Source organism: Homo sapiens, chromosome 19 (assembly GCF_000001405.40).
Source record: "Homo sapiens chromosome 19, GRCh38.p14 Primary Assembly".
NCBI classification, from domain to species: Eukaryota; Metazoa; Chordata; class Mammalia; order Primates; family Hominidae; genus Homo; species Homo sapiens.
Window position 1 is genome coordinate 20,853,889 of NC_000019.10, and position 60,948 is coordinate 20,914,836.

At 45.1% G+C, this 60,948-nt stretch overlaps 7 pseudogenes; all 7 read left to right on the forward strand.

Annotated features, from left to right (window-relative positions):
- On the forward strand, positions 17,467-18,479 carry LOC100418986 (proline rich 21 pseudogene; annotated as a pseudogene).
- LOC100418987 (proline rich 21 pseudogene) lies at positions 24,781-25,745 on the forward strand (annotated as a pseudogene).
- Positions 30,314-31,148, forward strand: LOC100418988 (proline rich 21 pseudogene; annotated as a pseudogene).
- Positions 33,304-34,177, forward strand: LOC100418989 (proline rich 21 pseudogene; annotated as a pseudogene).
- On the forward strand, positions 45,265-46,181 carry LOC100418990 (proline rich 21 pseudogene; annotated as a pseudogene).
- On the forward strand, positions 50,995-51,755 carry LOC100418991 (proline rich 21 pseudogene; annotated as a pseudogene).
- On the forward strand, positions 57,043-57,610 carry LOC100418992 (proline rich 21 pseudogene; annotated as a pseudogene).

Sequence of the window (60,948 nt, forward strand, 5' to 3'; positions counted from 1 at the left end):
AGGCCAATATTCAACATTCTTAAAGAAAAGAATTTTCAAACCAGAATTTCATATCCAGCCAGACTAAGATTCATAAGTGAAGGAGAAATAAAATACTTTACAGACAAGCAAATGCTGAGAGCTTTTTTCACCACCAGGCCTGCCCTAAAAGAGCTCCTGAAGGAAGCACTATACATGGAAAGGAACAACTGGTACCAGCCACTGCAAAAACATGCCAAATTGTAAAGACCATCAAGGCTAGGAAGAAACTGCATCAACTAATGAGCAAAATAACCAGCTAACATCATAATGACAGGATAAAATTCACACATAACAATACTAAACTTAAATGTAAATGGGCTAAATGCTCCATTTAAAAGGCACAGACTGGCAAATTGGATAAAGAGTCAAGACCCATCAGTGTGCTGTATTCAGGATACCAGTCTCATGTGCCGAGACACATATAAGCTCGAAATAAAGGGATGGAGGGAGATCTACCAAGAAAATAGAAAGCAAAAAACAGCAGGGCTAGCAATCCTAGTCTCTGATGAAACATACTTTAAACCAGCAAAGATCAAAAGAGACAAAGAAGGTCATTACATAATGGTAAAAGGATCAATTCAACAAGAAGAGCTAACTATCCCAAATATATATGAACCCAGTACAGGAGCACCCTGATTCATAAAGCAAATCCTGAGAGACCTACAAAGAGACAGACTCCCACAAAATAATAATGGGAGATTTTAACACTCCACTGTCAATATTAGACAGATCAATGAGACAGAAGGTTAATAAGGATATCCAGGACTTCAACTCAGCTCTGCACCAAGTGGACCTAATAGACATCTACAGAACTCTCCACCCCAAATCAAAAGAATATACATTCTTCTTCTCAGTACCACATCACACTTATTCCAAAATTGATCACATAATTGGTAGTAAAACACTCCTCAGCAAATGTAAAAAAAAGAAATCACAACAAACTGTCTCTCAGACCACAGTGCAATCAAATTAGAACTCAGGATTAAGAAACTCACTCAAAACCGCGCAACTACATGAAAACTGAACAACCTGCTCCTGAATGACTACTGGGTAAATAACGAAATGAAGGCAGAAATAAAGATGTTCTTTGAAACCAATGAGCACAAAGACACAATGTATCAGAATCTCTGGGACACATTCAAAGAAGTGTGTAGAGGGAAATGTATAGCACTAAATGCCCACAAGTGAAAGCAGGAAAGATCTAAAATTGAAACCCTAACATCACAATTAAAGGAACTAGAGAAGCCAGAGTAAACAAATTCAAAAGCTAGCAGAAGACAAGAAATAACTAGGATCAGAGCAGAACTGAAGGAGATAGAGACACAAAAAAAAACCCTTCAAAAAAATCAATGAATCCAGGAGCTGGTTTTTTGAAAAGATCAACAAAAGTGATAGACACTAGCAAGACTAATAAAGAAGAAAAGAGAGAAGAATCAAATAGATGCAATAAAAAATGATAAAGGGGATATCACCATCCATCTCACAGAAATACAAACTACGATCAGAGAATACTATAAACACCTCTATGCAAATAAACTAGAAATGGATAAATTCCTCAACACATACACTCTCCCAAAACTAAACCAGGAAGAAGTTGAATCTCTGAATAGACCAATAACAGGCTCTGAAATTGAGGCAATAATTAATAGCCTACCAACCAAAAAAAGCCCAGGACCAGGCAGATTCAGAGCTGAATTCTACCAGAGGTACATACAGGAGTTGGTACCATTCCTTCTGAAACTATTCCAATCAATAGAAAAAGAGGGAATCCTCCCTAACTCGTTTTATGACAAGAGCATCATCCTGATACCAAAGCCTGGCAGAGACACAACAAAAAAGAATTTTAGACCAATATCCCTGATGAACATCAATGCAAAAATCCTCAATAAAATACTGGCAAACCGAATCCAGCAGTACATCAAAAAGCTTATCCACCATGATCAAGTTGGCTTCATCCCTGGGATGCAAGGCTGGTTCAACATATCCAAATCAGTAAACATAACCCATCACATAAATAGAACCAAAGACAAAAACCCCATGATTATCTCAATAGATGCAGAAAAGGCCTTTGGCAAAATTCAACAGCACTTCATGCTAAAAACTCTCAATAAACTAGATATTGATGGAATGTATCTCAAAATAATAAGAGCTATTTATGACAAGCCCACAGCCAGTATCATACTGAGTGGGCAAAACCTGGAAACATTCCCTTTGAAAACTGGCACAAGACAGGTATGCCCTCTCTCACCTCTCCTATTCAACATAGTGTTGGAAGTTCTGGCCAGGGCAATCAGGCAAGAGAAAGAAATAAAAGGTATTCAATCAGAAAAAGAGGAAGTCAAAATTGTCCCTGTTTGGCTGGGCATGGTGGCTCACACCTGTAATCCCAACACTTTGGGACACCGAGGTGGGTGGATCACAAGGTCAGGAGATCGAGACCATTCTGGCTAACATGGTGAAACCCTATCTCTACTAAAAATACAAAAAAATTAGCCAGGCATGGTGGCAGGTGCCTGTAGTCTCAGCTACTCAGGAGGCTGAGGCAGGAGAATGGTGTGAACCTGGGAGGCAGGTTTGCAGTGAGCCAAGATTGTGCCACTGCACTCCAGCCGGGCAATAGAGACTGCGTCTCAAAAAAAAAAAAAAAAATTGTCCCTGTTTGCAGACAACATGATTGTATATTTAGAAAACCCATTGCCTCAGCCCAAAATGTCCTTAAGCTGATAAGCAACTTCAGCAAAGTCTCAGGATACAAAATCAATGTGCAAAAATCACAAGCATTCTTATACACTAATAACAGAAAAACATGGGTGAACTCCCATTCACAGCTGCTACAAAGAGGATAAAATACCTGGGAATCCAACTTATAAGGGATATGAAGGACCTCTTCAAGGAGAACTACAAACCACTGCTCAAAGAAATAAAAGAGGACACTAACAAATGGAAACACATTCCATGCTCATGGATAGGAAGTATCGATATATGGTCATCAGAGAAATGCAAGTCAAAACCACAATGAGATACCATCTCACACAATTTAGAATGGTGATCATTAAAAAGTCAGGAAACAACAGGTGCTGGAGAGGATGTGGAGAAATAGGAACGCTATTACACTATTGGTGGGAGTGTAAACTAGTTCAACCATTGTGGAAGACAGTGTGGCAATTCCTCAAGGATCCAGAACTAGAAATACCATTTGACCCAGCAACCCCATTACTGGGTATATACCCAAGGGATTATGAATCATGCTACTATAAAGACACATGCACATGTATGTTTATTGTGGCACTATTTGCAATAGCAAAGACTTGGAACCAAGCCAAATGTCCATCAATGATAGACTGAATTAAGAAAATGTGGCACATATACACCATGGAATACTATGCAGCCATAAATAATGATGAGTTCATGTCCTTTGTAGGGACATGGATGAAGCTGGAAACCATCATTCTGAGCAAACTATCGCAAGGACAGAACACCAAACATTGCATGTTCTCACTCATAAGTGGGAATTGAACAATGAGAACACTTGGACACTGGGGGGGAAACATCACACACCGGGGCCTGTTGTAGGGTGGGGGGATGGAGGAGGGATAGCATTAGGAGAAATACCTAATGTAAATGACAAGTTAATGGGTGCAGCAAACCAACACGGCACATGTATACATATGTAACAAACCTGCACATTGTGCACATGTACCCTAGAACTAAAGTATAATACTAAAAAAAGCAAAATTTATTCAAAAACCTGTGCTAACGTTCTCAAATATCTGATAGCTGTAATAAAGAAATCAATACACTTTATGTTCTTAACTCCCACAATTTAGCTAAATATTTCCTGGACATGCTTATACTGGTCCAAGCAAGCATTAGGCCATAGCCTGTTCCTTATTTGAAGGTGTTTTTACCTTTCTCAGCATTCCACAAGTTACTTCCTCCTTCCTTTGTTCTCATCTGCCTTTGCCTCTTTTAAAAAGTTCTAAGTTGCTAGCCAATTGGGACAAATACAGAATGTGAGATCCTGTTCCAGCCTTTGGAAACTGGACACAGCAGTAGGGTGGATGCTTCAGGTTATAAACAACCCTGTCTCCTTTGTTCAGTGTACTCTCATGACAAAACTATTAATGAGTGTACCCTTTCTGCAGAAAGTAAAAATGGCCTTGCTGATAAAATTAAACTTATGTTCTAGTGCTATTTCGTTATGGCACCGGGGAACAAGCATTTCTAACAATTTTGTTGGCCCATATGGGGATACCTTCTCCTCCAGGTGTGGTCTCCCATCCTCTCTCATGAGGAAGCGTGCTCCTCTGCCTCATTGCAGTGGCCTCAGGGATAAGGAATCAAGACCCATCCAGTGTGACAAATAAACCTGGACTCTCACCAATGCAGAAAAAAAACAAAAAACCTGACCAGTGACCAGGAGTAAAGGATTCTCACATATCACATGAACCAGAAAACTCTGTGCACAGACCGAGGTAAAAAAACACCGGGAGAGCTGCTAAAGTATTTCCTTTGTGGTTGGGACTAAGGAAAAAGCTGCAGGGCGGTAACACATTCCTTGATTAGGATATACCAAGGAGAGAAATGCAGGGGTGGTAAATCATTCCTTAGATGGGTCTAGGGAAAGAAAACCAGGGGGGGCTGTGAAATATTCCTTAGCTGGGATATCTTGGAGATTAAAAAGAGGGGAGAAATCCCCATTTGGGGGGTTTGAATCTCAAAAAGAGGTAAGAAATCCCCACTGCGGGAGTGGAACCTCAAAAAGAGGTAAGAAATCCCCAATGTGGGGATTGAACCTCAAAAAGAGGTGAGAAATCCCCATGGTGGGGTGAACCTCACACAAACCTCTGGTAGTAAAAAAAAGAATTCAAAACTTCCCTTTCCCCTCTTCTTGGGGAAAGAAAAATGCTAAGCTCCATTGCCACCAGTCGCTCCCCTAGGGGAAAGGGAAGGAGAGGGGGGAAATCAGCAGGTGGCTGTTAGAGGCAAAAGAAAGACCACAGAGAGGAAAAAGAAACTAGGAGAAGACGTCAAAGTAAAAGAGAGCAAAAACAGTAAGCGCAGTGCCAGACAGCCAGGCATGCCAAGGGTTAAGTCCCTTTCCCCAGCCCAGCTCTATGTGAAAAAGAGGGTGGGGACCAGTAGCAGGAGTAGAGCAGAGTAGGTGAAAGAACACAATTCTTGCAACTTGCGGCAGGCACCTTCCAAGCCTGTGGGCCAGTGATGGCCCAGCACCCAGACTGCAGCCATACAAATCCCACCCAGCCTGAGAAACTAAGTGTAGGAAAAAAGAAAGAAAATAAAAAGGGAAATCGGAAAAAAAAATAAAAACCAGGAGAAACAGATGGCAGCACTTTCACAGAGGTGGGGCCTATGCCATTGCCCAGCCCCGCCAGAGAACTCGGGAGGGAAAAAGGAAACAGGACATGACAGAGAGAGAGACAAAAAGGAGCACAAATGAGAGAGAGAGAAATAGAGGGAAATAATAAGTAAGAGAGAGACTGGAAGAGAGAAATCAAAGGAAGACTCAGAGGGTGAAACTAGGAAAAGAAATAGTGTAAAAGGAAGGCAGAAAGTTAAAACATGTTGAAGATTGTGAAAGTCATAAGAAAAATTATAAAAGGGAATTTATGAGAGAAATATTATATAATTTAAAAGTAATTAGGCCTCCTGAATGTAAAACTATTCAAAAAAACAGTTTATGTACAAGGTATATAAGAAAAATAAAATATACTTTTCACCATAGAATAGTGTGCAGCCATAAAAAAGGATGAATTCATGTCCTTTGCAAGGACATGGAGGAAGCCGGAAACCATCATTCTCAGCAAACTATCACAAGGACAGAAAACCAAACACTGCATGTTCTCACTCATAGGTGGGAACTGAACAATGAGAACACTTGGACACGGTCAGGGGGGAACATCACACACTGGGGCCTGTCAGGGGGTGGGGGTCTGGGGGAGGGATAGCATTAGGAGAAATACCTAATGTAAATGATAAGCTGATGGGTGCAGCAAACCAACACGGCACATGTATACCTATGTAACTAACCTGCACATTGTGCACATTTACCCTAGAAGTTAAAGCATAATAAAAAACAAGTAAATAAAAGTGAGTTAGAAAAAAATAAAGAAAAATAAATATACTTTTAATAAAAGGATTATAAGGAGGCATACGAATATGGATTTTTATCTACATTAAAAGGTTAAAAAACATTTTGTTTTAGAGGTTTAAGCAAGTTTTAAAATATTAATTGTAAAGGAAACTCTGTGTGAAAACATATTGGCTAAAGTTAAAGGGGTATCATCCAGTTTTCCTGTGAACTGGACATTAAAATAAAAGCACAATAGATTTTTCTTAAAGCACTAACCTGCTCTTTAACAAAAATTATAAAAGGTTAAAAAGAGTCTATAAAAATTTTACCTTATAGTCAGACATTAAAAGTGAATAAATAATGTCTACAAGATTTTATTTAAATTAAGTTTAACATTAATAGCACATTAATATAAAGGTAAAATTTAACTTATCTGGTATAAAATCATACAAAAATCATTGTCAAATATAAAATGATGTTTAGCTTTCCTAAGGCCCGAGGGCGGCCGGTTAAGTCACAAGGGCCCTCATCCCCAAGGCCACAACACGCGGGGACAGTGAAGGTCACAAGAAGGCCAAGACCTTAAGAGGGGGCAGGGCCACAGCATCCCCTGGACAGCGCTAAGCAGGAATGGAGCGGGAGGCATCACCATGGGTCCTCAAGCCCCAGGATATGCAGCAGAAATTATATACTTAATTTATCTTCCACTTTCCCTTCCCTCAAAACTAAAAGTCTTTTAACACAGGTACCACCCCTAGAATTTCCAGTACACCAGCACCAGCCTGAAAACCAAGTCCTCATCAGAAGCCAGAAAGGAAAGAAAAAACTCAAGCCAGCCTGGGAAGGACCCTATCTTATGCTGTTAACTACTGAGACTGCCATCTGCACAGCCGAGAAACAATGGACCCACCATACCCGAGTCAAGAAAACATATTCCTCATCAGAATCATGGGTTACCGTACTAGGATCAAGCCCTGCTAAGTTAAAGTTTAAAAAAAGCTTAATTTTCATATACCTTCTATATTGCTTCCCTTCCTTTCCTTATTCCCTTACTAGCTCCTTTTTTATTAATGTTACTAAGTCTGACTCACCTCAGACCATTGCCTTTAATGCTTGCTCTGTCATACATTATGGAAATGTAAAAAATCAATGACAGCTAGCCTTTTCACACAAATATTTATGTCCCAGTCCTCTAATTGACATAGTTACCCCTGGCACTCATCGTTGTAATCACCTGTAGCCAAGACGTCAATTTTCTGCTCCTACAGCCTGGAAACCTTGTAGTAAATGGGACTACTTCCTTTAAACTACTCAGGAGCAAAGTTGGACTTCCATGAAAAAGGTTTGTGCATATCTAAAACCCCTCATCTATTTCACAAAAAGAACTACCCCTTCTAACTGTCAGCCTTATCAATGAAACCCTGTCCTTCTCTCTATCACTACCTCCACCTTAACTAACTCTAGACCTGCCCTTAGTCGCTTCTATGGTATGGGGATTGACATAAATGGAAAAGACCCCCTAGGTATTTTTAAAATATGCATCATTCCCCCATCTTCCCCTTCTTCAGTAGCCTCAGTTCTAGATCCCACACCGGTTGCTCCTACATCTAATAATAAAACTAGGGTGTCTATTGTAAAAATAAGAGATCTAAGATAGACCTTAGCCATCAAGATAAAATATCAAGATGCAAATGCCTGGTTGGAATGGATTAAATATTCTGTTCAGACTTTTTAAAAAAGTGATTATTATGCTTGTTCACACCATAGGCCAGAGGCCCAGATTATCCCCTTTCCACTCAGATGGTCTTCTTGTCAACCAAATATGGACTGTATGGGGCCTCTCTTTCAGAAACCCATTGCTTCGGATAATCCATCATGCTGAGCTCTCTCTCTGCTATTTCCTGAGAGTCAGCCCCTGAGGGCAATCCAGCTTCCACCTCTAGATGCCAAGTTTACTTCGTGCCTCTCACAGCAAGGGGAAAATGTGGTGTTCCTTGGAAGCATAAAAGGATGCAAAGACCTCAATCCTTTCCAAGAGCTTGACCATCAGTCCATGCGTAGCCATCCCCAAGCAAATGTATGGTTGTACTGTGGAGGACCTTTACTGGACGCTGCCAAATAATTGGAGCAGTACTTGTCCTCTAATCCAGTTGGCTAACCCATTCACCCTGGCATTTCATCAATCTAAAAAAAGTAAAAACAAAACAGTGCAGGCCAAGGGAAACTCCTTATAAATCCTTTAATCCTCAGGTTTACGTAAATGCTATTAAGGTCCTGTGAGAAGTGCCAAATAAGTTTAAAGCACAAAATCAAATAGCTACAAAATTTAAATCCACGTTGTTCTGGTAGGTAACTATAAATAAAAAAAGTTAACTAAATACACTATATCTATTACAATCAGCAACAATTCACAAATTGCACTAGGGACGCCATCAAGGGGATAGCTAAGCAATTAGGACGTACCAGCCGGATGGCCTAGAATAATAAAATAGCTTTAAATATAACACTAGCAAACAATCTAAGCTGATCCCGGTTGACTTAGACCCAAACTTTTTCCAAATAGGGTAAATGCGCGATTTGCGAGAAAGGGAGAAGAGGGAAGAAGAAGCGGTGTGGTTGATTTACAACTTTTACAACTTATCACCAGGAAGTTGAGTCTTTGAAAAGGATCTTTGTTGTCCTAACAACCCCTTACCCCAAGTGATCCACCCACCTGGGCCTCCCAAAATGCTGGGATTAAAGGAGTGAGCCACTGTGCCTGGCCCCACAAATTTTTAATAGGAGAAAAGAGAAGCTGTGAACCCCATGGATCAAAGCTCTTCCCATTCATGAACCTGCACCCTGACGCAAGATTCTCCCCTGATGACCCTCCCATGGTCCCTGCACAATCTGGGAGAGACGCCGTGCTGTGGGTGCAGAGCTGCCCAGAGAGGGCTCCAGGCCAGTGCACAGTCACTGAACAGGGAAGAGACTGGATGCCCAGGGGCCTGCCTGTCAGCGGAGCCGCCATCTTACGGCTGAACGGGACTGAGGCTGAGCTGGACAAGGACACCTCAGGGCGCAGATTGTGGAGCTGACTTCGGGGAGGCCTGAATCCCACCACAGCCACTTCCCACTGATTCCAACCAGTCCCTCCCCTCTCTTGGGATGTCCAATTGGCACCCTCACCATTTCTAGGCTTCCAGAAGGTCCCAGCATCTTAGCTGTGGATCTCCCAATACCGGCAGGACACAGAGCCACAGAGGCTGGGCCTCTAGGAGCAGAGGACACAGAGGACTGAAGACGAGACCTGGAGCTCCTGCTGCAGCAAGAGACAAAGTCCGCGCCAAACCCAGAAGTTGTCCTGTTCTCTCCAGCTGGGTGTCTGATTGGACGGTTTCCAGCTCAGAGTTCCTGATTGGATAATGCTTAAGGTCCCGCCCCCTCAGGCCTTGAGTGACAGAAGATGTGATCAGGTGCTGGGCTGAGTGAAGAAAGAGCAACAGCCTAAGCTGCAGCCTTTTCAGGCAGGGCTTCCTCCCTGAGCTGAGCCAGGCCCACCCCAGAACATGAGAAAATTCTGTCTCTTTTTCACTCTCGGTCTTTTTGAATATATTCAAAAGGTGAACAGAAGTACTTTGCTGTCATATTAATAATACATAAAATTTTTGTTCAAGAGAAAATCAACTTTTACTTTGGTAATAGCGTATTATCAATACTAAAGCTAATTTTAATAAAACCTTAAAAATAAATCAAATTTGTCATTTTTGACCTCGAGATTTACATATATATTTTGCATTCTCTTGTAATTTTTTTATCTTTTTATATTTTCTTTTTCTCTACATTCTTTTTATTTTTTTTCTATTTGAAACAACCATTAAGTAATTTCAAACCGTTATAGGAGATAGAAAGAAATCATTTAGGGCCAGATGCAGTGGTGCACACCTGTAATCCCAGCACTTTGGGAGGCCAAGGTGGGCAGATCACTTGAGGTCAGAAGTTCGAGACCAGTCTAGCCAACGTGGTTAAACCCAATCTCTACTAAAAATGCAAAAAATTAGCCAGGCACGGTGGTGCACACCTGTAGTCCCAGATGCTCCGGAGGCTGAGGCAGGAGAATCGCTTGAACCCAGGAGGCAGAGGTTGTGTGACAGCCCAAGGGGTTCCCCTTGCCCTTTGCCCAGAGAGAGCTGATTCATCAAGACAGAGGAATTTGTGGAGGAAAAATTAAATATTAAATTTGAACTCAATTAAACATGGACACAAAAAATAGACACCAAGTCCTGAAACAGGTTATGTGAGCCCCCTTGAGGTGTTCATCCTGCACTGTTTTGGAGAAATCTCTATTTCAGTCTATTCCTACACATTAGTTATTGAAAAACAATAGACGATCACAAGAAAACAAGTTGACCTTTTTGTGTTCCTTGAGCTCAGTCGCAAAGGGCCCTCATGACTGGGCCTCATACCAAACAACTCATTACAAAAAGAGCTAGGGCCCCAGACCACACCGAAGCTTCAGGAGACCTCTCCTTATCTGTGCAAGGATGGATGACCAACTCTTGAGCCCAAGGTGTTGCTTCCCAGTCTGGTGGTGAATCCTCCATAGTCTGATGAGTGTGGTGTTCAACTCTGGAGTCCAGCCTGTTGCTTCTTGGTCTGGTGGTGAATCCTCCATAGTCTGGTGTGGAGGCAAAGTTAAATAGCAAATTTAAACTATATGAATGTGGACACAAACAGTGGTCACCAAGTCCTGGAACAAGTTGTGTGAGCCTATTGAGGTGTTCATTCAGTGCTGTTTTGGAGAAATCTCTATTTCAATGTATTCCTCTACATTCGTTATTGAAATCAATAGACAATCGCAAAAATAAGTTGACCTCCTTGAGCCCAGTTGCGAAGGGCCCTCATGACTGTCACACGTGTCCGTGTGAAGAGACCACCAACAGGCTTTGTGTGAGCAATAAGGCTGTTTATTCACTTGGGTGCAAGTGGGCTGAGTCTGAAGAGAGTCAGCGAATGGAGATGGGGAAGGGGTTGCTTCATAGGAGTTGGGTAGGTAATGGAAAATTACAGTAAAAGGTGGTTATTATCTATTGTTAGCAGAGGAGGGGGTCACAAGGTACATGGTGGGTAGATCATAAGACTCACTGTCCAGAAGAAGAATGTCACAAGGTCGATTGATCAGTTAAGGTAGGGCAGGGACAAGTCACAATGGTGTAACGGTGTAACGTTGGTTAATCAGTTGAGGCAGGAACTAGCTCTTTTACTTGTTTTGTGTTTTTTCAGCTGCCCCAGATTTCTTGGCTCCTGCAGGCCACCTGGATGTGTATGTGCAGGTCACAGGGGTTACAATGGCTGAGCTTTGGCTCAAAGGCCTGACATTCCTGTCTTTTTATTTATAAAATATAAAGTTACAAGATAAGATAAAGAAAATGTAAGTTTTTACTGAGGATAATTGGGGTAGGGGTGAAGTTTCTCAGGGCTGCTTCAGGCATGACTTAGGGGTGGTGTGAACACCTAAAGAAAATGTAATTTTATAGTGAGTTGGTCTAGAAAGTTTTTGGGTACAATTCTGTGTGGCAAACAAGGCATCAGCTAGCATATTTTTGAGCTTGGAATTGTCCTAATATAGTAAATTCTCTAAAAAATCGTAATTAAGCATAATAGCTTTAAGGTAGGTGGCAGTGAGTTTTTAGGCCAAGGTAAGAATAATGTTTTATATAGTAAAGCTTTTTGTCTCCATTTTCCATCCTACAAATAGGATCCCTAGAGTGAAGCCAAAAGTCTATTATATTACCTTTTTCCTAAAGGTGTGAGTGGAGTTTTGAATGGAAGAGTTCAATAGTCCTGATTGCAGACCTTATACAGGAAAGATAATAAGTACAATAGTCCCTGTATCCTGGAATAAGTTGGGGCTGGCAAAGAGAGAAATGTCCTAGGCCTTCTAACAACCAACGACAGACCATATGTTGTCCTGGATGTTCACCTGAATGCCAGATATGTGGAACTAGTCCTGTATATGCATATTGCTGGTAATTTTTATATGAGTAGGCCTGAGGACACCATGGGTGAGGATTTGACACCTGTCAATCCAGGCATTTTAGATTTTTAATCCAGAGATCTTTGATTTTGGGGGTGGGGAAAATCTTGGAGGACAAGGCCTGAAGAAAGTTGTTTTTAGAGACAACAGGTCCTAAGAGATTAGCGTTTAGAGGACTGGGTGAAGCAGGCCTGGAAGTATGTTTGGACAGCCATTTGGAAGGGGTGTTGCATGGAAGCTTGGTCTTGTCTGGATGCTGCCAGGAGTTCATCATTGACTTAGTCTTAAAGGTGAGAAGGTGAGAAGGAGTATAAAGATGAGAAGGAGTGAGAAGGAGTATAATAGGTGAGAAGGTGAGAAGGAGTATAACAGGATGAGGAATAGAAGTTTAGGCTGTGGGGCGATTTTAGGGTACATGATAGTACTGTGGGGTTGTTAGAAGCAGCAACTGCCATATGGAATGATTGGTGATGGCCTGGATGCAGTTTTGTATGAATTGAGAGACTAAACGAAAGACCTTTCACTGTCACACACTCATTTTCACAGTAAGAACCTGTTCGCTGTCATCCAATCATTCACAACAGTGGGAACAAGTTCACTGTCACCCACTTGTTTACAGCAGTAAAAACCTGTTCACTGTCAGCCATGCAGTCACCACATTGGTAACCTGTTACTGTTAAACACTCATTCAACATATTGGGAACCATTTCACTATCACAAACACATTCAACACCCTGAGAACCTGTTCACTGTCACTTACTCATTCACCACAGTGAGTACCTGTTCACTGTTACCCACTCATTCACCACAGTGGGAACCTCTTCACTGTCAGCCACTCACTCATCATAGAGGAAACCTGTTCACTGTCATCCACTCTTTCACCACAGTGGATACCTGTTCACTGTCACCCACAAATTCACAACAGTGGGAATCTGTTCACTGTCAGACACTCATTCATCACAATGGGAACCTATTCACTCTCACCCACTCATTCATCTCAGTGGAAACCTGTTCACTGTCAGCCACTCACTCATCACAGTGGGAAACTCTTCACTGTCACCCACTCATTCACCACAGTGGGAACGTGTTCACTGTCATTCACTCATTCATCACAGTGGTAATGTGTTCACTGTCACCCATCCCATCATTACAGCAGGAACCTGATCACTGTCATCTACTCATTCATCACAGTGGGAACCAATTCACTGTCAGCCACTAATTCACCACATTGGTAACCTGTTTCCTGTCAGCCACTCATTCACCACAGTGGGAACCAGTTCACTGTCATCCCCTCATTTACAGCAGTAGAAACCTGTTCACTATCAGCCACTCAGTCAGAACAGTGTGAACCAGTTTACTGTCAGCCACACCCTCATCAGACTGGGAACTTGTTCACCCTAACCCACTCATTTATCACAGTGGGAACCTGTTCACTATCACCCACTCATTCACCACAGTTGGAACCTCTTCTCTGTCACCCACTCACACATCACAGTGGGAAGCTGTTCATTGTCGACCACCCCTTCATTGCAAGAGGAACATTTAACTGTCACCCACTCATTCTTCACAGTGAGAACCAGTTTACTGTCACCTGATCATTCACCATAGTGAGAACCAGTTAACTGTCACCCACTCATTTGCTGCAGTAAAAACCGGTTCACTATCAGCCACTCAGTCACCACATTGGGAAACTCTTTACTGTAAATTACTCATTCACTGCAGTGGGACCCAGTTCACTTTCACCCACACATTCATCACAGTGAGAACCTCTTCACAGTCACCCACTCACTCAACATAGGGGGTACCTGTTCACTGTCTTCCACTCATTCATCACAGTGGGAACCTGTTCACTGTCCCCCACATATTCATTACATTCTGGGAACCTGTTCACTATCACCCACTCATTCATCACAGTGTGAACATGTTCACTGTTGCCCACTTACTCACCACACTGGGAACTTGTTCACTGTCACCCACTCAATCATCAAAGTTGGAACCTGTTCACTTTCACTGACAAATTCACCACAGTGGGAACCAGTTCACTCCCACACACTTATTCACCACAGTGGGAACCTGACTACTGTCACCCACTCATTTATCAAATTGGGAACCTGCTAACTGTCACCCACTCATTCATTACAGGAGGAACCTGTACACTGTCACCCACTTATTCATTACAGGAGGAACCTGTACACTGTCACCCACTCAGTCTACACAGTGGGAATCTGTTCATTATCAACCACTCATTCACAACTGTGGAAACCTGTTCACGGTCACCCACTCGTTCACCTCAGTAGAAACCTGTTCACTGTCACCACTCACTCACTCACTACAATGAAAACCTGTTGTCAGCCACTCATTCATCAGAGTGGGTACCTGTCACTGTAACCCACTCATTCATTACTGGAGGAACCTGATCACTGTCACTCACTCATTCACCACAGTGAAAATCTCTTCACTGTCAGCCACTCATTCATCACAGTGGGATCCTGTTCACTGTCACCCACTCTGTCCTCACAGTGGGAATATGTACACTGTCACCAACTCACTCATCACTGTGGGAACCTGTTCACTCTCACCCACTCATTTACCTCAGTGGGAACCTGTTCATTGTCACCCACTCAATCATCACAGTGGGAACTTTTTCACTGTCATCCACTCACTCTTCACAGAGGGAACCTGTTCACAGTCAGCCACTCACTAAAAACACTGGGAACCTGTTCACTGTCACCAACTCACTCATCACAGTGTGAACCTTTTCCCTGTCACTCACTCATTCATCACATTCAAAACCTGTTCACTGTCACCCACTCATTCATCACAGTGAGAACCTGTTCACTGTCACCCACACAGTCCTCACAGTGGGAACCTATTCATTGTCACCCACTCATTCATTACAATGGGAACCCGTTGTAATTCACTCTCACCCACTCATTTACCCCAGTGGGAGCCTGTTCAGGGTCACCCACTCACTCATCACAGTGTGAACCTGTTCACTTTCACCCACTCCTTTCTCACAGTGGGAACCTGCTCACTGTCACCCACTAATTCATCATAGTGGGAACCCGTTCACTGTCACCTACTCACTCATCATAGTGGGAAAAAGGACACTTTTACACAAACATTCACTACAGTAGGAACCTGTTCACTATCAACAACTCACTCATCACTGTGGGAACCTGTTCACTCTGACCCACTCATCCATCACAGAGGTAGCCTATTTGCTGTCACCCACTCATTCATCACAGTGAGAACCAGTTCACTCTCACTCTCTCATTCACCAAAGTGAGAACATCATCACTGTCACCCACTCACTCATCTCAGTGGGAACCTGTTCACTGTCAGCCACTCATTCCTCACAGTAGGTACCTGTTCACTGTCACCCAATAATTCATTACAGGAGGAAACTGATCACTGTCACTTATGCGTTCACCACTATAGAAACCTGTTCACTGTCACACACTCATTCACCCCAGTGGGAACATGGTCACTGTCAGCCACTCATTCACCATTCTGGGAACCCGTTCACTGTCACCCACTCACTCACCCAGGGGGAACCTGTTCACTGTCGCACACTTCCTCATCACAGTGGGAAACTGTTAACTGTCAGCCACTCATTCATCATAGTGGGAACCTGTTCAATGTCAGCCACTCATTCACCACAGTGGGAACCTGTTCACTCTCACAAACTCACTCACCAGAGCAGTAACCTGTTTACTGTCAGCCACTCATTCACCACAACAGGAACCTGTTCACTCTCACCCAATTACTCATCACAGTAGGAACCTATTCACTGTCACCCACTCATTCATCACAGATGGAACCTGTTCACTCTCAACCACTCCTTCACCACCTTGGGAACCTGTTCAATGTCACCCACTCATCATCAGAGTGTGAACTTGTTAACTGTCAGCCACACATTCCCCATAGTGGGAACCAGTTCACTTTCATTCAGTCGTTCACGGCAGTAGAAACCTGTTCACTGTCACCCACTTATTTATCACTGTGGGATCCTGTTCACTGTCAGACACTGATTAATCACAGTAGGTAACTGTTCACTGTCATTCACTCATTCATTACAGGAGGAACGTGATCACCATCCACCACTGGTTCACGACAGTAGAAACCTGTTAACTCTCACCCACTCATTCACCACAGTGGAAACCTGTTCACTGTCAGCCACTCATTTACCATAGTGGAAACCTGTTCCCTGTCACCCTGTCACTCACCACATTAGGAAGCGGTTCACTGTCACCCACTCAGTCATCACAGTGGGAACCTGTTTACTGTCACCCACTCAATCATCACAGTGGAAACCTGTTCACTCTCACCCAACCATTAACCACAGTGGGAACCTGCTCACTGTCACGCACTAATTTATCACTGTTCACTATCACACACACATTCACCGGAGTAGAAACTTGTCCCGTCACCCACTCACTCATCACAATGTGAACATGTTCACTGTTAGCCACCCATTCATCACAATGGGTACATGTTCACTGTCACCCACTCTTTCATTACAGGAGAAACCTGATCACTCTCATGCACTCATTTACCACAGTAGAAACCTGTTCACTGTCACTCAATCACTCACCACAGTGGAAATCTGTTCACTGTCAGCCACTCATTCATCACTGTGGGAACCTGTTTACTATCAGCTACTCTACCACCACAGTGGGAAACTGTTCACTGTCACCCACTCACTAGTCACAGTGAAAACCCGTTAACTGTCATTCACTCACTCATCACAGTAGGAAACTGTTCACTGTCAGCCACTCATTAACCACAGTGGGAACTTGTTCACTGTCACGTAATAAATCATCACAGTGCGAAACTCTTCACTCTCACAAACTCATTCACCACAGTGGAAACCTGTTCACTGTCACACACTCGTTCATCACAGTGGGAACCTGTTTACTGTCACCCACTCATTCATTACAGGAGGAGCCTCTTCACTGTCAGCCCCTCATTCATCACATTGGGAAGCTATTCACTGTCAGCCACTCACTCACCATAGTGGGAACCTTTTTAATGTCACCAACATGTTCTCCGCAGTAGAAACCTGTTCACTGTTACTCATTTACTCATCACAGTGGGAACATGTTCACTGTCATACCCTTATTCATCGCAGAGGAAAGCTGTTCACTATCAGGCACTCATTCACCAGAGTAGAAACCTATTGACTCACTCACACACTCATCACAGTGAGAACTTGTTCATTGTCAGCCACTCATACATGACAGTGGACAGCTGTTCACTGTCACACACTCATTCACTACAGGAGGTACCCCATTACTGTCACCCACTCATTCACCACAGTAGAAACCGGTTCACTGGCACCCATTCATTCACCACAGTGGGAAACTGTTCACTCTCAACCACTCATTTATTACAGTGGGAAACTCTTCACTGTCAACCACTCATTCAGCACAGTGGGAAACTGTTCACTGTCACCCACTTATTCACCACAGTAAGACCCTGTTCACTGTCACACACGCATTCATCATAGTACAAGCCTGTTCCCTGTCACCCACTCATTCATCTAAGTTGGGACCTCTTTACTCCAACCCTCACATTCACCACAGTGGGAACCTGTTCACTGTCACACACTCATTAATCACAGTGGAAACCTGTTCATTGTCACGCACTCATTTATTACAGGAGAAATTGGTTCATTGTCACCCACTTATTCATCACAGTGGGAACTTGTTCATGTTAGCCACTGATTCACAACAGTGGGAAACTGTTCACTGTCACCCACTCGTTCACTGCAGTAGAAAACTTTCCACTGTCACCCACTCATTCATCACAGTGGGAAACTCTTCACTGTCAGCCACTTATTCACCACAGTGGAAACCTGTTCACTGTCACCCATGCATTCACTGCAGTATAAAACTGTCCACTGTCACCCACTCACTCATCACAGTGTGAAAATGTTCACTGTCAGCCAGTCATTCATCACAGTGGGTACCTGTTCACTGTCACCCACTCATTCATTACAGGATAAATCTGATAACTCTCACCCACTCATTCACCCCAGTAGAAATCTGTTCACTGTCATCCACTCATTTAACACAGTGGGAACCTGTTCACTGTCAGTCATTCATTCATCGCAGTGGGATCCTGTTAACTGTGAGCCACTCATTCACCACAGTGGGAACCAGTTCAGTGTCAGCCACTCATTCAACACAGTGGGACCCTGTTCACTGTCACCCACGCATTCATCACAGTGGAAGCCTGTTCACTGTCACCCACTCATTCATTACAGGAGGAACCTATTCACTGTCACCCGCTCTGTCTTTAAAGTGGAAACCTCTTCACTATAATCCACACATTCACCACAGTGGTAACCTGCTCACTGTTACCCACTTATTCTTTACAGGAGGAACCTGTTCACCTTCAGCCACTCGTTTTCACAGTGGGAACATGTTCACTGTCAGCCAGTCATTCACCAAGTTGGGAACCAGTTTACTGACACCCACTCATTTGCCACAGTAGAAACCTGTTCACTGTCAGCCTCTCAGTCACCACATTAAGAACCTGCTTACAGTCAGCAACTCACTCATCACAGTGGGAACCTGTTCACTGTCACCCACTCATTTCTCACACTGGGAGCGTGTTCATTGTCAGTCACACATTTACCACAGTGGTTACCTCTTCTCTCTCAGCCACTTATTCACCACAGTGAAAACCTGTTCACTATCACCCACTCACTCTTCACAATGGGAACCTGTTCACTGTCACCCACTCACTCATCACAGAGGGAACGTCTTCACTGTTACCCACTTATTCACCACAGTGGGAACCTGTTCACTCTCAGCCGCTCCCTCATTACATTGGGAATCTGTTGGATGTAACCAACTTATTCATTACAGGAGGAATCTATTAACTGTCACCCACTCATTCATCACAGAGGAAACCTGCTTACTGTCACCCATTCATTCATCACACTGGCAACCTATTCATTGTCACCACTCACTCATCACAGTGGGAACCTGTTCAATGTCATCCACTCATTCATCACAGTGGAAACGTCTTCACAGTCACCCAATAATTCATTACAGGAGGAATTTGTTCACTGTCACTCGCTCATTCTTCACAGTTTGAAACTTTTCACTGTCTCTCCTTTTTCATCACACTAGGAAACTGTTCACTGTCAGTTACTAATTCACCACAGTGGGAAACTGTTCCCTGTCAGGCACTCACTCACCACAGTGCTATCCTGTTCAGTGTCACCCACTCACTCATCACAGTGGGAACCTGTTCACTGGCACCCAATCATTCATCACAGTGTGAACCTGTACACTCTCATCCACTCATTCCTGACAGTTGGAACCTGTTGACTGTTACACACTCATCACAGTTGGAACCTGTTCGCTCTCACCCACTCACCACAGTGGAAACCTGTTCACTCTCACCCACTAACTTATCACAGTAGGAAGCTGTTCACTTGAACCCAATCATTCATCACAGTGGGGACCTTTTCACTCCCAGTCATTTATGACAGTGGGAACCTGTTCACTGTCACCAATGCATTCATTACAGTGGGAACTTATTCCTGTCACCCACTCATTCCTTACAGGAGAAACTTCTTCACTGTTACCCACTCATTCATTACAGTGGGAACCTGTTCACTGTCAGCCACTCTTTCACCACAGTGGGAAACTGTTCACTGTCACCCACTCATTCACCACAGTAGAAATCTGCTCACTGTCACTTACTCACTCATCAAGTGAGAACCTGTTCACTGTCACCCACCCATTCACCACAGTAGAAACCTGCTCACTGTCACTTACTCATCAGGCGAGAACCTGTTCACTGTCCCCCACTCATTCATCACAGTGGGTACCTGTTCATTGTCACCCATTCATTCATTATGGGAGGAACCTGATCCTGTCAACCACTCATTAATCACAGTAGAAGCCAGTTCACTGTCACCAACTCACTCACCACAGTGGGAACCTGTTCACTGTCAGCCACTCATTCATCACAGTGGGAAACAGTTCTCTTTCAGCCACTCAATCACCACAGTGAGAACAATTTCACTGTCACCCCCTCATTCACAGCATTAAAAACTTGTTCACTATCAGCCAGTCTGTCACCAGAGTGGGAACTTGTCTACTGTCAGCGACTCACTCATCACAGTGGGAACCCACTCACTGTCACTCACTTATTAATCACAGTGGGAACCTGTTCAATGTCACCCACTTATTCATCACAGGGGAACCTGTTCACTTTCACTTAATCATTACAGAAGGAACCTGTTCACTGACACCAACACATTCATCACAGTGGAACCTGTTCACTGTCACCCACTCACTCCCCAACGTGGTTACCTCTTCACAGTCACCCACTCAATCATTACATTGGGATTCTGTTTACTGTCACCCATTCATTCATTGAAAAAAGAACCTGTTCACTGTCAGCCGCTCATTCATCACAGTGGGAACCCGTTCACTGTCAGGCACTCATTCACCAAAGTTAACCGTTTCCCTGTCACCCACTCGTTCTCCGAAACAGAAATTTGTTCCCTGTCACCCACTCACTCATCCCAGGGAGAACCTGTTCACAGACAGCCACTCATTCCTCCTAGTGGGTACCTCTTCACTGTCACCCACTCATTCATTACAGGAGGAACCTGATAACTGTCACTGACCTGTTCACTAGAGTAGGAACCTTTTCACAGTCAGTCACTCATTCATCATAGTGGGAACCTGTTTTCCATCAGCCACTCACTCACCACAGCAGGAACCATTTCACTGTCACCTACTCATTCATCGCTGTAGAAACCTTTTCACTGTCAGCCACGCAGTCATCAGAGTGGAATCTGTTTACTGTCAGTCACTTAGTCATCACAGTGGGAACCTGTTCATTGTCATTCACTCATTCATCACTGTGGGAACCTGTTGAATGTCACCCATTCATTCTCCACAGTGGGAACCACAACACTGCCATCCACTCATTAATCACATTGAGAACCTGTTCACTGTCACCAAGTCATTCATTACAGGAGGAACCTGTTCACTGTCACCCGCTAATTCTTCACAGTGAAAACCAATTCCATATCACACACTCACTCACCGCAGTGGGAGTCTCTTCAGTGTCACCCATTCACTTATCAAAGTGGGAACCTCTTCACTCTTACCCACTCATTTACCACGGTGAGAACCTGTTCATTGTCACCCACTCATTCATCACAGTGGGATCCTGTTCACTGTCACCCACCCATTCATTACGGGAAGAGCCTGTTCACTGTCACTTATTCATTCATCAGAGTGGGAAACTGTTCACTGTCAGCAACTCATTCATTACAGTGGGAACATGTTCACTCTCACCCACTCATTCACTACAGCAGAAACCTGTTCAGTTACCTTCTCACTCATCCCAGTGGAAATGTCTTCATTGTCAGCCACTCATTCATCACAGTGGATACCTGTTCACAGTCACCTTCTCCTTCATTACAAGAGAAACCTGATCACTGTCACCCACTCGTTCATCACAGTAGAAATATATTCACTGTCACCATCTAATTCACCACAGTGGGAACCTGTTCCCTGACAGCCACTCATTCCACAGTGGGAAACTGTTCACTCTCACCCACTCATTCACTACAGTGGGAATCTGTTCACTGTCACCCACTCATTCACTACAGTGAGATCCTGTTCACTCACATGCACTCACTCATCACAGTGGGAGCCTGTTCACTATCAGCCACAGTGGGAACTTGATTACTCTCACCAACTCTTTCACCACAGTGGGAAACTGTTCACTCTCATCCACTCATTTACCACATCAGGAACCTGTTGATTGTCACCCACTCATTCATCACAGTAGGAAACTGTTCACTGTCACACACTCATTTATCACAGGGGGAACATGGTCACTCTCACTCATTCATTCACCACAGTGGAGACCTGTTCACTGTCACCCACTCATTCACTACAGTGAGATCCTGTTCACTCACACGCACTCACTCATCACAGTGGCAACCGATTCACTCTAAACCACTCATTCACCACAGTGCGAATTCGTTCAGTGTCAGCCAATCACGCATCACAGTGGTACCCTGTTCACTGTCGGGTTGTCATTCACCAGAGCGGGAATCTGTTCACTCTCACCCACTCATTCACCATATCGGGAACCTGTTGATTTTCACCCACTCATTCATCACAGTAGGAACCTGTTCACTGTCACACACTCATTTATCACAGTGGGAAACTGTTCACTCTCATTCACTCACCAGAGTGGGAACCTGTTCACTCTCACAAACTATTCCACCAAAGTGGGAACCTGTTCACTCTCACCCACTCATTCACCACATCGGGAACCTCTTGTCATCCACTCATTCATCACAGTAGGAACCTGTTTACTGTCACACACTCATTTATCACTGTGGGAACCTGTTCACTCTCACTCTCTCACTCATCACAGTGGAAACCTGTTAACTCTCAGCCACTCATTCACCACATTGGAAACCTATTCACTGTCACCCACTCATTCATCACAGTGGGAACCTGTTAACTGTCACCCACCCTTCATTACAGAAGGAACCTGTTCACTGTCACCCACTCATTTATCTCCAGTGGGAACCTGCTCACTGTCAGCCACTCATTCATCACAATGGGAACCTGCTCACTGTCACCCACTCATTCATCACAGTGGAAACTTGTTCACTCTCACTCACACATTCATCAGATTGGGAACCTATTCACTGGCACCCACTCACTCATCATAGTAGGAACCTGCTCAGTGTCACCCACTCACTCACAAGTGTGAAAACCTGTTCACTGTCAGTCCATCATTCATCACATTGGGAACCTGTAAACTGTCAGCTACTCATTCATCACAGTGGGAACCTTTTCACTGTCACCCACTCATTCATCACACTGGCAAGCTATTCATTGTCATCCACTCACTCATCACAGTGGAAAGCTGTTCACTGTCATCCAATCACTCATCATAGTGGGAACCTGTTCACTCTCAGCCACTCATTCACCACAGTGGGAACCTATTCACTCTGACCCACTCAGTCACCATGTGGTAATCTGTTGACTGTCACCCACTCATTCATCACAGTGGGAACCTTTTCACTGTCATTCACTGATTCATCACAGTGGGAACCTGTTCACTCTCACATACTCACTAGTCACGTTTTGAACATGTGCACTGTAAGCCACTCGTTCATCACATTGAGAACCTGTTCACTCTCACCCACTTATTCAACACAGTGGGAACCTGTTCATTGTCACCCACACATTCATTACAGGAAGAACTTGTTAACAGTAACACACTCTTTCATCACAGTGGGAAACTGTTCACTGTCAGCCATTCATTCACCACAGTGGTAACCTGCTTACTGTCAGCCACTCACTCACCGCAGTGAAAACCTGTTCACTGTCACCCACCTGATGACCTGAGTAGAAACTTGTTTACTTGCAGTCACTCATTCACCACAGTGGGAAATTTCATTGTCACCCACTCATTCTCAAAAGTGGGAACCAGTTCGCTGTCACCTACTTGTTCACCGCAGTCGAAACCTGTTCATGGTCAGCCCCATGGTGATGACAGTGGGAACCTGTTTACTTTCAGCCACTCATTCAACAAAGCAGGAACCAGTTCTTTGTCACCCACTCATTCATCACAGTGAGAACGTGTTCACTGTCATCCGCTCATTCATCACAGTGGGAACTAGTTCACTGTCAACCACTCACTCATCTCAGTGGGAACCTGTTCACTGTCATTCACTCATTCATCACAGTGAGAACATCCTGTATTTCAGCCACTCATTCTCCACTGTGGGAACAAGTTCACTGTCACCCACTCATTCACCTTAGTAGGAACCTGTTCACTATCAGCCACTCAGTCACCACAGTGGGAACCATTTTACTGTCAGCCAGTCACTCATCATAGTGGGAACCTGCTCACTGTCACTTTCTCATTCTTCCCTGCGGGAACCTGTTTACTGTCACCCACTGATTCACCACAGTGGGAACCTGTTCACTGTCACTCACTCATTCATTACAGTGGAAAACTGTTCCCTGTCACCCACGCACTCATTACATGAGGAACTTGTTCACTGTCACCCACTCATTCATCACAGTTGGAATCTGTTCACTCTCACCTATGCATTCACCACAGTGGGAAAATTTTAACTGTTACCCACTCATTCATCAAAGTGAAAACCTGTTCACTCTCACCCACTCATTTACGACAATGGGAACCAGCTCACTGTCACCCACCTGTTCATCACAATGGGAACCTGTTCACTGTCAAACACTCATTTATTGCAGGAAGAACCTGTTCACTGTCACACACTCTTTCATTACACTGGGAACCTGTTCACTGTCACGCACTCATTCATTAGAGTTGGAACCTGGTGACTGTAACACACACATTAATTGCAGTGGGAACTTATTCACTGTCAGTCACTAATTTGCCACAGTGGGAACCAGTTCACTGTCACCCACTAGTTAACCACAGTAGAAACCTGTTAACAGTCAGCAACTCACTCATCACAGTGGGAAGCTGTTCCGTGTTAGCCACTCATTCATGACAGTGAATACCTGTTCACTGTCACCCACTTATTTATCACAGGAGTAACTTAATTACTGTTACCCACGCATTCACCACAGTAGAAACCTGTACACTGTCACCCACTCATTCGCCCCAGTGTGAACCGGTTCAATATCAGCCACTCATTCATCACAGTGAGAACCTGTTCCCTGTCAGCTTCTCATTCATCACAGTTGGAACCTGTTCACTGTCACCCACTCATTCACCAAAGTGGGAAACTGTTTACTGTCACTCACTTATTCATCACAATGGGAACCTTTTCACTGTCACCCACACATTCATTACATGAGGAACCTGTTCACCATCACCCACTCATTCATTACAGTGGGAACCTGTTCACTGTCAGCCACTCATTCACAAGAGTGGGAACCTGTTCACTGTCACCAACTCATTTACCACAGCAGAAATCTGTTCACTGCCACCAACTTACTCATCACAGTGGGAATCTGTACACTGTCCGCCACTCATTCATCACAGTGGGTACCCGTTCACTGTCACCCACTCATTCATTACAGAAGGAACCTGCTCATTGTCACCCACTCGTTCACCACAGTAGAAACTTGTTCACTGTCACCCACACATTCACCATATTGGGAAAGTGTTCACTGTCAGCCACTCAATCATCACACTGGAAACCTGTTCACTGTCAGACACTGATTCACCATAGTAGCAACCAGTTCACTGTTACCCACTCATTCACCACGATGGAACCTCTTCACTGTAAGCCACTTATTTATCACAGTGCAAAGCTGATCACTGTCAGCCACTCATTTACCTCAGTAGAAACCAGTTTACTGTCACCCACTCACCACACTTGGAAACTGTTCACTGTCACTGAGTCACTCATCAGAGTGGGAACGTGTTTACTGTTACACACTCATTCATCACAATGGGAACCTGTTCAATGTCAGCCACTCATTCACCACAGTGGGAATTTGTTCACTCTCATTCACACATTCACCAGAGTGATAACCTTTTAACTGTTAGCCACTCATTCACCACAGTGGGACCTGTTCTTTTCACCCACTCATTCATCACTGTGAGAACCAGTTCACTCTCATCAACTCACTCATCACATTGGGATTCTGTTCAGTGTCAGCCACTCATTCATCACAGTGTGAAACTGCTCACTGTGAGTCATGCATTCACCACAGTGGCACCCTGTTCACTGTCACCAACTCTTTCACCACAGTAAAAACCTGTTCACTGTCACACACTCACTCATCACTGTGGATACCTGTTCACTGTCAGACACTCATTCATCACAGGGGGAGCCTGTTCATTTTCACCAGCGTATTGATCACAGTGGAAACCTGTTCAGACACTCATTCACCATAGCGGAAAACAGTTCAGTTTCACTCACTTGTTTACCGCAGTAGAAACCCGTACATTGTCAGCCACTCAGTCACCACTGTGGGAACTTGTTTATTGTCAGCCACTCAGTCATCACGTGAAAAATTGTTTACTGTCACCCACTCATTCATCACAGTGGGAACCTGTTCCACGTTACCCCACCATTCACCACACTGGGAAACTCTTCTCTGTCGTCCTCCCATTCATCAGAGTGGGAACGTGTTCTATGTCATGCACTCATTCATTACACCAGAAACCCGTTCACTGTTACCCACTCATTCTTCACAGTGGAAACCTGTTCACTGTCACCCACTCATTTACCACAGTGGGAACCTGTTCACTGTCAGTCACTAATTCATCACACTAAAAACTTATTCACTGTCAGCCACTCATTCATCACTGTGGGAACGAGTTCACTGTCACCCACTCATTCATCACAGTGAGAACCTGTTCACTGTCCCCACCTCATGCATCACAGTGGTAACCTGTTCACTGTCACCCACTCACTCACCACAGTGGGTACGTGTTCACTGTCACCCACTCATTCACCACAGCGGGAACCTGTAAACTGTAACACACTCAGTCATCACAGTAGGAACTTGTTCACTTTTAGCCACTCATTCACCTCAGTGGGAACCTGTTCACTGTCACCCACACATTTATCACAGTAGAAACGTTTTCACTGTCAACCACTCACTCATCAGAGTTAAGAATCTGTTCACTGTCAGCCACTCACTCATCACAGTGGGTACCTGTTCACTGTCAACCACTCACTCATCTCATCGGGAACCTGTTCACTGTCACCCAGTCATTCATCACAGAGGGAACATGTTAAATGTCAGCCACTCATTCACCACAGTGGGAACTTGTTCACTGTCACTCTTTCACCACAGTGGGAACATGTCCCCTGTCAGCCACTCATTCTCCACAGTAGGAACCGGTTCAGTCTCTCCAACTCACTTATCATGGTTGGAAACTTTTCACTGTCACCCTCTCATTGACCACATTGGGAACCTGTTCACTCTCACCTACTCACTCATTACAATGAGTACCTGTTCAATGTTAGCCACTCATTCACCACAGTGTGAACCTGTTCAGTGTCACCCACTCACTCATCACAATGAGAACCTGTTCACTGTCACACACTCACCACATTGGGAACCATATCACTCTCACCCACTCATTCACCACAGTGGGAGCCTGTTCTCTGTCACACACTTATTTATCAGTGTTTGAACCTGTTCTCTGTCACCCACTCACTCATCAGAGTGAGAACTTGTTTGCTGTCACCCACTTAATAACCACACTGTGAACCTATTCATGGTCTCACACTCACTCATCACAGTGGAAAACTGTTCACTGTTACCACACATTCACCAGAGTGGGGAACTTTTCACTGTCAGGCACGCAATCACCACAATGGGAACTTGTTCGCTCTCACCCACTCACTCACCACCCTGGGAATATATTTATTGTCACCCACTTATTCATCAACGTGGAAACCTGTTCACTCTCACCCACTCATTTATGACAGTGAGAACCAGTTCACTGTCATCCACCTATTCATCATAGTGGAAACCTGTTCACTGTCACCCACTCGTTTATTACAGAAGGAACCTATTCACTATCACACACTCATCACAGTGGGAACCTGTTCACTGCCAAGCACTCATTCATTACAGAAGGTACCTGTTGACTGTGATTCACACATTCATCACTGCGGGAACTTGTTCACTGTCAGTCACTCATTCAAACCAGTTCACTTTCACCCACCAGACCACCGCAGTAGAAACGTGTTCAGAGTCACCAACTCACTCATCAGAGTGGAAACCCGTTCAGTGTTAGCCACTCATTCATCACAGTCAACACCTGTTCACTGTCACCCACTTATTCATTACAGGAATAACTTAATCACCGCCACCCCCTTACTAATTACAGTAGAAACCTGTACACTGTCATACACTTATTTACCCCAGTGGGATCATGTTCACTATCAGTCAGTCACTCATCACATGTGAACCTGTTCCCTGTAAGCCACTCATTCACCACAGTTGGAATGAGTTCGCTGTCACCATCTCCTTCAACTTAGTAGGAATCTGTTCACCATCAGCCACTCAGTCACCACAGTGGGAACCAGGTTACTGTCAGCCACTCACTCATCACAGTGAGAACCTGCTCACTGTCACCCTCTCATTCCTCACAGTGGGAACCTGTTCACTGTCACCTACTCATTCACCACAGTGGGAACTTGTTCACTATCACCCACTCATTCACCACAGTGGGATCCTGTTCACTGTCACTCATTCATTCATCACAGTGGGAACCTGTTCACTGTCACCCACGCATTCATTACATGAGGAACCTGTTCATTGCCACCCACTCATTTATCACAGTGGGAACCTCTTAACTATAAAACACACATTCACCACAGTGGGAGCCTCTTCACTGTCACCCACTCATTCTTCATATTGAGAACCTGTTCACTATCACCCATTCATTAATTACAGGAGAAACCTGTTCACTGTCACCCACTTATTCATCACTGTGAGAACCTGTTTACTGTCACCCAGTCACTCACCAAAGTGGGAAAGTGTTCACTATCACCCACCCATTCATCATGGTGGAAACTTGTTCACTGTCGCCCACTCATTCACCACAGTGGTTACATGTTCACTGTCACCCACTCATTCATCAAAGTGGGAACCTCTTTACAGTCAGCCACTCATTCACAACAGTGGGAACCTGTTGCCTGTCAGCCACTCATTCATTACAGTGGGAACCTATTCACTGTCACCGAGTTATTCATTACAAAAAAACCCTGATCACTGTCACCCACTCGTTCACCACAGTAGAAACCTATTCACTGTCAACCACTGTCACTCCAGTGGAAACCTGTTCACTGTCTGCCACTTGTTCACCACATTGAGAACCAGTTCACTGTCAATAACTCACTCACCACTGTGGGAATCTCTTTGTCACCCACTCATTCAACACAGTTGGAACCTGTTCACTGTCACCCTCTCATCCATTACAGGGGAAAACTGTTTACTGTAACTCCCTCATTCATCACAGTGAGAACATGTTCACTGTCACCCAGTCACTCACCACAGTGGCAACCTATTCACTGACACCCACTCACTCATCATCATGGGAACCTGTTCACTCTCACCCACTCATTCACTACGGTTGGAACATGCTCATTCTCACCACCTCATGCATCACAGTGGGAACCTGTTCACTGTCAGGCACTCTTTTACCACAGTGGGTACCTGTTCACTGTTACCCACTCACTCTTCACAGTGGGAACCTGTTCACTGTCACCAACTTATTCATTACAGTAAGAACCTTATCACTGTCAACGACATATTCACCACTGTAGGAACCTGTTCACTCTCATCAATTCATTCACCACAATGTGAACGTTTTCCCTGTCAGCCAACCATTCCCCAGAGTGGGAAGCTGTTCACTGTCACCCACTCATTCATCACAGTGTGTACCCATTAACTATAAGCCATTCATGCATCCTGATGGGAACTTCTTCACTGTCACCCACACACTCATTACAACCTGATCAATGTCAACCATTCACTCACCAAAGTGGGTACTAGTTCATTCTCAACCACTAATTCATCACAGTGTGAACCTGTTCATTGTCACCCAATCATTCATTACAGGAGGAACCTGTTCACTGTCACCCACAAAGTCATTAGATTGGGAACCTGTTCACTGTCACACACTCATCCATCACAGTGGAAACCTGTTCACTGTCAAGCACTCATTCACTACTGTGGGAACCTCTTCATTGTCAACGACTCACTCAAAACTGTTGGAACCTGTTCACCGTCACCCATTCTCTCATTACAGTGGGAACCTGCTCACTGTCGTCCTCTCATTCATCACAGTAAGAACCTGTTCACTGTAAACCACATACTCACAACTGTGGGAACCTCTTCACTCTAAATCACTCATTCACCACAGTGAGAACAAGTTCTACATCAGCCACTTATTCACCATATTGGGAACCTGGTCACTGTCACCACTAATTCATCACAGTCAGAACCCGTTCACTATAAGCCACTCATTCATCACAGTGGGAACCTGTTCACTGTCATCCACTCACTCATCACTTTGGGAACATATTCACTGTCAGTCAAACATTCTCCACAGCAGGAAACCGTTCACTGTCATGCACTGTTTCATTACAGTTAGAACCTGTTCATTCTCACCCACTTACTCATCAGGATGGGAACTTTCACTGTCCACCTTTCACTCACCACAGTGGGAACATGTTCACTCTCACTTACACATTCACCATAGTGGGAACCTGTTCAGTGTCAGGCACTCATTAATCACAGTGGGATCCTCTTCACTGTCAGCTATTCACTCAACACATTGGGAACCTATTCACTGTCACCCATTCATCACAGTGGAAACCTGTTCACTGTCAGCCAGTCATTCACCACAGGGACAACATGTCCACTTTCAGCCACACATTCACCACAGTGCGAACCTGTTCACTATCACCCACTCTTTCATTACCGTGCAAACCTGTTCGTTGTCACCCAATCATTCATTGTGGGAAGAACCTGTTCACTGTCACCCACAAGGTCATTAGAGTGGGAACATGTTCACTGTCACACACTCATTCATCATAGTGGAAACCCGTTCACTGTCAAGCACTCATTCACTACTGTGGGAACCTGTTCACTGTCACCCACTCACTCAAAACTGTCAGAACCTGTTCACTGTCACCCACTGTCTCATTACAGTGGGAACCTGCTCACTGTCACCCTCTCCTTCATCATAGTAAGAACCTGTTCACTGTAAACCACACACTCACAACTGTGGGAACCTATTCACTCTAAACCACTCATTCTCCACAGTGAGAACCAGTTCTATGTCAGCCACTCATTCACCACAGAGGAAACCTGCTCACTGTCACCCACTCATTCATCACAGTCAGAACCCGTTCACTATAAGCCACTCATTCATCACAGTCGGAACCTCTTCACTGTCACCCACTCACTCATTACAGTGGGAACCTGTTCCCTGTTGACCACTCATTCACCACAGTGGGAACCTGTTCATTCACACCCACTCAATCATCACAGTGGGAACCTCTTGGCTGTCAAGCACTCACTAACCACAGTGAGAATCTGTTCATACTCACCCACTCACTTACCACTGTTAAAATCTGTTCACTGCCACCCATTCCTTCTCTCAGTGAGAACCTGTTCACTGTCACCCACTCACTCATTAGAGTGGGAACCTGTTCACTGTCACCCACTTATACATCAAAATTGTAACCTGTTCGCTGTCACCCACTCACTGATCAAATCAAGAATGTGTCAAAAGTCACCCAGTCACTCATCACAGTTTGAATCTTTTCGCTGTCACTCACTGACTCATCACAATGCAAACGGATTCACTGCCACCACTCATTCATCACAGTGGGAAGCTGCACATTGTCACTCAATAATTTATCACAGTTGGAACCTGTTCACTGTCACCCCACTCATTCATCACACTGCAGCCTATTTATTGTCACCCACTCACTCCTCATAATGGGAACCTGTTCACTGTCACCCACTCACACACCATAGTGGGAACCTGCTCACTGTCAGCCACTCATTCTCCACAGTGGGAACGTGTCCACTCCCACCCACTCATTCACGACAGTGGGGAATCTATTGATTGTCTCCCACCCATTCATCACAGTGGTAATCTGTTCGCTGTCACACACACATTCATCAAAGTGGGAACCTGTTCACTGTCATCCATTCACTTATGACAGTGAGAAACTTCACTGTTAGCCACTCATTCACCACAGTGGGAACATTTTGTCTCTCACCCAAACATTCACCACAGTGGCAACCCGTTTACTATCACCCACTAAATCTTTATGGTGGGAACCTGTTCACTGTCACACACTCATTCATTACAGGAGGAACGTGTTTACTGTCACCTACTCATTAATCACAGTGATTAATCACATTAAACCTGTTTAATGTCAGCCACTCACTTCCCACAGTGGAAACCCGTTCACTTTCAGCCACTCACTCCCAATAGTGGAAATTTGTTCACTGTCACCCACTCATTCACCTCTGTAGAAACCTGTTCACTGTCTCCCAATTATTCGCCAAAGTGGGAACCAGTTCACGGTCACCCACTCATAAATCACACTGGGAAACTGTTCACTGTCGCCCACTCATTCATCACTGTGGTAACCTATTCATTGTGAGCCACTCGTTTATCACAGTGGGAGCCATTTTACTCTCACCCACTCATCGAGAGCAGTGGGAAGTAGTTCATTGTCATTCACTCGTTCACTGCACGAGAAACCTGTGCACTGTAAGCCACTCAGTCACCACAAAGAGAACCTGTTTAATTTCTGCCACTCATCCACCACAGTGAGAATCACTGTCATTCACTCATTCACCACAGTGAGAACCTGTTCACTGTCACCCACACATTCATCACAGTGGGAACCTGTTCACTGTCACCCACTCACTCATCGCAGTGAGAACCTATTCATTATCAGACACACATTCAACACAGTGGGAATCTTTTCACTCTCACTCACTCATTCACCAAAGTGGGACCCTGTTCACTATCTCCCACTTATTCATTAATGGAGGAACCTCTTTACTGTCAGCAAGTTATTCATTACAGTGGGAACCTGTTCACTGTCACTCACTCGTTAACCGCAGTAAAAACCTATTCACTGTCAGCCATACGTTGACCAAAATGGGAACCTGTTTAGCGTCACCCACTTATTCATCACAGTTGGGACCTATTCACTGTCGCCCACACATTCACCACAGAATGAACCTGTTCACTTTCAAACACTCATTCCCCACAGTGGTAATCAGTTCTCTCTCACCTACTCATTCACCACAGTGGGAACCATTTCACCTTCACCCTCTCGCTCACCACAGTATAAACCTGTTCACTGTCAGCCACTCAGCCACTACGATTGGAACCTGTTTACTCTCAGGCACTCATTCACCACAGTGGGAACCATTCACTGTCACCCACTCATTCATCACAGTGGGAACCTCTTCACTGTCACACAGTCATTTATTACAGAGGGAACCTGTTCACCTTCATGGACTCATTCATTACAGAAGGAAAGTGTTCACTGTCTCCCACTCATTCATTACAGTGGAAACCTGATCACTGTCACCCACTCACTCACCTCTGTGCTAACCTGTCACTGTCAGTCTGTCACTCATCACAGTGGAAATCTGTTCACTCTCACCCACTCATTCACCACATTGGGAACCTGTTCACCTTAACCAGTCACTCATCACACTGGGAAGCTCTTCACTGTCACACATTCATTCTTCACATTGGGAACCAGTTCACTTTCACCCACTCATTCACCACAGTGTGAACGTCTTCACTGTAACCCACTCATTCATCAGAGTGGGAACCATTTCACAGTCACTCACACATTCATTACAAAAGGAAACTGTTTGATCTCACGCACTCACTCATCAAAGTGGGAACCTGTTCACTGTCACCCACTTACTCACTAGAGTGTGAACCTGTTCACTGTCAGCCACTCATTCATCACAGTGGCAGCCTACTCACTGTCAGCCACTCACTCACCACAGTGGGAACCAGTTCACTGTAACCCACTCGTTAACCGCAGTAAAACCCTGTTTACTGTCAGCCACTCAGGCACCATACTGGGAACCTGTTTGCTGTGAGCCACTCATCCACCACAGTGGGAAGCAGTTCACTGTCACCCACTCTTTCATCTCTGTTAGAACATGTTCACTGTCAACCACTCATACCTCACAGTGAAAACCTGTTCACTGTCACCCACGCACTCACCACAGTAAAAACCTGTTCACTGTCACCATCTCATTCACCACAATGAAAACCTGTTCAATGTCAGCCACACATTCACTACAGTGGGTACCTGTTCACTGTCAGCCCCTCACTCATCACAATGGGAACCAGCTAACTGTCACAAACTCATTCATCACAGTGGGAAACTGTTCACTATCAGCCACTCATTCACCACAAGGGGAACCTGTTCGGTTTCAGCCACTCATTCACCACTGTGGGATCCTGTTCACTGTTACCCATTCATTCATCACAGTGCAAACTTTTTCACTGTTTCCCACTCATTAATTACAAGAGGAAGCTTTTCACTGTCACCCACTCATTCATCACCATGGAAACCCGTTCACTGTCACCCACTTATTCATCACAGTGAGAACCTGTTCACTCGCCCACTTGTTCACCACATTGGGAAGCTGTTCTCAGTCAGCCACCCACTCACCACAGTGGGAACCTGTTCACTGTCACCTACTCACTCATCACAGTGGGAAAATATTCATTGTTGCCCACTCACTCATCAGCTTGGGAACCTGCTCACTGTCAGCCACCCAATAACCACAGTGGGAACCTCTTCACTCTCACCCACTCATTCAGCACAGTGGGAAACTTCTGACTGTCACCCACTCTTTCATCTCTGTTAGAACATGTTCACTTTCACCCACTCATTCCTCACAGTGAAAACCTGTTCACTGTCACCCACTCACTCACCACAGTAAAAACCTTTTCACTGTCACCATCTCATTCACCACAATGAAAACCTGTTCAATGTCAGCCACACATTCATCACAGTGGGTACCTGTTCACTGTCAGCCCCTCACTCATCACAATGGGAACCAGTTAATGGTCACAAACTCATTCATCACAGTGGGAAACTGTTCACTATCAGCCACTCGTTCACCACAAGGGGAACCTGTTTACTTTCAGCCACTCATTCACCACGGTGGGACGCTGTTCTCTGTTACCCACTCATTCATCACAGTGCAAACTTGTTCACAGTCTCCCACTCATTAATTACAAGAGGAAACTTTTCACTGTCACCCACTCATTCATCACCATGGAAACCTGTTCACTGTCACCCACTTATTCATCACAGTGAGAACCTGTTCACTCGCCCACTTGTTCACCACATTGGGAAGCTGTTCTCAGTCAGCCACCCACTCACCACAGTGGGAACCTGTTCACTGTCACCTACTCACTCATCACAGTGGGAAAATATTCATTGTCACCCACTCACTCACCAGCGTGGGAACCTGTTCACTGTCAGCCACCCAATAACCACAGTGGGAACCTATTCACTCTCACCCACTCACTAACCACAGTGGGAATGGGTTTAATGTCAGCCACTCATTCACCACAGTGGGAACCTATTCACTCTCACCCACACATTCAACACATTGGGAACCTGTTGACTGTCACCCACCCATTCATCTCAGTGGGATCCTGTTAATGGTTACCTACACATTTATCACAGTGGGAACCTATTCACTCTCACCCACACACTCATCACAGTGAGATACTTTTCATGGTCAATCACTCTTTCACCACAGTGGGAACCTGTTCACTCTCACCCACTCATACATGACAATGGTAACTTGTTAACTGTCACCCACTAACTTATCACAGTTGGAAAGTTTTAACTGTCACCCATTCACTCATCACAGTGGGTACCTGTTCACTGTCACCCACTCACTCATCACAGTGGGAACCTCTTTACTGTGAGCTACTCATTCCTCACAGTGGGAACCTGTTCACTGTCACCCACTCATTCACCACTGTGGGAAACACTTCACTGTCACACACTCATTCATCAGAGTGGGAACCCTGTTCACAGTCACTCACACATTCATAACAAAAGGCAACTGTTCCCTCTCATGCAATCACTCATCACAGTGGAAGCCTGTTCTTTGTCACCCACTTATTCACCAGAGTGGGAACCTGTTCACTGTCAGCCACTCATTCATCACAGTGGAAACCTATTCACTGTCAGCCACTCATTCACCACAGTGGGAACCTGTTAACTCTCCCCCACTCACTCATCACAGTGGGAACCTGTTTATGGTCACCAACACATACATCACAGTAAGACCCTTTTCAGTGTCAACCACACATTCACCACTGTGGAATCCTGTTCACTCTCACCCACTCATTCATTACAACGAGACCCTTTTCCCTGGCAGCCACTCATTTCCCACAGTTGGAACCTGTTCACTGTCACCCATTCATTCATCACAGTGGAAACCCGTTAACTATAAGCAACTCATTCATCACAGTGGGAACCTCTTCACTTTCACCCACACACTCAGTACAATGGGAACCAGATCAATGTCACCCACTCACTCACCACAGTGGGAACTTCTTCATTCTCAACCACTCATTCATCACAGTGAGAACCTGTTCACTGTCACCCACTCATTCATCACAGTGGAAACGTGTTCACTGTCATCCACACACTAATTACAATGGAAACCTGTTCTCTGTTACCCACTCATGCATCACAGTGATACATTTTCTCTGTCACCAACTCACTCATAACATTGGGAACATGTTCACTCTCAGTCACTCATTCTCCTCAGTGGGAAGCAGTTCACTGTCACGCACTGATTTATCACAGTGAGAACCTGTTCACTGTCAGCCACTCATTCACCACAGTGTGAACCTGTTCACTGTCACTTACTCATCCACCACAGTGGGAACCTGTTCATTGCCCACTGGTTCATTACAGAAGAAACCTGTTTACTCTAACCCACTCATTCACCACACTGAGAACCTGTTCCATGTCAGCCACTTATTTACTACAGTGGCAACCTGTTCACTGTCAACATTCATCAGAGTAGAAATCCGTTCACTATAAGCCACTCATTTATCACAATGGGAACCTCTTCACTGTCACCCACTCACTCATTATAATGGGAACCTGTTCACTATTAACCACTTGTTCACTGTCACCCATACATTCTCAAAGTGGGGACCTGTTCACTGTCAGCCACTCACTCATTAGAGTGGGAACCCTTTCACTGTCTTCCACTCATTCATAACAATTGTAACCTCTTAACTGTCCAGCACTCACTCATCACATCAGGAACCTGTTGAAAGTCACCCACTCACTCATCACAATGGGAATCTGTTCAATATCACCCACTTACTCATCACAGTGGGAATGTGTTCACTGTCAGCAACTCATTCATCCCAGTGAGAAGCTGCTCACTGTCACCCACTCTTTTATCATAGTGGGGACCTGTTCACTGTCACCCACTCATTCATCACACTGGGAATCTATATATTGTCACCCATTCTCTCATCATAATGGGAACCTTTTCACTGTCATACACTCACACACCATAGTGGGAACCTGTTCACTGTCAGTCATTCCTTCACCACAGTAGGAGCCTTTTCCCCCTCACCCTCTCTTTCACCACAGTGGGAATCTGTTGATTGTCACCTAATCATTCATCACAGTGGGAACCTGTTCACTGTCACCCACATTTTCATCACAGTGGGAACCTGTTAACTTTCACCAACTCATTCATCACAGTGGGAACCCATTCACTGTCAGCCATACATTCACCACAGTGGGAACATTTTCACTCTCACCAAAACATTTTCCACAGTGTAAACATGTTCACTGTCACCCACTGAACCATCATGGTGAGAACCTGTTCACTGTCACACACTCATTCATTACAGGAGGAACGTCTTTACTGTCACCAACTCATTCATCATGGTGGGAACCTGTTCAATGTCAGCCACTCATTCACCACAGTGGGAACCTGTTGACTGTCAGGCACTCATTTCCCACATTGGGAACCTGTTCACTGTCATCCACTCGTTCACCATAGTAGAAACCTGTTCACTATCACCAACTTACTCACCAAAGTGGGAACATGTTCACTGTCACCCACTAATTTATCAAAGTGGGAAACTGTTCACTGTCGACCACACATTCACCACAGTGGTAACCTGTTCACTGTCAGACATTCATTCATCAGAATGGGAACCATTTCACTGTCACCCACTCATTCACCACAGTGGGAAGTAATTTACTGTCAACCACTCGTTCACCGCAGTAGAAACCTGTTCACTGTAAGCCACTCAGTCACCACAGTGGGAACCTGTTTACAGTCAGCCACTCATTCACCACAGTGGGAACCAGTTTACTGTCATTCACTCCTTCACTACAGTGGAAATCTGTTTACTGTCACCCACACATTTATCATAGTGGGAATCTGTTCACTGTCACTCACTCATCACAGTGAGAACCTGTTCATGGTCAGCCATTCATTCACCACATTAGGAATCTTTTCACTCTCACCCACTCATTCACCACAATGGGAAACTGCTCACTGTCTCCCACTTATTCATTACTGGACGAACCTCTTTACTCTCAGTAACTTATTCATCACAGTAGGAACCTGTTCACTGTCAGCCACCCATTAACCACAGTGAGAAGCTGTTCACTGTCAGCCACTGACACATCACAGTGGCAACCTGTTCACTGTCACCCACACAGTCACCACAGTGAAAACCTGTTCATTGCCACCAACTCAATTGCCACCGTGGAACCTGTTCACTCTCACCCACTCATACATCACAGCGGTAACTTGTTAGCTGTCACCCACTCACTCATCACAGTAGATACCTATTCACTGTCACTCACTTACTCATCACAGTGGGAACCTGTTCACTGTCAGCTGCTCATTCTTCACATTGGGAACCTGTTCACAGTAAACCCCTCATTCATCACCATGGGAACCTGTTCACTGTCACCCACTCATGCATCACACTGGGATCCTATTAATTTTCACCCACTCACTCATCACACTGGGAACCTGTTCACTGTCACTCACTCAATCCCCAGAGTGGGAACCTGTTGACTGTCAGCCACTCACTCACCACAGTGAAAACCTGTTTATTCTCACCCACTCATTCACCACAGTGGAAACAATTTAACTGTTACCCACTCCTGCATCACAATGGGAACCTGTCACTGTCACTCACTCATTCATCACAGTGGGAACCTGTCACTCTCAAAAACTCAGTAATCACAGTGGGAACCTGTTCACTGACAGCCACTCATTCACCATTCACCACGATGGGAAGCTGTTCACTCTCACCCATTCTTTCACCACTGTGGAAAGCTTTTCTTTTTTATTTTTTTATTATTATTATTATTATACTTTAAGTTTTAGGGTACATGTGCACAATGTGCAGGTTAGTTAAATATGTATACATGTGCCATGCTGGTGTGCCGCACCCATTAACTCGTCATTTAGCATTAGGCATATCTCCTAATGCTATCCCTCCCCCCACTCCCACCCCACAACAGTCCCCAGAGTGTGAAGTTCCCCTTCCTGTGTCCATGTGTTCTCATAGTTCAATTCCCACCTATGAGTGAGAACATGCAGTGTTTGGTTTTTTGTCCTTGCGATAGTGTGCTGAGAATGATGATTTCCAATTTCATCCATGTCCCTACAAAGGACATGAACTCATCATTTTTTATGGCTGCATAGTATTCCATGGTGTATATGTGCCACATTTTCTTAATCCAGTCTATCATTGTTGGACATTTGGCTTGGTTCCAAGTCTTTGCTATTGTGAATAGTGCTGCAATAAACATATGTGTGCATGTGTCTTTATAGCAGCATGATTTATAGTCCTTTAGGTATATACCCAGTAATGGGATGGCTGGGTCAAATGGTATTTCTAGTTCTAGATCCCTGAGGAATTGCCACACTGACTTCCACAATGGTTGAACTAGTTTACAGTCCCACCAACAGTGTAAAAGTGTTCCTATTTCTCCACATCCTCTCCAGCACCTGTTGTTTCATGACTTTTTAATGATTGCCATTCTAACTGGTGTGAGATGGTATCTCATTGTGGTTTTGATTTGCATTTCTCTGATGGCCAGTGATGGTGAGCATTTTTTCATGTGTTTTTTGGCTGCATAAATGTCTTCTTTTGAGAAGTGTCTGCTCATGTCCTTCACCCACTATTTGATGGGGTTGTTAGTTTTTTCTTGTAAATTTGTTTGAGTTCATTGTAGATTCTGGATATTAGCCCTTTGTCAGATGAGTAGGTTGCGAAAATTTTCTCCCATTTTGTAGGTTGCCTGTTCACTCTGATGGTAGTTTCTTTTGCTGTGCAGAAGCTCTTTAGTTTAATTAGATCCCATTTGTCAATTTTGGCTTCTGTTGCCATTACTTTTGGTGTTTGAGACATGAGGTCCTCGCCCATGCCTATGACCTGAGTGGTAATGCCTAGGTTTTCTTCTAGGGTTTTTATGGTTTTAGGTCTAAAGTTTAAGTCTTTAATCCATCTTGAATTGATTTTTGTATAAGGTGTAAGGAAGGGATCCAGTTTCAGCTTTCTACATATGGCTAGCCAGTTTTCCCAGCACCATTTATTAAATAGGGAATCCTTTCCCCATTGCTTGTTTTTGTCAGGTTTGTCAAAGATCAGATAGTTGTAGATATGGGGCATTATTTCTGAGGGCTCTGTTCTGTTCCATTGATCTATATCTCTGTTTTGGTACCAGTACCATGCTGTTTTGGTTACTGTAGCCTTGTAGTATAGTTTGAAGTCAGGTAGCATGATGCCTCCAGCTTTGTTCTTTTGACTTAGGATTGACTTGGTGATGCGGGCTCTTTTTTGGTTCCATATGAACTTTAAAGTAGTTTTTTCCAATTCTGTGAAGAAAGTCATTGGTAGCTTGATGGGGATGGCATTGAATCTATAAATTACCTTGGGCAGTATGGCCATTTTCACAATATTGATTCTTCCTACCCATGAGCATGGAATGTTCTTCCATTTCTTTGTATCCTCTTTTATTTCATTGAGCAGTGGTTTGTAGTACTCCTTGAAGAGGTCCTTCACATCCCTTGTAAGTTGGATTCCTAGGTATTTTATTCTCTTTGAAGTAATTGTGAATGGGGGTTCGCTCATGATTTGGCTCTCTGTTTGTCTGTTATTGGTGTATAAGTGTGCTTGTGATTTTTGTACATTGATTTTGCATGCTGAGACTTTGCTGAAGTTGTTTATCAGCTTAAGGAGATTTTGGGCTGAGACAATGGGGTTTTCTAGATATACAATCATGTCGTCTGCAAACAGGGACAATTTGACTTCCTCTTTTCCTAATTGAATACACTTTATTTCCTTCTCCTGCCTAATTACCCTGGCCAGAACTTCCAACACTATGTTGAATAGGAGTGGTGAGAGAGGGCATCCCTGTCTTGTGCCAGTTTTCAAAGGGAATGCTTCCAGTTTTTGCCCATTCAGTATGATATTGGCTGTGGCTTTGTCATAGATAGGTCTTATTATTTTGAGATACGTCCCATCAATACCTAATTTATTGAGAGTTTTTAGCATGAAGTGTTGTTGAATTTTGTCAAAAGCCTTTTCTGCATCTATTGAGATAATCATGTGGTTTTTGTCTTTGGTTCTGTTTATATGCTGGATTACATTTATTGATTTGTGTATATTGAACCAGCCTTGCATCCCAGGGATGAAGCCCACTTGATCATGGTGGATAAGCTTTTTGATGTGCTGCTGGATTCGGTTTGCCAGTATTTTATTGAGGATTTTTGCATCAATGTTCATCAAGGATATTGGTCTAAAATTCTCTCTTTTGGTTGTGTCTCTGCCCGGCTTTGGTATCAGGATGATGCTGGCCTCATAAAATGAGTTAGGGAGGATTCCCTCTTTTTCTATTGATTGGAATAGTTTCGGAAGGAATGGTAACAGTTCCTCCTTGTATCTCTGGTAGAATTCGGCTGTGAATCCATCTGGTCCTGGACTCTTTTTGGATGGTAAGCTATTGGTTATTGCCACAATTTCAGAGCCTGTTATTGGTCTATTCAGAGACTCAACTTCTTCCTGGTTTAGTCTTGGGAGGTTGTATGTGTCGAGGAATTTATCCATTTCTTCTAGATTTTCTAGTTTATTTGCGTAGAGGTGTTTGTAGTATTCTCTGATGGTAGTTTGTATTTCTGTGGGATCGGTGGTGATATCCCCTTTATCATTTTTTATTGAAAATGATCATTTTTATTGAAAATGATAAAGGAGATATTAACCTGTTAACTTTCAGCCACTCTGTTATCACAGTGGGAACCTCTCCACTGTCACCTAATAATTCATCACAGTGGGAACCTCTTCACTGTGAGCCACTTATTCCCTGTTGTGGGAACCTGTTCACTCTCAATCTCTAATTCACCACAGTGAGAATCTGCTCACTGTCAGCCACTCAGTCATCACAGTGGGAACCAGTTCACTGTCACCTACTCGTTCACCGCAGTAGAAACTTGTTTACTGTCACTGATACACGCATCACAGTGGAAACCTGTTTACTGTCAGCCACTCATTCACCACAGTGGGAACCAGTTCGCTGCCACCCATTCCTTCATGAAAACGAGAACCTGTTCACTGTCACCCACTCATTCCTCACAGTTGGATCCTGTCACCATCATTCACTCACTCACCACAGTGGGAACCTGTTCACTGTCACCCACTCATTCACCAGAGTCTTAATCTGTTAACTTTCATCCACTCTGTTATCACAGTGGGAACCTGTCCCCTGTCACCTAATCACTCATCAGAGTGGGAACCTCTTCACTGTGAGCCACTTACTCCCTGTTGTGGGAACCTGTTCACTCTCAATCTCTAATTCACCACAGTGAGAATCTGTTCCCTGTCAGCCACTCGTTCATCACACTGGAACCAGTTCACTGTCACCTACTCATTCACCGCAATAGAAACTTGTTTCCTGTCACCAAAACACGCATCACAGTGGAAACCTGTTCCCTGTCCACCACTCATCCATCAGAGTGGGTACTTGTTCACTGTCACCCACTCGTTCATTACAGGGGAAACTTGGTCTTTGTCACCCACTCTTTTACCACAGTAGAATCCTTTTCACTGCCACCCACTCATTCAACACAGTGGGAACCTGTTCACTGTCAGCCGCTCATTCATCACATTGGTAACCTGTTCACTGTCAGCGACTCCATCACCACATTGAGAACCTCTTTACTGTCATCCACTCACCATCATAGTGGGAACCTATTCACTTTCACACACTCATTCAGCAGAGTGGGAACCTGTTCAGTTTCACATACTCATTCACCACAGTGGGAAACTATTCACTGTCACCCACTCATTCATCATAGTGGGAACCTTTTCACTGTCACCCACTCATTCATCATAGTGGGAACTTTTCACTGTCACCCACTCATTCATTACAGGAGGATCCTGTACACTGTCATCCACTCATTCATCACAGTGGAAACCGGTTCACTGTCATTCATTCACTAATCACATTGCGAACCTGTTTACAGTCACCCACTCGCTCATCACAGAGGGAACTTGTTTTCTTTCTCACACTCATTCACCACAGTGGGAACCTTTTCACTGTCACCCACTAACTCAACACGGTGGAACCTGTTAACTTTCTCCCACTAATTAACCACAGTGGGAATCTCTACACTGTCACCCACTCACTCATCACAGTGGGAACCTGTTCACTGTCACCCCTCACTCATCACAATGGGAACTTCTTCACTTTCATCCACCCACTCATCACAGTAAGAGCCTGTGCACTGTCACCTACTCATTCATCACAGTGGGAACCTGTTCAGTGTCACCCACTCACTCATCACTGTGGGAACGTTTTCACTGTCACTCACTCTTTCATCACACTGAGAACCTGTCCATTGTCAGCTACTCACTCAACACAGTGTGGACCTGTTGACTGTCATCAATTCACTCACCACGATGAAAATCAGCTCACTGTCAGCCACGCATTCACCACAGTACAAACCTCTTCACTCTCTCCCACTCATTCACCACAATGGGAACCTGCTGACTTTCACACACTCATTCATCACAGTGGGAACCTGGTCACTGTCATGTGCTCATTTATCACAGTGGCATGCTGTTCACTGTCACATACTTACTCATCACAGTGAGAATCTATTAACTATTAGCCACACAATCACCGCAATGGGAACCTGTTCACTTTCACCTACTCATTCGCCACAGTGGGAACATGTTTACTGTCACTCACTCATTCATCTCAGTGGGCAGTGGTTCACTGTCACCCACTCATTCATTACAGGGGTAACTTGTTCACTGTCACCCACTCATTCACCACAGTGGGAACCTATTCACTACCAGCCTCTCATTCACCACAATGCAAACCTGTTAACAATCAGCCACTCACTCACCACAGTGGCAACATTTTCACTGTCACCCACTCGTTTGCTGTAGTAGAAAGCTGTTCACTGTCAGCCACACATACAACACAGAGGGAACCTTTTCACTGTCAGTCATGCATTCATCACAGTAACAACCTGCACACTGTTGCCCTCTCATTCACCACATTGAGAACCTGTTCATTTTTTAGCCACTCATTCATTGCAGCGGGAACCTGTTCACTCACCAACTTTTTCTCCGCAGTTGGAAGGAATTCACCATCACCCACTCATTCACACACTCTTCCACCCCAGTAGAAAGCTGTTCACTGTCAGCCACTCAGTCATCACAATGGGAACCTGTTTACTATCAGCCACTTGTTCACCACAGTGGGAACCAGTTCACTGTTCACACACTCATTCATCACAGCGAGAACCTGTTCAATGTCACCCCACTCATTCATCACAGTAAGAACCTGTTCACTGTCACCAACTCACTCACCATGATAGGAACCAGTTTACTGTCACCCATTCATTTACCAGAGTGGAAACCTGTTCCTTGCCAGCCACTCAGTCATCACACTGGGAAACTGTTCTCACCCACTCACTTGTCACAGTGGGAAACTCTTCACTGTGAGCCACTCAATCACTACTGTGAAAAACCTGTTCACTCTGAGTCACTCGTTCAACACAGTGAGAAGCTATTCACTGTCAGCCACATATTCAACAAGTAAGAACCTGTCCACTGTCAGCCATTCATTCACAACAGTGGGAAAGTGTTCACTATCACCCATTCAGTCATCACAGTGGGAACATTTTCACTGTCAAAAACTCATTCATTTCACTGGGAACCTGTTCACTGGGAACCTGTTCACTGTCACCCACTCATTCACCATAGTGGTTACCTGTTCACTGTCTCCAACTCACTCATCCCAGTGGGAACCTGTTCCCTCTCACCCACTCATTTGCCACAGTGGGAACCTGTTCACTGTCACCCACTCATTTATCACAGAGGGAACATCTTCACTGTCACCCATTCATTACAAAAGGAACCTGTTCACTGTCACCCACTCATTCATCATAGTGAGAACTTGTTCACTGTCAGTTGCTCATTCACCACAGTGGGAACCAGTTAACTGTCAAGCACTCATTCACCACAGTAGATACATGTTCACTGTCACCCACTCACACATCACAGTGGTATCCTGTTCACTGTCAGCCACTCACTCATCACAGAGGGTGCCAGATCACTGTCACCCACTCATTCATTACAGGAGGAACCTAATCACTGTCACCCACTCGTTCACCACAGTAGAAACCTGTTCACTGTCAACCATTCATTCACCAGAGTGGGAACCTGTTCACTGTCAGCCACTCATTCACCACAGTGGAAACAGTTCACTGTCACCCATTTGTTCACTGCAGTAGAAACCTGCACACTGTCAGCCACACAGTCACCACAGTGGTTACCTGTTTACTGTCAGCCATTCACTTATCACAGTGGGAACATGTTCACTGTCACCCAATCATTTATCAAACTGGGAACATGTTCACTGCCACCCTCTCATTCACCACAGTGGGAACCTCTTCACTGTCGCCCACTCACTCATTGCAGTGGGTACCTGTTTACTGTCACAAACCCATTCATTACAGGAGGAACCTGTTCACTGTCAACCACATATTCATCACAGTCAGATATTGTTCACTGTCAACCACTCACTCTCCACAGTGAGAACCTGTTCACTCTCAACCACTCATTCACCACAGTGGGAAACTGTCCACTGTCACACACTCATTCATCACAGTGGGAACATGTTCACTGTCATCCACTCATTCATTACAGGAGGTACCTTATCACTGTCACTCACTCTTTCACAACAGTAGAAACATGTTCACTGTCCTCCAATCACTCACCACAGTGTGAACCGGTTCACTGTCAGCCATTCGTTCACTACTGTGGGTACCTCTTCACTCTCACCCACCCATTTAGCACAGTGAGAACCTTTTCACTGTCAGCCACTCATTCACCACAGTGGGAACCTGTTCACTGTCACCCATTCACTCATCACATTGAAAATCTGTTCATTGTTACCCACTCACTGACCACAGGGGGACCGGTTCACTCTCACCCACTCATCACAGTGGGAACCCGTTTACTGTCACACACGCATTAATCACAGTGGGAACCCGTTTATTCTCACCCACTCACTTATCACAGTGTGTTCTTGTTCACTGTCAGCCACTCATTCACCACTGTGGGAAGCTGTTCCCTCTCACCAACTCACTCATCACAGTGGGTACCTGTTCACTGTCACCCACTCACTCAGCACAGTGGGAACATGTTCTCTCTCATGACCGCATTAACAATGGTGGGAACTTGTTCACTGTCACCCACACACTCATCACATTGGGAACCTGTTCACTGTCACCCACTCACTATTCACAGTGGGAACCTGTTCGGTGCCTTTCACTCATTCATCAGAATGGGAACCTCTTCACTTTCACCCACTCACTCATCACAGTAAGAACCTGTTCACTGTCACCCACTCATTCATCAGGGTAAGAACTTGTTCACTGTCACTCACTCATTCATCACAGTGAAAACCAGTTCACCCTTACCCACTCATTCCCTACAGTTGGAACCTGTTCACTCTCACCCACTAAATCATCAAAGTGGAAACCTTTTCACTGTCACCCACACATTCATCACAGTGCAAATATTTTCATTCTCACCCACTCATTACTATGGGCACCGCTTCACTGTCAGCCACACATTCACTACAGTGGGAACCTGTGCACTCTCGCCAACTCACCCACCACAGTGGGAACCTAATTACTGTCATCAACTAACTCAACACAGTGGGAAACTGTTCACTGTCACCCACTCATGCATAACAATGGAAACCTGTTCACTGTCAGCCACTTCTTCATCACAGTGGGAACATGTTCATTTACCACAGTGGGAAGTGGTTCAGTGTCACCCATTAGTTCACTGCAGTAGAAACCTGTTCGTTGTGACCAACTCACTTACCACAGTGAGAAGCTGTTTACTGTCGGACACTCAATTCACCACAGTGGGAACCAGTTCACTGTCACACTCTCATTCATCACAGTGAGAATATGTTCAGTGTCACCCACTCAATAACGACAGTGGGAAGCAGTTCACTGTCACCAACTCATTCACCACAGTGGGAACCTGTTCACTCTCAGTCCCTCACTCATCACAGTGTGAACCTGTTCACTGTCACCAACTCACTCATCACATTTGGAACTTGTTCACTGTGAGCCACTTATTCACTATGGTGGGAACTTGTTAACTTTCACCCACATATTCAGCACATTGAGAACCTGTTCTCTGTCAGAAACTCATCCGCAGCAGTGGGAAACTGTTCACTGTCACCCAATCCATCATCACACTAAGAATATGTTCACTGTAAGCCACTCATTCACTTCTGTGGGAACCTGTTCACTCTCACCCACTCACTCACCACAGTAGGAACTTGTTCACCCTCACCCACTCACTCATCACTGTGGGAACCTCTTCACTCTCACCCACACATTCGCCACAGTGGGAACTTGTTCACTGTCACCCACTTTTCAATACAGGAGGAACCTGTTCACTGTCACCAACTCATTCATCACAGTGGGAACCTGTTCACTGTCAGCCACTCATTGAGCACAGTGGGAACCTGTTCATTGTCACCCAGTCTTTCACAATACAAACGTGTTCACTGTCACACACTCACTCATCACAGAGGGTACCTGTTCATAGTCAGCCACTCATTCGTCACAGTCGGTAACTGTTCACTGTCACACTCTCATTCATTACAGGAGGAACCTGATTACTGTCAGTCATTCTACACAGTAGGAAACGGTTCACTGTCAGCCACTCATTCATCACAGTGTTAACTTCTTCACTGTCAGCCACTCATTCACCACAGTAGGAAGAAGTTCACTGTCACCCACTCTTTCAGCTCAATAGAAATTTGTTCACTGTCAGCCACTCAGTCACCAAAGTGTCAAGTTGTTTACTGTCAGCCTCTCACTCATCACTGTGTGAAACTCTTCACTGTCAACAACACATTCATCACAGTGGGAACCTGTTAACTGTCACCCACTCATTCACCACAGTGGGAATCTGTTCACTCTCACCAACTCATTCATCACAGTGGGTACCTATTCACTGTCACCAATTCACTTACCACAGTGGGATCCTGTTCTCTCTCACCCACTAATTCACCACAGTGGGAACCAGTTCACTGTCACCCACTCATTCCTCACAGTGGGAACCTGTTCACTGTCACTCACTCATTAATAATATAGTAAATAGTTCACTGTCACCAACTCATTCAAGGCAGTGGGAACCTGTTCACTGTCACCCACTCACTAATCACTGTGGAAACCTGTTAACTGTCACCCACTCACTCATCACAGTGGGAAACTATTCACTGTTTCCCACTCATTCATCACAATGGAAACCTGTTCACTGTCACCCACTCACTCATCACAATGGGAACCGGTTCACTGTCACCCACTCACTCATCAAAGTAAGAACCTGTGGCTGGGCACAGTGGCTCACGCCTGTAATCCCAGCACTTTGGGAGGCTTAGGCGGGCAGATCACGAGGTCAAGAGATCAAAACCATCCTGGCCAATATGGTGAAACCCTGTCTCTACCAAAAATACAAAAATTAGCCGGGCATGGTGGTGGATGCCTGTAATCCCAGCTACTCGGGAGGCTGAGGCAGGAGAATCACTTGAACCCAGGCAGCAGAGGTTGCGGTGAGCCGAGATCATGCCATTGCACTCCAGCCTGGGCAACAAGAGCGAAACTCCGTCTCAAAAAAAAAAAAAAAAAGTAAGAACCTGTTCACTGTCATCCACTCACTCATCAGAGAGGGAACCTGTTTGCCCTTACCCACTAATTCACCACCGTGGGAGCCTATTCACTCCCACCCACTCAGTCGTCATGGTGGAACTTGTTCACTGTCACCCACACATTCATCATAGTGGGAACTTGTTCACTCTCACCAACCCACTCATCACAATGGCTACTCCTTCACTGTCAGCCACTCATTTATCACAGTGGGAACCTGTGAACTCTCACCTACTCCCTCATCACAGTGGAACCTGATCACTGTCACAGACTAACTCACAACAGGTGGAACCTGTTCTCTCTCACCCACTTATTTACCACATTGGGAACCTGTTCACTGTCAGCCAGTCATTCATCACAGTGGGAACATGTTCACTGTCACCCACTCACTCATCACAGTGGGAACCTATTCACTGTCACCCACTCATTTATCACAGGGGGAACCAGTTCACTGCAACTCACTGACTCATTACAGTGGGAAACTGTTCACTGTCACCCACTCACTTATCACAGTGGAAACCTGCTCACCATCAGCCACTCTTTCATAACATTGGGTACCTGTTCACTGTCACCCACTCATTCACCACAGTGGGAAGCATTTCAATGCCACCCACTCGTTCACCGCAGTAGTAATCTGTTCACTGTCAGCCACTCAGTCATCAGAACCTGTTTACCGTCAGACACTCATTCTCAACAGTGGGTACAAGTTGACTGTCACCCTCTCATTCATCACAGTGAGAACCTATTTCCTGTCACCCACTCACCACAGTGGGAACCTGTTCACTGTCACCCATTCATTCACCACAGTGGGAACCTGTTCACTGTCAACCACTCACTCTTCAGAGTGGGAACCGGTTCACTGTCATTAACTCACTCATCACATTGAGAATCTGTCTACTGTGAGCCACTAATTCACTATGGTGAGACCCTGTTCACTCTCACCAACCCATTCAGCACTGTGAGAACCTGTTCACTGTCAGCAACTCATTCACAACAGTGGGAACCCGTTCAATGTCACCCAATCCATCATCACAGTAAGAACATGTTCATTATGAGACACTCATTCACTACTGTGGGTACAAGTTCACTGTCACCTTCTCATCACAGTGAGAACCTATTCACTGTCACCCACTCATTCACCACAGTGGGAACCTGTTCACTGTGAGCCACTCACTCTTCACAGTGGCAATGGGTTCACTGTCATTAACTCACTCATCACATTGGGAACCTGCTACTGTGAGCCACCTGTTCACTATGGTGCGAACCTGTTCACTCTCACCAGCCCATTCATCACAGTGAAAACCTGTTCACTGTCAACAATTCATTCACAACAGTGGGAACTTATTCCTTGTCACCCAATCCGTCATCACAGTAAGAACATGTTTATTGTGAAACACTCATTCACTACTGTGGGAACCTGTTCACTCTCACTCACTTGTTCACTGCAGTAGAAACCTATTCATGCTCACCCACTCACTCATCACTTTGGGAACCAGTTCACTCACCCACTCTTTCACCCCAGTGGGAACCTGTTCACTTTCACCCACTCATTCATCACAGTGAGTACTTATTCACTGTCACCCACCCTTATCACACGAGGAACATGTTCACTGTCACCCACACATTCAGAACATTGGGAATCTGTTCACTGCCAGCCACTCATTCACCACAGTGGGAACATGTTCACTGTCAACCTTTTATTTACCACAGTAGAAACCTGTTCACTGTCATCAACCCATTCATCACAATGGGAACCTGTTCACTGTCACCCACTCATTCACCACAGTGAGAACCTCTTCTCTGTCATCCACACATTCATCACACTGGGAACCTGTTCACTGTCACCCACTCATTCATTACGAAAGGAGCCTCTTCAGTTTCACCCACTCATTCTTCACAATGGGAACCTGTTCACCTTCACTGCCTTATTCACCATAGTGGGAACCTCTTCTCTGTCATCCACACATTCATTACAGTGGAAACCTGTTTATTGTCACCCACCCATTCATTACAAAAGAAACTTCTTCACTTTCACACACTCATTTTTCCCAATGGCAACCTGCTCACTGTCACTCACTCATTCACCACAGTGGGAACCTGTTCACTGTCAGCCACTCATTCATCACGGTGGTAACATATTCACTGTCAGTGAGTCATTCACCAAATTGGGAACCTGTTCACTGTCACCCACTCGTTCACTGCATTAGAAACCTGTTCACTGTCAGCCACTCATTTACCAACGTGTGAAACTGTTCACTGTCACCCGCTCACTCACCACAGTGGGAATCAGTTTACTGTCACCCACTCATTCACCACAGTGGGAACCTGTTCATTGTCAGCCTCTCACTCATCTCAGTAGGAACCTGTTCACTGTCACACACTCACTCATCACAGTGCGAACCTGTTTACTGTCAGCCACTCATGCACTACAGTGGGAACCTGTTCACTGTCACCCACTCAGTCATCACAGTGGGAACCTGTTCACTGTCTTTAACTCATTCATTACAGTGGGAAGCTGTTCACTGTCACTTACTCATTCACCACAGTAAGATTCTGTTCACTGTAACTCAGTCATCACAGTTGGAACCTGTTCACTGTCACAAACTCATTCATTCCTTTGGGAACCTGTTCACTGCTACCCACTCATTCACCAGAGTGGGAACCTGTTCACTGTCACCGATACATTCATTACATGAGGAACCTGTTTACTGTCACCCACTCATTCATCATAGAGGGAAACTGTTCACTGTCAATCACTCACTCACCACAGTGGGAACCTGTTCACTATCACCCACTCATTAATCACAGTGGAAACCTGTTCACTGTCAGCCACTCATTCGTTACAGTGGTTACCTATTCATTGTTAACCACTGGTTTACCGCAGTAGAAATCTGTTCACTGCCACACACTCATTCATCACAGTGGGAACCTGTTCACAGTCAGCCATTCTTTCTTCACACTCAGTACCTGATCCTTGTCACCCATGCATTCAATACAGGAGGAACCTGATTTCTATCACACATTCATTCAACACAGTAGAAACCTGTTCACTTTCCACATTCATTCACTGCAGTAGAAAACGGTTCACTGTCAGCCACTCATTCATCACAGTGAGAATGTCTTCTCTGCCATCCACACATTCATCATAGTGGGAACCTGTTCACTGTAAGGCACTCATGTACTAAAAAAAGGAACCTCTTCACTTTTACCCACTCATTCTTCACAATGGGAACCTGTTCACCTTCACCCGCTTATTCACCACAGTGGGAACCTCTTTGTTGTCAGCCTCTCACTCATCACAGTGGGAACCTGTTCACTGTCACCCACTCACTCATCACAGTGTGAACCTGTTTACTATCAGCCACTCATTCACCACAGTGGGAACATGTTCACTGTCACCCACTCATTCACTAAAGTGAAAAGTTTTCACTATCTCTCACTCATTCACCACAGTGGGATCCTTTTCACTGTAACCCACTCAGTCATCACAGTTGTAACCTGTTCACTGTCACAGACTCATTCATTCCTTTGGGAACCTGTTCACTGTCACCCACTCAGTTATGACAGTGGGGACCTGTTCACTGTCACCCACACATTCATTAAAGGAGGAACCTGTTCACTGTCCCCCACTCATTCATTACAGTTGGAACCTGTTCTTTACCACCCACACATTCATTACATGGGGTACCTGTTCACTGTCACCCACTCATTTCTCACAGTAAGAAACTGTTCACTGTCAGCCACTCATTCACCACCGCTAGAACAAGTTCACGGTCACCCACACTTTCACCACAGTGGGAAGCTGTTCAATGTCACACAGCCGTTCACAGCAGTAGAAACCTGTTCACTGTCAGCCACTCAGTCACCACAATGGGAACCTGTTTACTGTCAGACACTCACTCATCACAGTGGGAACCTGTTCACTGTCTACTCACTCATTCATCACATTGGGAACATGTTCACTCTCACCAACTCACTCATCACAGTGAGAACTTTATCACTGTCACCAACTAACTCACCACAGGGGAAGCCTGTTCTCTCTCACCTACTCATTCACCACAGCGGGAACCTGTTCACTGTCAGCCACTCATTTATCACAGTGGGAACATGTTCACTGTTGTCAACTCACTCATCATATTGGGAACCTGTTCACTGTGAGCCACTCATTCACTACGGTCACAACCTGTTCACTCTCACCCACCCATTCAGCACAGTGAGAACCTGTTCACTGTCAGCAACTGACTCACAATAGTGGGAACCTCTCCACTGTCACCCAATCCGTCATCACACTAAGAACATGTTCACTGTCAGCCATTCATTCACTAACGTGGGAACCTGTTCACTCTCACCCACCCATTCACCACGGTAGGAACCTGTTCACACTCAGCCACTCACTCATCACTGCAGGAACCTGTTCACTCTCACCCAATCATTCACCACAATGGGAACCTGTTCATTGCCACCTACTAACTCATTACAGTGGTATCCTGTTCACAGTCAGCCACTCATTCGTCACAGTCAGTACTTGTTAACTGTTACCCACTCATTCATTGAAGGAGGACCCTGATTACTGCCACCCATTCATCCAACACAGTAGAAACCTAGTCACTGTCCCCACACATTCACCACGGTGTTAACCTGTTCACTGCCAGCAACTCACTCACTACAGTGAGAACCTGTTCACTGTCACCGACTCACTCATCACAGTGGGAACCTGTTCAATGTCACCCAATCACTCATCACAGTGGGAACTTGTTCACTGTCGCCCACTCACTCATCCCTATGAGAATCTGTTCACTGTCACCCACTCATTCACCACAGTGGGAATCTGTTCACTCTCACCAACTCACTCATCACAGTGGGTACCTATTCACTTTCAGCAAACTCACTCATCACAGTGGAAACCTGTTCTCTCTCACCAACTCATTCACCACAGTGGCAACCTGTTCACTGTCACCCATTCATTCATCATAGTGGGAACCCGTTCACTGTCACGCTCTCACTCATCACTGTGGGAACATGTTTACTGTCACCCACTCATTCATCAATATGATAAACTCTTCACTGTCACCAACTCACTCATGACAGTAAGAACCAGTTCACTGTCACCCACTCTCTAATCACAGTAGAAATCTGTTCACTGTCACCCACTCACTCATCACAGTGGGAAACTGTTCACTGTTTTCCACTCGTTCATCACAATGGAAACCTGTTCACTGTCACCCACTCACTCATCACAACGGAAACCGGTTCATTGTCACCCACTTACTCATCACAGTAAGAACCTGTTCACTGTCACCCACTCATTCATCACAGTGAGAACCTGTTCACTGTCACCCACACATTCAGCACAGTGGGAATATGATCACTCTCACCCACTCACTCATCACAGTGGGTACCCCTTCACTGTCAGCCACTCATTAATCTCAGTGGGAACCTGTGAACTCTCACCGACTCACTCATCACAGAGGGAACCTGATCGCTTTCACAAACTAACTTACCACAGGGGAACCTGTCCTTTCTCACCCACTCATTCACCACATTGGGTACCTGTTCATGGTCAGCCACTCATTCATCACAATGGGAACATGTTCACTGTCACCCACTCACTCATCACAGTGGAAACCAGTTCACTGTCACCCACTGATTCATCACAGTGGGAACCTGTTCACTGTCACCCATTTTTCATCACACTGGGAACCTATACATTGTCTCCCAAACTCTCACTACAGTGGGAAACTTATCACTGTCATCCACTCACTCATCACAATGGGAACTTGTTCACTGTCAGCCACTCCTTCATCACGGTGGGAACCTGTTCACTGTCACCCACTTATTCATCACAGTTGGAAGCTGTACGTTGTCAGCCACTCATTCACCACTGTGGGAACCTGTTCAACCTCAACCATTCATTCACCACAGTGGAAACCTGTTCACTGTCAGCCACTCATTCATCACAGCAGGAACCTCTTCACTTTCACACACTCATTCATCACAGTTGGAACCTGTACACTGTCACCCACTCATTCACTACAGTGGGAGCCTCTTCACTGTCAATCACTCATTCATCACAGTGGGAACCTGTTCACTTTCACACACTCTAATCACAGCGAAACTATCACCCACTTATCCATCACTTTGGGAACTTGTTCACTGTCACCCACTTACTCATCACAGTGGTAACTGGTTGACTGTCATGCACTCACTTATTACAGTGGGAACCTGTTCACTGTCGCCCACTCACTCATCCCTATGGGAACCTGTTCACTGTGAATCACTCATTCATCACTGTGGGAACCTGTTCACTCTCACCCACTCAGTCACCTCAGTGAAAACCTGTACACTCTCAGCCACTCATTCACCACAGTGGGAACATCTTCACTGTCACCCACTCATTCATTACAATGGGAACCTGTTCAACGTCACACACTCATTCATTGCCAGAGAAACATTTTCACTGTCACCCACTCATTTATCACAGATGAAACCTGTTCACTTTCACTCACTCACTCACCACAATGAGAACCTGTTCACTTTCACCCACTCACTCATCACAGTGGGAACCTGCTCATTGTTACCCAGTCATTTATCACAATGGAAACCTGTTCACTCTCACCCACTCACTCATCACAGTGGGAACCTGTTCACTGTCACCAACTTATTCATCACAGTGGGAACTTGTTCACTCTCACCAACTCACTCATCAAAGTGGTTACCCTTTCAATGTTAGCCACTTATTCACCACAGTGGGAATCTGTTCACCCTCACCAACTCACTCATCACTGTGGGAACGTGTTCACTGTCACCCACTCACTCACCACAGTGGGAAGCTGTTCTCTCCCACCCACTCATTCACCACAGTGAGAACATGGTCACTGTCACCCACGCATTCATCACAGTTGGAACCTGTTCACTGTCACCCACTCAGTCACCACCATGGGAACCCGTTCACTGTCACTTAGTCATTTACCACATTGGAAAACTGTTCAGTGTCACCCACACATTCATCACAGTGGGAACAAGTTGACTGTCACCCACTCATTCATTAGAGTGAAAACTTGTTCACTGTCACCCACTCACTCACCACAGTGGGAACCTGTTCACTTTCATCCACTCATCACAGTGAAAACCTGTTCTCTTTCACCCACTCATTCACCACATTGGATAACTGTTCACTGTCACCCACTCATTCATTACAGGAGGAAACTGTTTACTGTTACCCACTAATTCACCAGAGTGGGAAGCTGTTCACTCTCACCCATTCTCTCTTCACAGTGGGAACCTGTTCACTGTCACCCACATATTCATCACAGTGGGAACCTGTTCACTCTCACTAACTCGCTCATCACAGTGGGTACCCATTCACTGTCAGCCACTTATTCACCATAGTGGGAATCTGTTCACCCTCACCACCACACTCTTTACAGTGGGAACATGTTCACTGTCACCCACTCACTAACCAAACTGGAAACTTGTTCTTTCACACCTACTCATTCACGACAGTGAGAACCTGTTCTCTGTCACCCATTCATTCATCACAGTGGGAACCTGTTCACTGTCACTCAGTCACCACAGTAAGAACTTGTTCACTGTCACCCACTCATCATAACAGGAGTAACCTGTACACTGTCACACATTCATTCATTAGAGTGAGAATGTGCTCAATGTCACCTGCTTAATCACCACAGTGGGAACCTGTTCTCTGTCACCCACTCACCCATTACAATGAAATACTGTTCACTCTCACCCACTCATTCGCCACAGTGGAAAACTGTGCACTGTCACCCACGCATTCTTCACAGTGGAAGACTGTTGACTGTCACCCACTCATTCATTACAGGAGGAAACGTTTCACTGTCACCCACACACTCATCATAATGGGACCCTGTTCACTGCCAGCCACTCTTTCACCACAGTGGGAACCTGTTCACTGTCACACAATCGTTCAACACAGTAAACACTTATTCACTGTCACTCACTCATTTATCATACAAGGAACGTGTTCACTGTCACCCAATCATTCATCAAAGTGGGAAACTGTTCACTGTCAGGCACTCATTCACCACAATGGGAACCTGTTCACTGTCAGCCACTCACTCACCACAGTTGGAACCTGTTCACTTTCACTGACTCACTCATCAGAGAGAGAACCTGTTCACTGTCAACCACTCATTCGCCACTGTGAGAACCTGTTCACTCTCACCCACTCATTCATTACAATGAGAACCTGTTCACTGCCACCCACTTATTCACCACAGTGGGAGCCCGTTCACTGTCACATACACATTCGTCACGGTGTAAACCTATTCACCATAACCAACTCATTCATCACAGTGGAAACCTGTTCACTGTCAACCACTCACTCATTACTGTGGGTACCTGTTCTTTGTCATTCACTTTTTCACCATAGTGGGAACCAGTTCACCCTCACCCACTCATTAAACACAGTGGGAACCTGTTCGCTGTCACCACTCATTGATCACAATGGGAACCTGTTGATTGTCAACCTCTCATTCATTACAAGGGGAACCTGTTCACCGTCACCACTCATTCATCAAACTGTGAAACTGTTCACTGTCAGACACCCATTCATTACAGTGGGAAACTGTTCACTGTCACCCACTTGTTCACTGCAGTAGAAATCTGTTCATTGTCTGCAACTTACTAAGCACAGTTGGAACTTGTTCACTCTCACTTTCTTATACATCACAGTGGGAACTTGTTCACTGTCACCAACTCATCAATCACAGTGGGAACCTGTTCTTTTTCAGCCACTCATTCATCACAGTGGGAACCTATTCACTGTCACCCCTCACTCACCAAAGTTGAAACCTGTTCACTGTCACCCACTCACTCATCAAAGTGGGAGCCTGTTCACTGTAAACCACTCATTCATCAAAGTGGGAACTTGTTCATTGTCAGCCACTTATTCACCACAGTGGGAACCTGTTCACTCTCAACCACTCATTCACCATAGTGAGAACCTGTTCACTGTCAGCCTCTCACTCATCACAGTGGGAACCTCTTCACTGTCACCCACTAATTCATCACAGTGGGAACCTCTTCACTGTCACACACTCACGAATCGCAGTGGAAACCTGTTCACTGTTACCCGCTCACCCATCACAGTGGGAACTTGTTCACTGTCACCCATTCCCTTATCAAAATGGGAACCAATTTACTGTCACCCACTCAGTCAACACAGTGGGAACCTGTTCACTGTTACCCACTCCCTCATCACAGTCAGAACCTGTTGACTGTCACCCACACTTCCATTACATTGGGAACATGTTCATGGTCAACATGCACTCATCACGGTGGGAAACTGTTCACTTTCACCCACTCATTCATTACAAGGGGAACCTGATTATTGTCACCCACTTTTTCATCACAGTGGGAACCCGTTCCCTTTCACCCACTCATTCATTACAGGAGGAACCTGTTTACTGTCACACACTCATTCATCAAAATGGGAACCTGTTCACTTTCAACCACTCACTCATTATAGGCAGAACCTGTTTACTGTCACCCACTCGTTCATTGCAGTGTGAACCTGTTCACTGTCAGCAACTCATTCATTACAGTGGGAACCTGTTTACTGTCACCCACTCATTCACCACTATGAGAACCTGTTCACTGTAACCCACTCATTTACCGAAGTAAAAACCTGTTCACTTTCACCCACACATTCATCACTGTGAGAACCTGTTCACTGTCAACCACATATGAACCACAGTGAGAACCTGTTCACTGCCACCCGCTCCATCACCACAATGAGAACTTTTTTTACCGTCATTCACTCACTAATCAGAGTGGCAGCCTGTTAATTGTCACCCACTTTTTCATCACAGTGGGAACCTGTTCACTGTCACCCATTCATTCATCACAGTGGAAATCTCTTCCCTGTCACCCATTCATTCATCACAGTGGGAACCTGTTCACTGTTACCCATTCATTCTCAACAATGGGAACTAGTTCACTGTCACCCACTCATTCATCACAGTGGGAACGTGTTCACTGTCAGCCACTCATTCATCACAGTGGGAACTTTTCACTCTCACCCATTCATTCATCACAGTGGGAACCTGTTCACTGTCACCCACTCATTCATTACAGGACTAACATTTTCAGTGTCGCTGACTCATTCATCACAGTGGGAACCTCTTCACTGTCAGCCACTTATTTACCACAGTGGGATGCTCTTCACTTTCACCCACTCATTCACCATACTAGAAACCAGTTCACAGTCACCTACTAACAGTGGAATTCTGTTTACTGTCAGTTACTCATTTATCACAGTGGGTACTTATTCACTGTCCCCAACTCATTCATTACAGGAGGAACCTGATCACTGTCACCCACTCATTCACCACAGTAGATTCCTGTTCACTGTCACCCACTTATTCATCACAGTGGGAACCTTTCCCTGTCAGCCACTCGTTCAACACCGAGGGAAATATTTCATTGTCTCTGACTCATTCACCACAGTAGAAACCTGTTCAGTCAGCCACTCTGTTACCACATAGGAACCTATTTACTGTCAGCCACTCACTCATCACAGTGGGAACCTGTTCACTGTCACCCATCCATTCATCACAGTGGGAACCTGTTCATTGCCTCCCACTCATTGATCACAGGAGGAACCTGTTCACTGTCACCCACTCATTCATCACAGTGGGAAACTGTTGACTGTCTCCCACTCATTCACCAAGGTGGGAATCTGTTCACTGTCAGACACTCATTCATTGCACTGGAAACCTGTTCACTGTCAGCCACTCACTCACCAAAGTGGAACCTATTCACTGTCACCCACTTATTTATCACAGTGGGAAAGTGATCACTGTCAGCCACATTCACCACAGTGGGATATTGTTGACTGTCAGCCCCTCACTCACCACAGTAGGAAACTTTTCACTTTCCCCCATTCACTCACCACAGTGGGAACCTGTTCACTGTCACCCACTCACTCATCACAGTGGGAACCTGTTCACTGTAACCTACTCATTCATCACAGTGGAACCCTGTTCACTGTCACCCACTCATTCATCACAGGAGAAACCTGTTCACTGTCACCCTCTCATTCATCACAGTGGGAAGTTGTTCCTCTCAGCCACTCATTCACCACAGTGGGAACCAATTCACTGTCACCCACTTGTTCACTGCAGCATAAAATTGCTCACTGTCAGCCACTCAGTCACCAGAATGGGAACCTGTTAACTGTCACTCACTCATTCATCACACTGGAAACCTATTCACTGTCACCCACTCAGTCATCACAGTGGGAACCTCTTCACTGTCACCCACTCATTCAACACAGTGGCAACCTTTTCACCGTCAGCCCCTCATTCATCACATTGGTAACCTGTTCACTGTCAGCCACTCATTAATCACAGTGGTAACTTGTTCACTGTCACCCACTCATTCATCACAGTGTGAAACTGTTCACTGTCTCCCACTCTTTCATCACAGTGGGAACCTGTTCACTGTCACCCACTCACTCACCACAGTGGGAACTTGTTCACTGTCACCCACTCCCTCATCGCAGTGGGAACCTGTTCACTGTCATCCTCTCATTTATCTCAGTGAGAAACTGATCACAGTCAGCCACTCATTCACCACAGTGGGAACCTGTTGACTGTCAACCTCTTACTCTCCACAATGGGAACCTGTTCACTGTCTCCCACTCATTTATCACAGTGGGAACCTGTTCACTCTCAGCCACTTATACACCACTTTGGAAACCTGTTCACTGTCGCCCACTCATTTACCACAGCGGGAACCTGTTCACTGTCACCCACTCACTCATCACGGTGCTAAACTGTTGACTCTCACCCGCTCATTTACCCAGTGGGAACCTGTTCACTGTCACCCCCTCATTCATCACAGTGGGACTCTGTTCACTGTCACCCACTCATTAATCATAGTGGGAACCTGTTTACTCTCAGCCACTCATTCACCACAGTAAGAACGTGTTCATT